Source organism: Taurulus bubalis, assembly GCF_910589615.1.
Source record: "Taurulus bubalis genome assembly, chromosome: 5".
Lineage (NCBI taxonomy): Eukaryota > Metazoa > Chordata > Actinopteri > Perciformes > Cottidae > Taurulus > Taurulus bubalis.
Window position 1 is genome coordinate 15,727,748 of NC_136593.1, and position 71,849 is coordinate 15,799,596.

Genomic DNA, 71,849 nt, shown 5'->3' on the forward strand with positions numbered 1-71,849 from the left:
CTGCTATGAAGTGTTATTATGTATAAAAAGTAGCCTTATGTTGGAATTTCAGGCTTCATACTTGAAAAGTAATTTTGAGTGCTACTGTGTGCACACGTTAAACATGTCATCTCTGCATCAGACAGCAGATTTGTATTATCACAGTTTGGGCAACAGGAGAAAGAAGATAACAATGAAGAGAACATTTTTAAACACAGGAGGGATTCTTTTTTATGTTCTTACCACTGACTACATACATCCACTTTGTCCACAGTGAACTTCATCACACAACACTTAGGATTTATAGATTCATAGTTATTTGAATTACCAGTAAACAGGACACACAATTGGAACAAACAAAATCACTGAAAATTAATCTGCCTGAGCTCCCTGATAGTAAACCAAAAACCTCCAGAGAAGCATTTGGGGAATAAGACCGCCAGTGTTTCATGTGAATGCATGGGATCCTCCGAAAAGATTATTCTTGTTTTTCTTTTCCTAATTTTCATCTTCTCTTTCTATTTTTTTCTATTTTCAGAGAAGCACGCACGCACACACACACACACACACACACACACACGCACACACACACGCACACGCACGCACACACACACACACACACACACACACACACACACACACACACACACACACACACACACACACACACACACACACACTAATCATCCACTGTGTAACCATTCTTGATTACTACTCCCCCCTAGAGGTACATATTTCAGTACAGGAATATCTTGAATAAAAAAACATATAACTACTGAAGTTAGCTTTTTGTGGTGACAAATAACAATACAGACTATGCAAACAAAATGTGGATTCTAAAAAACACAGAAAAATGAATTTAGATCAGAAAACTTTGTTGGCTTGGGATTTAGTCCTAAATCTGTGTTCAGTTTGTTTATAATACAATTAGACAACAATAATTGAATCATATCATTTCTGTAAAGACGATAACTAGTCATTTGAATCTTATAATCAAAGAATGTATTTAATTTACTATATCATAAAAGTATATCAGATGGAAATCTGCATTGTGTCTTACTCGGCTCAGCCAAATATCCACTGACTGATTTAGCATACTAGCCTACATTCATATTAGTGGAGGGGGAAGTAAAAATCCTGCATTGAAAATTACGCTAATAAGTAGAATTCTTAGTAAAGTAAAAGTACTCATAATTCAGATAAATGGCCCAAGGACGTGTTCTACTATTATTTTCAAATTTAAATTCCCTCGTAACTAAAGCTGTCAAATAAAAAAGTGTCTACAGCCAAGTCTCCTGAAGAACAAAAAATACATTTCTCCTTTATACATTTCTCCATTAAAAGTTGTATTCAGTTTGTACTCTTAACTCATTAAATTAACTTTTACATGAATTAAAAACCAGGATGCACTACTTATGGATGGAGAGGGCAAGAATGTGGAGGAAACAGCATGAGGCTCAGCATATAATGTTGAGTGATATCAGGCTATTAATGCTCCATTGCAGTGAGGTGCTTTGACCTCCCAATCAGAGCCGGGCTCAGAGATACGGGCCAATCAGAGCAGAGCAGAGCTCAGAGGGCGATGAAAGCCAATCAGAGACGTACAAAGTGATAAGGAAGCCGACCTGGCTCGCACGCACACGCACACACACACACACACACACACACACACACACACACACACACACACACACTTTTTCTGATGCATATATAGCTGAAGTTTGTATTTAATACTTGAACAATCTATTCAGGTTCCAGGCTGTTTTCCTTTCTTGTTGTTTTAAACAAATATATAAAAGTTGGTCCTATGACAACTGGTCTTGTTTCAGTAATATAGAGTAAAAGATTAAGTAGCTCGCAGTCTTTTTTTTTCAATATCACACAGGTCAAGACACATTTTTTAAATTATCTTTTTAGTAAAATATGCTGAATTATTTCTACTACGAAAAGAAAACCTCTCATGTTCTCTCACCACACGACTACACTGACATTGTGACAATAATTTATTGTACTGTATTATCCTAAATGTTAGTATTTTGTTTAAGTCTGATTTAAAGTTACAAAAACAGATGTTAAAACAGATGTTGAATTGGTAGGAGAGAATGTTGAATATAACATTTTGATGAATTAAAACAATGATTTTCTCTTTTTGAGATTTTACAAACATTTGCTAAGACAGTTTAGTGACTTTGCTCCACATCTCATACATTTTGCATGATGCTGCTTCAGCCAGTACAAACTTACAGCAAAGCATGTTATTTTTGGAAAGCTGTGAGACTATAATATATTCAAAGTATTCTTTGCCCCCCAGCCCCCTCCATTCAAAACGTTGACTGAGCAGCAGTCGACAAAGTACGTTTTGTCAAGTAATATCAACGACAGAGACGTCAAGCAGAATACAACACGTATTCACTGTTTGGCTGATTATGTATTATTAGTGATGTTTACAATAAATCACACAGTTCCCACACAGACCTGGTGACATAGTTAGCCTTCTTTCGTCATATATCCTGATTTTCTTTTTTAATGAAAGGGTTTAAGGATGACAATCAGGGTGGAGGAAAACATTTGAAAGACCTTCAAAAAATGAAAGCTGGTCCAGAAAGAGATCAGAGGCTGCAATTACAACAGTGTGCCGCAGTGATGGAGATGATAACAAAAGCTCTGGGGCGAACAGAAAGCAGGCACTATGAACCTCAACTCACCCTGTCTTCCTCCACTTCGAGCCCAAAGCGTCCGAGCAGAAGTCCTTGACTTCTTTCAAAGGGGTCTATCAGAGGTCAGGCAAAGGTTGCATACAGGAAGGATCTGGGAAGTGCACGGCACAATCGGAACTTCTCATCTAATAGTGAGCCGGCTTTATTCTTCTTTTTTTGGGGTCTTTTCCAGTTTGGTTGATTTTTCAGTATTTTATTGTTGAGACTTTTTAGCAAAGGTTTTTCATGCAGGCTTTACCGCATGACAAGTCACCTCGATGACCACAACTTAGCCTCTTAACAATATCTGTTGCAAAAAAGCAGCAAAGAGTTTAAACTCTTTTCTGGAAAATATGCTCACATTCGGGGGGCGGGGGGGGGAGAGGGGGGAGAGGGGGGGGGGGGGGGGGGGGGAGGGGGTGAGCAGGGAGGGGGGATATGTGTCTGCTCTGCTACAATGGTAACATTCCTCTGCTCAAAATGCACAACATTACATACAAATTAAAAGTTTAAGGATAAAAAAACATTATTTTAACGTAAAAAAATATATTGACTGTCAGTGTTACTCCTTGTACTCTTTGTCTGTATCCTTGAAGCCGGATTTATATTTTTCTACGTACATATATTTGCATCCATGTTGACTAGCTAGCAGTATTCTTCTTCTCTGCTTTTTATAATGCCTGCCTACTCTTTGCATGTTACCACCACTAACTGTAGAACCTGCAGAATAAGTCGAAAGCAGCAACGGGATAGATTATCACATTGTACGTGCATGCATTATGCAAAACGAGGATGCAGTTATAAAATGTTTGCCTGCAGTACTTCCAGTGGTCAATAACGCGACAGGATACCTCTAAGTACTGCTTCAGTACATCACATACTGTATATACTGTATGCGTGCATGCGCACACACACACACACACACACACACACACACACACACACACACACACACACACACACACAGGCACACACACTCACATTCACATGCAAGTGCAAGTGCATGTATTCACAATTCACCTCCCTCTCACCCCTCTTCCCTCGGTGGGAGTCCATTTCCGTCTCCTGATACATAAATAAATAAAGGGGTATATAGTGCCCCAGGACGGGGATAGAAGAGACAGAGTGTTAAGGCAAGAGAGAGAAAGAAAAGAACAGTGGCGGACAGACGGAGGAGAAATGAAGAGGAGGAGATGAGGAGGGGGGTTGTAATTGTTTCCCAGCTCAGGGAAGTTGGGTCCCAATGCGACCAGGCCGTCTCTCCCCGCGGAGCCCACCTCCCCTCCAGACACGAGAGGGAGGCCTCAATCACACATATGAGCCACAGAACATGACCTGGCAAGTTCAGCAGGAAAAGAAGGGAGGAGGAGAGAGTTGGTGTGAATTGATTCAATTACACTTGGTTAAAAACACCATGTGTGGGGCTGAAAGTGGAGGAAGTGACAGGCTTAGTAATAATGACTCTATGCACTCATTAAGGGTGTTCTTACGAGTGCTTTATAACATTAATGCTACGCTATTACAATTTGAATAGTAGGATTACAGCCAGATACACGTCTGTGTGTGTGTGTGTGTGTGTGTGTGTGTGTGTGTGTGTGTGTGTGTGTGTGTGTGTGTGTGTGTGTGTGTGTGTGTGTGTGTGTGTGCTGGAGTCTTCTAGAAACTGAGAAGGGGAAGAAAATAGGTTAATTGAGTTTGTTTTGTTTGGAGCCAATCTAATGATAAATAAAAATAAAGTTATGCCTATCGGGGACTGAAGGAGAGACACAGAAGTGGGGAGAAAATATTCTGATTTTGAGCAAATATATTTGTCTTCTAGGGATCATATGTTCGTTCCCTTTCTCTCGCCTCATCCCCCACTTTCCCATAGAGGAGAATAATAGCTCAAAGCACAAAAAATAATTAAGCTTCTGAATTTATTAATCTAATTTAAAATGGCCGTCCGCACGGAAGCAATGAGCATGGAGGAAAAGGGGTTTCCTCGCGCTAATTCTCGCTGTAAGTGTTGTTTGTTGTCATATCTCTCACAGTCGTATCAGTCTGGGCAACATAAGCAGACTTCACCTGCCAATCATAAACAACCCGCCAGCTACAGTAATTACACAGGACACAGGCTACATCAGTGAACACGCAGAAACTGCATCCATACCAACACAAAGACGGCACCAAAGTATACAGTACTGTCTGCACAGTCAAATTACCAGAAAACTTCAGATCGGAAACAACTATTAGTTGTTTTTAATCAGGGCTTAAATCTTGTATTTCAGAGCACGTTAATGATGGAGGGATTAGCTTCACATGATGCCGTGGGTCGGGACGACGGTGTCAGCTGTAACCGCCGTATGAGCGCAGTGCAGAGTGGCCGCCGTTAGCTAGCCAGTGGGGCGAGCTAGGAGGGACTCACATGCACTAGCATGCACACACAGCCTCCATAAACAAAGCGCAGACAAGCTTAAATAACACACGCAGAGGGAGAGGGATTGCATTCTCTGCTCAAGATGCCATTACTCTTCTAGATATATACACATAGCAAACAGTGTAAATAGTTATTTGCTGCTATATTAATGCTCTGAATTTCAAATGTAGCACCATTGAACTTTAATTAATATGTTTCACTATACTAGTAAAGGCACTTTCATTTATATACTACTGTGTATTCTCTTGTTCTATTTTAACTTGTGTTTTTCTTCTCTTTGGTTTACTCTTTTTTATGATACCTATGTGTGTCTTTGAATACAATTTGTTATCCTTTACAAACACTATACAAAAATGCATTGCCTTCTAGACTACAAGAGACGAAAGATAACACAATACATTGTGTATTCGCTTACAATAGCATGGGTCTTATTTTTGGACTGGGACAAGCCTCCATTGTTCATATTTGCTGTATTAAACGCCTCAGGATCGGCTGGAAACCATTTCCCAAACAGAAACGGCCCTCAAATTAAAAAAAAAGTGTGAAAGTAAAAACCAAGATTGTGTAATCTCATTGATCAATGAGAAGACTAACTTGAATGTTAACTATCCAGTACAAAGCAACATTAGTGACAGAGTAGTCGTGTCAAAAACTGGGCCATACACATTTTTTGTCCTGTAAGATTCTAAAAAATCCAGCGCAACAGTCATCTCCAAATCTCCAGCATCAGTGGGATATTGGGGTTTGAATGTAATTACTCTATGACCACTTAGTTCAGGCTGTCACTGCTAAGGTCACATGAATAAGCCTCCATATTTGTCTCTAATCGAGCCACTAATCTGAAAGATCTAAAAGCCTGAATCAATCCTCCATTCTGCCTCTATTGATCTCATCTCCTCCGTCTACCAGTCTCACTCCCGCTTTTTCGTCTCTGTCTCCTCCCCAGCATGCTCTTTGCAGTAATAGATACTGAAGATGTCAGCCAGATTTAACATTTATTGCTTATTTAAAACGGCCTCTGACCCACACACAATACCCTCCACCGCGCCTGCAGACATGCCTAAAAAAGAGAAAGCAGCACGTCTCAGTGGGTGCCGTTAACGTTAAGGGGCTGTCACTCTTATTGTTGCAGTGGCCATGAAATGATGAAGCTTGGCTAATGGCGGCCTTATCTCTGCACCAGGCTTAATAATAGCTGTTCAAAGCCTGCTTCTCCAGGTGGGAGTTATGTAATTAAGCCTCTATATTACACTTAGAATAACCACAATAACCATATGGTTTGAGCTCAGTGCAAGATACTAAAATGTTTTCAAAGCCTGGGGGCCTGGACCAATGGATGAAAGTAGGGTAACCTGATTGTAAATGTCTACATATGTCCATTTTTCCTGTGGTAGCAATTATGTGCATGCCTATTTGCGTGTGTACAGTCAGTTATGCTCACATCACTATATACCTTGCCTGCAGTGTTTTCACAGGCAGCTGAAGTGAGGGAAATTATTATTCAACATGTTCTAATTAATTAAATTGCACACGGCCGAACTGCAGTGCTTCATTCATATTTATACAAAAGGAACAGAAACTTGAAAACCCAGGGGAAGAAATCATCCATGCTACAGAGTAAGAAAATACAGCAGGACAGAGAACCAAAGCTCGAGCTCAGGATCACAAACAGAGTCCAAGACTTACGACGGAGCGAGGGATGCCAAGGATAGGACTCCTAAGAAGTAAGAATTACATTTGTATGTGTGTGTGCTGACATTGCATGCCCTCAATAATCTAAAGTCTCAGCAGTAAAGTCGCTGACAGCGTTGTCAACAAAGTACGAACATTGCAGTGTAAAATGAGTGATGGTCCAACAGAACAGCTGATGCAATTGAGGAGAAAAAGATGGTTAAAATTGTTTCTAATTTTGATAATGCAACACATATGCATATGCAATAGTTTAAATTTATAGATTTAAATAAGTGCAGTTCCCCCACCAAACAGACTGTTCAGTGGTGTAAAGTAGAGAGTTTTAAACTTTAAAGAGTTTAAAGTGAAATGATTGCTTGTGTAAATAATGTATACAACCCCACTGTATGTGCAGAGATGGTTCATGTGTTTATGTTTATTGTAATTCTCATTATAATCGAGTGACTATGATATATTTTTAAATAGCCCGTTACCACATTAGTGTGAATATAAATGCAGATATGGTGCACTGAAGTTAGTGTTAGAAAGCTACATTTTACTTTAGGGTTGTCTGAATGAATACAGATGCAAACAAATAAAATTGTTAGTTTGTTGATTGTTGTTGTATTGTCACCTTAAAAATCCCTACTGGAACAACAAACTAAAGTGTTACCAAAAGACATGAGGACAAAGAGAAATATGTTTGGGTTTTGCTTCATTAGGCTGAAGAAGAAAGAAAAAGATTATCAAAAGGCAGAAAATGAACAAGTAAACCAAGATGTGTCTCCCATAAGTCAAAACAACATCCAGATGAGTGCTAACTCTTCCCATATGAAATTATCCTGAAGTCTATTCTGCCCTCTTCGCTCACTGAGCTTTTAAATCAACCGCACATTTTATTAAACAGACACAGAGATCATGGAGATTGATGCACAGAGGGACCAGTAGAGGCAGAACAGTTGACAATGGCCATCATGGTTGTGTGGTATTTACATGAACTCTGGACAATACTAATCACTGCTGCTAACAAAAACACACAACGCTGCAGTGCTAAATATAAATGTGATAACTACTTATCTCGCAAATGGTGGATGAAAGACAAACTTTAGTGTTTCATTGCTAGTGTTTACAGAAAACACAGCCTGTAACAACAGCTGTGTAGTGGGTGTTTTACAGTTTATATTCAAGTTGGCAACCTGAGATGAAGGTGTGTGTGACAGTTCAGGCAGTTTCAAAACATTCTTGTTTTGTGTTGCACTCTCTCTTGTTTCTACACTGTCACTTTCTAGTGCCCGTTGTCTGTGATAAAATCTGCAAAATGTTCAATTTCACCATTTGATGGGTTACACATCCTTCCTGCTATATATAACTAGCCAACTACTGATTATTTTAATTATACCTTTTTCTTTTTATTACCCATGAACGTATCAGTGTATCAAATATAAAATAACAGTGACATACCTCAATGACAAACCTAAGGTAACCGCTTGTTTTGCTTTGTTTGTCTCTTCTAGTTTTGTCCATCCAACTGTCTACATCGCAAGGAAATTGAATTTAAAGCATACAAAACAGAGGAAAGACGAAAAGTCTAACATTTCAGAATCTGAAATTGGAGAATGTATTTTATTTTATTTATTACTTCTGATGTTTAATGGATTACAAAAAGTATTGGCCTTGATGTTCTTTCAATCTATTGATTAGTTATGTATATTTGATTGACAAACTAAGACAGGGTAACACAAAAATATTTTGACGAAATAGAAAAATCGGTAGAATCAGACCATAAGATGTCCTCTTTCTACATGCTCTGCTGTGATTTGCAGTAGATTTGCTTGTTTTGCTGTTTCTGTGCTGCTCGTCTGTGTCTAAACTTCATCCCCCCATCGCTGATGTGTGATAGCTCACCTCCTCGCAGTCTGGATCACAACTCACATCAAAGGTCTGCTCAGCGCGCCAATCCTGGCCTCGCGCTGGCTGATAAAGCAACACCTCATCCGTAACTTCAACCACATCCCTCACTTCTGTACAATCTTCCTATCTGCTTGAAACTGGTCTATACCTGTATGTCTGGGGCTTATTTTCAAGAACGCAAAGCAAAGCTGCATAAATGTGCTAAAAGGTGGAGAACTACAGCAGAAAGGAGAAGGCCAGTAAGAGAGTCAATGGTGTGCACACTTAACTTCACTGCCATGCCTGTCTGTTTTGAGAAGAGATCCAGTTACATCCTTGAACTACTGTCTGGGCAAATCGGAAGCATTCAAGACACCCAACCCCCTCCCAGATAATGCTGATTAAATAATAAAAGCATGATAATCGAAGCTGCATTTCCATTTATGAAATCTAACTCACAGGCCACCGCGGGGGCTGTCGTCCAGTCCCCTCAAATCATTCCCAAACAGTCTGCCTGACTTCTGCACCCCATGCCAAATGCGGGGAAGGAAAAGGGGGGGAGAAAAATAAATAAATCCTCAATTTTAATGGCTCATTTCCGTGGGACACTACCCTTAAGCCTTGGGCCTGACATCAGTAAAGAGACAACCCCTCAACCCCAATCCTCCATTAAATCTTCCCATTCGCACACTCTGAGCAACGCATAAGAGTCGAGAGTATGTCTAATCTGATTTTTCAGTTTGGTCCTCCTCTCCAGAGAGCAGGCAGTCGGACCCGCTGGTGGCAGCAGGCCAGGTGAATCTCCCAGCCTAACAGGCTAAATTCACGATTAGTTATTTATATGCTTGCTCATGTTTGTTTGTTTGTGTCTGAGACAATTTACTGAGATAACACAAACTGAATTTATTGAAACATGCAAAAGAGATTTTTTTTTTAAGTAAACTTGAAGGTTCATTGGCCGTAGAATTTCTATTTTCTATTTTACTTTAAATCTCAGTACAACTCCAATCCAAATTTGTTAGTGTTGGCCATATTAATAAAACTGCTGGTATATTTGGATGAATAATGAAGCGATTGTAAAACTAATCATAATTTAAATCATAGATCTAAAAAAAATATAGACCAGCAAAGAAAGAGAGGAGGTAGGAAAAAAAACATCCATGCCATGTTTGTAGATTTTTTTTAAAGATAAGGGATGAAGAAAAAAAATACATGACACTTTTTTTCCCAAAACTTAAGGACAACTGAAATAGTATTACAAAATAAACAATCTTGATTATTTCTGTGATTACTTTTTAGATTAGGATATCACAAATGATCTTCAAATGCAGGTTGTTTTTTTGGGGCGTTGCTGCTGCGTGGCTTGAAGTCCACTGAGACGTTGTGTGCGATACTGGACTGTGCAAACAAACCAGACCCCACTATTTAGCAGTTGGAATGCTGTAATGTTAAATATGTATTTACTTATTCATGTATTAACTCTATTACGTGTCTTATCAATGACATGCTTGTTGTTAATACTACTGTTAAAAGCAAACACTATCCACTGATGAAGGTCACAAGATGTAGCTGAAAACTCTGGAAGAAATCTCATAAGTGGACCTCAAAGAAAGACTTCTTTTTAGAAATCAAACTACTAAACCTGCCTGGGTGGTTATACAAGATTTGTGCATAAATGCTAAGAACATGTTTTATAACACGCTGTTATATGTGTTCATGTGTAACCACACTTCTTAAATATGATTCCAGCTATGTTACACTGTATTATCAATCATTCATTCAATGTGTTTATACGCCAGTTCAAGATGTTTCATAGGAGGAGGATGAACACACAATGTCTTTAATGCTGGGAAAACCCTGCTGTTTATTCTGGCACCATGTTGGTGACATTTTGATGAAAACAAAGACGCATGTATACATAACGGGCAATATCGAGGTCAGCAAAAATGGTGGAGGTCATGTCCATATGTCCAGATGTCATATGATAATTTGATAAATTCAAAATGTACAAGGTCGCAGCCATTTATTGTAGGAAAATCGATAATTTACTTAACGTTGCAGATCTAATTAGTGTGTTATGAAGATATAGTACGTGTTTACATAGTGCTTAAATAAAGCAAAGTGTTACCCAACAATCAATCATCAGAAAATAGGAATGATTAAAATGATTAAAATCACCATGCATTTGAAGACATGTTACATACATATCTTTGAACGCATGATGTAATTTTACCCAGTGTGTCATATAATTTCTGTTTGATGCCTCAGGGAGCAGATATGGAATCAGATGAAGAAAGAAAAGGAGATATTTTGTTCTGCGCTATCAGTCACTGTATCTGCCGTTCAGTCTCACCCTAGAATGGCCTCTGCTCCTCTGTTGTCTCCTTGCAATGATGTTATGTACACACACCTGATTATTAACATGCAGCCATGAAGCAGTGAAAAGAGGAGCGAAGGGTAGAGGCGAAACAGAGGGAAGAAAGGCCTGATGGGAATCTTTTCGGGACAGTAAACACTGCATGAATTAACCTATCAGAGAGCTGACAAAGTGAGGCGTGACCAGGAAACAAATGAGGAGCGGGTGAGAGGAGTACGCATATATAATAGTGTCTGTATATATATACTGATGATATAATATATGTAATATCCTCGTGTTTTTACTGTTTTTGTATGTGTTTTGCTATATTCTGATTGTACAGCACTTAGCTCAAATGTTGTTTTTAAATGTGCTTTATAAATACATTTTTATTAGATTCAAAACCGAACAACAGAGCTTTTGAGAAATTATATTCATATGTATATTATTTAATTCTCAACAAAAATACTGATACTTCTATTACACAAGTCAGAGGTATATTATATTGTTTTACAAAACGCTTATGTATGCATGTGTGTATAAGTGTGTATAAGTGTGTATAGTGCGTACTCAATGTCAATCAACCCGGATTCTAATTAAGAGTTGCCGTGCAAGGTTAGCGATTGTTGCTAGGGAAGGAAATCACTATCAGCATCCCATTTTCATATGAATGAGCTCTTTTAATTAAACTGAACAGCTAATGAGAGCCTATATCAAAATAATAAAATGTTTTACCAGCTATGGCAGAACTGAACAAAAAAAAGCGTGACGATGACATATAGGACGAAAAGGAGCTGAAGAGAGAGAGAGAAACGGAAGTGAAAGGCAGGCAGATTAACTGGTTCAGAGCAGAAAACAGATATCTGTTGTCTTTGAACCTGTAATGTTATTTCTGCGCTGACAGAAGTTCAAAGAAAGCGGAGGCAGAGATTGAGTTAGACTTTGGTGCACAAAAGGAACGAGGAGGAGAAAGAGAGAGAGAAGAAATGTCGAATCGCTTGTAAGTCTGGAGCGAACCAGTCTGAGAGAGAGAGAAACAGAAAGGGAGATCTCAGATGAAAAGCAGAAGAAGAAAAAACTCTTCTTCCATTGTTGAAGTCTGTGTGTTTGTGTGTGTGGTTGTCAGGCATGAACGCATACTTGTGTGCCAGCTATAATTTCTCCATTTGAAGGTTAATTAACGCTTGAAGTAAAAGCTACAAGACTGCAAATCAAAGACAGTAAACAGTCTTCCAGCCTCAGGGGATTATTAGAAAAATAAATGAAAGCTGCATAAAACAATTAAAATATTTGAAATGTGAACTTTTAGAGACAGTTTTCCCTCCGCATTCCTTTGATAACACTAAAGTGATCAAGGACGAGTGAAATACGTTTAGAGGGAAAGTGTGTGAGCATAACACTGTACCTTATGTGGAGGCTGTCATTGCAATGTATTAAGAGAAAAAAAGTGATACTATCACATTTAGAGTAATCCAGTCAAATGAATTTCAAGTACAGCAAATAGCGATATAATAATCATAAAATGTGAGGTTCTCCACTGTGCAGCCGCCACTTCAAACAGAAAACAACAGATTATTGCAGCAGCCAGTGGGCAAGCAGCAAAAAAACAAAACAAGGAGAGGCACACAAATGCAATTTAGGCTCCTTGAAAGTAGAAGAAGTAAGAAAGTGTGTGATGTTAGCGGTTGGGAGGGCAGTATATATATTTGATTTGGGGCTGTGCCTTGTGCATGTCAACACCCTCAATCTGGCAAACCAGAGGGGAATGAGCTAATTAAGGAGGAAGACAACCGAAGGGGCAAAACAGAGGGAAAAAATCAAATTAAAGGCAGGAGGGGATTAGTGAGAGAGGCAGAGTACTTTCTACTTTTTCTAGAGTTCAGCTTAAACATTTGGAAAGAGTGAGGACAAGACAAAGTGGGGCGGTAAACGAGGAATAAAGAGTTCGAGAGACGGATGAAGAGAGCCTTTGCTAAAACTGGTTTAGAAGTTATTTCAGAGCACATTTGCATCAAATGAACCCCCCTGCCCTGTTTTTATGTTTTGTTTGTCTTACTGTCCCTTTTTCTTGCCATTTTCTGTCCGTCTTTGTCTGTCTGTCTCCTATTAGTTTCCTCAGAGGAGCTGTCCCTGTCCCAGCCCCAGAGCTTGTATCTGATGGGCAGCGGGCCACTGTTTTCATAAACACAGTTTTTGGAGGGCTAGCATACATACATAAACAGCAGCACCACAGGCTGCAGTGTCAGATCTCCTCTAAACCTCCGTCACTCACTCTGCTCTTCTAAAAGCCCCCATCAGGCAGTGTTTGGGCCAACCTGACAGTGCCGGGCTTTCAGACGGGTCCCAGACAGAACCAGAGCCATGTTCGGGTCCCCCTGCAGACACTGAGCCCCCCAAACCCCACTGTCAGTCCAGGATTAACTCCGTATACACACCAACCCATTACAGTAGACACAGTGTAGACCTCAGGGCACAATAAATATCCTTTAATCTGATAACCTCGTGTTTGCTTGAAAAGGAAAGTATTGAGGTTTGTGCGGGTTTAAAATGCTATGTTTACATATTACTCTATGAAGAACCTCTAAATAGTTAAATAACCATTTGTGGTTTCCTACAGCTGAGATCCTGACGTTCTTAAGTGTGCTTTTGGTTTGCTGTGTCACCAACACCCTCTGCATGGCAGTGCAGCAGCTGTCCCATCTGTATAAATATCTATAATGATGGAGACATTTTTGAAGATCTATCCACGTTCAAAAAATAGTAGCCCAGAAACTCAGTACCTGGCAATATAGCTGTTCCCAGATACTGGCGTCAGTGAGGGGTTTTCTCCAGATACTCAAGTGTTTAAAAGTAATTTAAATGGGCTATTAATCAATATTGTTATAGTCCCAATGGATCAAATGACTGCATGTAATTGAAGAGGTTGCTTGTAATGATAAACCCACAGAGAAGTATCACTCGACTCTGCAGTTCCACTCAGCTCTATGGAGCATTGTACCGCCTTTCAGCTCATGGTTTTGGTTTCTCGTAACTTTACTGTTTTGGTTCACTCCAACTGATCAGTGTTGTTTTTGCAGCAGCAGCAGCTGCTGTTTTTACCAAACAGCGTTTAAAGTCTCCAGTGTACACTAGCTGCTCATACAATGTTTTGTATGTGTCACAACAACCAAAAAAAAGAGTCAATAACAAGCTCAACATATTTGAGGCTCTGGATTCAGAAAGCTAACAACATAGACTGTGTGACACATAAGGAGTGAGTTAGGACTGGTTTCTTTATTTAGGACTATCATGTTTGTTGACTAATCTCGACATAACATCTACCTCTGGATTGCAGCACACCAAATGGACTCCCCTGAAGACATTGCATTTGATTGTGAAACAAGCATGACAATCCAAAAATAACTGACATCTCTTTGACATCTTTTAGAGTGGAAGTGACTTTTCACATGACCCCACACGTCATACGACCCCAGCGGCAGCAATTTTTGTTGAACTGGACCTTCAGTTTTAAACGCTCCTCCCTGCAGCCTGACGTCCCCTCAGCAGTAACACAATGCTCGAAAGGGAACCGCTTCAGGCCTTTCCTCCAAATTCATTACTATGTTGGTTTAACATAATTATTGAGAACAGAACCGCAAACCAAAATCCAGTAATTATATATATATACATATATATATATATATATATATATATATATATATATATATATATATATATGTATATATATATAAAATATATATAAACTACTGAAATTGAAAAGCTGACAATGACATTTTCTGGTTTATTTTTACATAACATAACATAAACAAAGGAACCGTTAAATTAGTTTTTTTTATAATTGTCACCAAGATATCGACTAAGCTTTACATTTTATAGCTCTCTGTTGTACAAACAATGTGATGGTGACAATTGTTCTCTACAACCACGACTTTGGCATTTTGCACTGCAGAGTCTTGTAACTTAGCCAATATTAATATATCTGTAATAATCAGCCAGTACATTGGCCTGGCTGAATTATTCATTTATCTTGAACACGAAACAATAAGAAAAATACATTGGTCACGTATGATTTCAATTTATAGCAATAGTTTAAAGTTACCTGTTCTATTTTATGGAATTAAAACTATGTGAACTACAGGGAGGATAGCTATATGATTAATCATGATTAATAATAATAATGATTAATAATAGTGTACTGCAGGTCAAGTTGTGTTCACATTTAAAGTATATCTGCCTCCCTCTCTCCAGGAGAAGGTGAGTGACGTCGGCAGGTACCATTTTTCAAGGTGAGGCTGCAGGTGACCTCTGACCTGGACGACTGGACTTTGCTGAGCTCAGCTGTAATGATTGACTGTTATTCTTTGCACATCAGCCTCGTCCTTTCACACACTGTCCCCTCGTCCTTAGGTGCCGAGAAGGGAGATGACAGGATGAAGGCTGCAGTAAAAAACAGACAGCTGTGTGTGCATTAGGGTATAGAAGAAGCATATCAATAAATGGCTTTAATGAGGTGCCAGCACTAATTTGCATACTTTTCTTTCTGCATGTGTAAATAAGACGGGAATAGACATGAAAACAATTCAGTGGTGACGGGAGGACAATAGTGGTCTTTGCCCTGGCACATTTTGTGGACATAGCAGCTAATGAGCCTCTTTGATATGCAAAGAAAATTTAGTTTTAGTGACTGATTGCAGAATTTCGGGTCTTTTCTAAAATGAAAGTCTGCACAAAAATCTAAATTTGTTCATTATGAAATACAGAGGAACTTCTCCTCTGCATTTTATAATTTGGAAATTTTGGTAACACACTAACACAACAGCTCATCTCTAAGTGAGACAGGTGCAGATGCTCCTGAATGGAGCAGAATCATAAAGAATCTCACTGGTCTCTTTTTTTATCATCATTTTAGCATACTCATCTTATTTAAAAATGTAAAATTGTCCACTGTCACCGTCAGACTGAAAAAGTGTGCTGGTTAAACACCAGTGGACAATCAGTTACTGTGGACAATGAGCAACAATTGATTTAAAGCAAAAAGGCTGACACACTAACGCTCTTTGTTGTCGGTATAAAAGATTAGGATGTTCACAGGGTCATTATTTTCCTCCTCTTCAGTCTTAAATATCCAATTTGCAAACTTGCAACAGTAAAAACATGTGATATTAGTTTCACTATTTATTTATATGAGTGCTGACATTTTACCTACTCGTAATATATATCATACAAAAACAGGGAAAAACTCCATAACTACATAACATTAAGCTGCTCCGCTTTTATTTCGCCACTACCACACAAAGCAACAAGTAATACAAGCCATACAATTTAGAGGCGCAAATACTTTGCTTAAGTATTGTGAACCTTGTACTTCTACTCAACCTATTTCTCTGCACTACAGGGTTTTGTGCTTTTTATTCCACTTTGATTCACGGGCTGGCTGAATTCATTGATAGAATGAATTATATCCAACAGGACATAAAGGAGTTAGAGTAGTACAAAGTACAAGCTATTGCAATAAAACACTGCTTTCACAATGAAGCATCGATAAATAAGAGTAAGCACATTATGCTACTATCGCCTCAGGATTGCTTTGAAAGCAGGACAATTACTTTGTGGTGATCTGCAAACTAAATAATACAAGAGTTTACACTATTTCAGGAGCAGTGAAAACAAGTCTGACGTTACACCTTAATATAGGTATAATTGGCAAGCCCGTATTTGCAATCATGATTTACAAAGGCATTAGTAAAAACTTCCACAGCTGATGGGGGGGATGAGAGATAAGCAGTGCCGGAAATGGAGGAGTCGACTGAAAGAGGCTGCGGCGGTATTAATTAAACAATGCCCATTTTAATCATAGCTAATTATATTTGCAGGCGAGGGTTGAGAGGAGTGAGGGGGTTGAGGGTGATTCTATCTGTGTCTGTGCTCATTAGTACGGTGAAGCTGTCTGATACAGCTTCTGTCATCAAATATTCAGCAATAAACATAATCTCTGTCGGAGGGAGGTGATACTGTTAAAACTGGAATAGTGAACGCCAACACGGAAACAAAGCTGGTCAGGGATGGACCACAGACAAATGTGAAAAAAAGTACATCGAGAGCTGCTTTCAGAATAAAACATATGCCGTGAAACAATAAAGAAGGGAATAAAATAGTCTTAAGTAAAATGGGAATTTATTTGAGGAAAAGAGCAGCCTAACTCCCCACTGGTTAAATTGTTAATTAATGTTGTACCCATTTATCAGTCAAACGGCTGCTAATTAGTCTTTTCAATCTCCTCTGCCTTGAACCCCAATTTAAACTCTTATTTTTCCCTCTTCCTTCTCCTTGTCAATAAACTAGCCACCGTTCCCTCTGTTATCTCTGCTCATCAGTGACCGTTTCCCAGCCATAAACATTCAGGAGCTCAGATGTTGACCCTCGACTTCTGGCTGAGGTCACCAGCAAACAGGACAGAGGTATTGAAGGGAAAACATCATGGCTGTGTGTCTTATTTTTATGAGGGGCAATTTAAAAGAAAATGAGTCTTATGGGGAAATGCAGTTAAGAATATGAGCACTGGGCCCCAAATAAGTCAAAATTAACAGAAAGAACCTCGTGCTGGCTTGGTGTGTGTGTGTGTGTGTGTGTGTGTGTGTGTGTGTGTGTGTGTGTGTGTGTGTGTGTGTGCCACAATCAGCTACGGCTATAAAAGCAGATTTTGCAATCCACCCGAACCTCCTCACCTAAGCTCAGAAAAGACTGTGGTGTGTCTCTCTCTCACCACACACACACTCACACAAACACACACACACACACACACACACACACACACACACACACACACACACACAACAGGATTAGTATGCATGTTAAAAAAAAGAAGGGGAAACGTGGTGCACACAACATCTGTGTTAATGAAACGTAAGAGGATCTTTATCAAGACAAGGAGGATGAAAATAATCATCTTCTAAACAGACGCATTGGCAAATTGATTCAGTGTTTACAATCATTTTAAGGTAAAATGCATTTTATTTTTTCAATTAGGTTGAAATGCTTTCAGCTAATTTATTCATAAGTGTGTATGTTTTTTTCTAGTTTAAAGGATAACATGCAGATAAAGATACAGATTAGATATTATATATGGATATTATATGAACACAAGTTTTTAGATCTAAAAAATACACTCTGATCCATTTTCAACTGACTATTTTGCAGCTTCGACCCAAAGATGTGCGTCATTATGATCTGCTTGTGAAATTATGACATTAAGCAAAATATTAGGAGCCTAAAAGATTATGTCCATTTCTGTCTGATAATGAAACAAATCAGACCAGTAATGGACAGAGAAAACGGTTTTCAATAAAAACTGGAATGGATGGAGAATGAAAGAGGGGGTGGAGCGAGAAAGAGAAATTGGAGAGACACAGGAGTAAAAAGCGACAGAGATTTTTTTTCCTCCCCCGTCTGGTTTTCTATAAGAGGAATGAGAGGAGATAAGACTAAAAGGACTGTCACTCAGAGGAACAATCCTTCCAGTGTCCCCTCTTGCTCGTGCTGTGTCTCCCTCCTCCCTCCAATTTCCACAGATTCCTGCTGAGATAGAGTCGCTGTTCACAGGGACAGTTTGCTGACATCATCCGCTACATACTTAGTGTCCTGCACTCTCACTGCCCGGCTCCGCCACACTTCTGTGACAGGCTGGACACAGACGCATATTCACAAAACCCTCACAGACACAAGATCATTTCCACCGCGTACAGTTCTCAATGACGGGCTGATTAATAGCACCATCAATCACATACACTGTGGACCGTCATTGATAATGTTTTCTTACTACTTCCTTCTTGTTTTATCATTGTTTACTCAATTCTGAAAGAGAAAGTAGTTAAAACATGTACATAATAAAAGATACGTGCTTACACATACAGTAGATAATGTCCATCTCTAAATACTACAATATATATTATATATATATATATATATATATATATATATATATATATATATATATATATATATATATATATATATACACATACATACACATATATATGTATATAAATATATACTTATATATGTATATAAATATATATATTTATTTATATACACATTTATTTTTCCTATTGAAATAATAGCTTTAAAAACGGTATCAAAATGACTATAATGTACAGAAACATAGAACATTACCAGAGTTCCCTTTTCAAAAGTCTTCCACCTTATATATTGATCATGCTTCTGCAGGCCTGTGTAATACGATTCAGTGGTCAGTTTCAAACTGCATGCTACAGTTAGGTTCACTCCTTATGGATATTAGTTACAGCAGAGATTGGAAATGTATAGAATTGATTCTGAACAGTGTGACATCTGGTAAACTCATTTAGAATGTGCCCATTATACTGTACCGTACGGATGACAGCGTGACAAACTAACCAGAGAGAAATGCTGGTTAGACACACGTTCAAGTGTGTAGTTCAGTATGCATTTAAACCCAGAGGAATTGCAAATAAAATATGTGGAGACAGAATCTCTTTTGACTGTCGTACACATGCTGCCGTAGGTACTGCACATAAAAACTGCAGCTAGCATGAAGAGGGATTTATATTGTGCTTACATTTTTTTAAATGCACATAAGTATTGATGAATTCACCTTGTTCTGTAAATAAGAGTTTGGGTCACAACCATTACATCTGTTGCTATTATATCCCTAGTGTATACATCAAGGGCACAACCAAAGATTACACAGAAAATAACAGTCAGAAATAAAGTTTCAGCATACGTTTCCTTTATTTGTTTTTCTGAAAAGATCCGTATTTAATTAAATTCAAGCAACAACTGCTTTTCTGTATAAAATACAGCTCTACAAAACACCATTAAAGTAAAATGAAAAACAAAATATATAGAAATATCGCCAAATCCTTTTGAAATCATGCAGCCGATGAAGCCTGAAACATAACATGACCTTTATTCCAGCTAGAGAGCGAGACACAGACAGTGATTACAGAGATCTGTTGAGATCTGTGAGTTCAATGTTTCTGTAATACTAGCCCATGTGTTTATGCCAATCAAGGCTCATCTGAATTAGAAACATACAGAAAAAAAGTTGCAAGTCAAAAGAATTGATTCTGACTTAAAACAAGAACAAAGGGTGCTGATTTGTTTTAAGACAACTCAAACTTATCAGGACAGAAGAGTGGCCTCAAACCTTGTGATGGACTAAACTGGATTACGTCTCCATAAAAGCAAATAAAAAAGGGTTGTTTCACATCAGCATTCCACAATCATTGCATTTTAGCAGACTGTCTCCATCAGAGGCTGAAAGAAGAACATGATCATACCTCTGATACAGAGGCCAGTAGTCCCCTGACCTCCACATGACCTCTGAAAGGCTCTCTGCCTGGCTGAAGCACTGTGACCGGAGGTCAGGTGAGTGCATCAAATGTCAAGACTGAACCATCTTTTTATCGGGATCAAAGACATAGCGCTTGAAATGCAAGTGAATGTCAACAGGCTGAGAATCCGTTTTGGGTTCCTCTTCATTTGTTGGTCCACCTTTGCTTCCGCCCTTCCCTTTCTTCTTAGAGGTGGAGGATAACATTTGCTTGGTTTCAGGGAAAATACCCTCTGTAGAAAAGAAAAAGAAGCAGGTTATAGCAGTAAAATATTATAATTATTAAAACAAACAATCATTATCTAAATCGATCCCTTTATGTAATACATCTACATTATAACTGCCTTACACTATGTACAGCACTTGATCATCTAGGTATAGATATATCTAAAGCTTGATAGAGATCCTTTTTTCTTCCTGGTTATGTGTGCAGTAGGTACTGTATCATGTTCAGTGTGCTGACCTCAAGATCAACTTATGCCTTCATCCTCCTGATGAAACGGATGAAAATGTGCAGAGAAGTTAACCAGTTGCTCCTCCAGATTCTGCGTTTGTCTGACTCATCCTGACACTCTTCCTTCACTTGGGCCTCGTTCTCTGGCACACCGAGCGGTTTCTTGTGAACGCTGAGCTCTATGCCATGATTCTGTGCCATCCCAGCTAACCCCTCGTCTCTCTGTATGCGGCTGCTTGTTTGCCATGTTGCACAAGGAAGGTAAGAAGTGTTATGGGTTCACTGCTTTACATAGCGGCTGTCTGTACAACGGCGCCAGCATTCTTCTTGTTATCATTATGCCAATGTGAGGGTTGTTATGGTTACGGCGCAGACAGAAATCTCCTCTTGTTATCTATGATCAGCTGAACATTTCCGTTTACCGCCACAGACCAAACCCAAGCTTAAATGATTTGTATTCGCATATAAGTGGCACATTGGAATTGCACTTTCACACATTTGTTCTCAAATACATTTCTAAGTATTTGTGTTGAGAACATTTTTTTTTTAAACATACACACATCTACTGTATAATAAAAACCCTGCACAGACTGAAAGATAAATGGGACTGAATCACTGAAACCTAAGAATCAAAATAAGTGCATGTGAAGCATTAAGGATTTGACTAGTGGCGTATTCATCAGACAGTAAATATCTGATAGGGTCCAGAATAAACACCTAATAAGCACCAAATATGGGTATAAATTAGCTTAGCTAAAATAATATAGGGTCAGTAGCAGCAAATATATTTTGGAGGAGCAGTATAACATCATGTTTAAACCACTGTGTTTCCTTTGCTTGTACCAGATAAAAGTATCTCACTGCCCCCCTTAATAATCAACACAAAATTATAAAACAAACTCTAATTCCATCTTCTTAAATTTACTGCTTTTCTTTGTATTTTATAGTAAAATTAATATTTAGTTGTCAAACGAAACAATGTTTTATGGTATCGCCTTAGGCTTCATAAAACCACACAATTATAATTGAATAATACAGAAAATAGTGAGCAGATTAATAGGTTATGAAAATAATCATTAGTTGCAGCCGAATAAAATTATGAAAGTATGAACAGTAGGTATGAACAACAGAAAAGCAAGTGAAGTCCGCCTGAAAGCAGACATTCTTACATCACCCCTTATTGGCAGAATAGTGCCATCTTTGCCTTAATGGCAGGGAGCGTTAGAGGAAAACCACCGGACGTCTACATTAAGTCCATGCATAAAGAAGTGTGTCTGAGACCTTTGAGTACGTTAGGCAATGAAGAGGATGTAGGTGAGGTTCTCTTTCTAAATGTTTTTGTTTTCTCTTCCCTCCCAGTGTGGAGCAGTGGGTTCGGAGCAACAGAAGGTAAGATAAACACAGAACAGACTTCCCCCGGAACACAGGCAATCCCCAGAGGAATCCTGGGAATGTGGCTCAGGATGTCGGGCCCACCACTCTTACCGCATCCTGAAAACGGTTCCTGGAGTCCCAATGTCCCGGGAAATATATGGATGTGTGTATTGATGAAGAGGGAAACGTGTCTATGCAACCTTATCAAAAGCCACAGGGAGTTTGATAGCGTGAAACAGCCTCCATTAAACAGCATCAGTAGTTTTAGTACTGGAGCGAACAATCACGTCTCACCTCAGGTAAACCTTACCTTGTACTCGGATCTTGAACTTTCCGCTCTGTCCAAACCCACCCTCCAGAATGCCGGTCTCGCCTGTCGACAGTGTGACCTTCAACCCCAAAAACAGCTGGAGGTTGGTCTCCTTCTTGAACAGGTTGCGGCCAATCACGGTATAATCGTCAGTCACCTGAGCACAAGAGAGCGGGAAAGAGCCTCATGAGTTGTAACACCAATGAAAGATAACGTGAAAGCACAAAAGGGGATGAATGTGAAAATGTCAAGATGTATTTTAGTAGTTAAATCACATTTTTAATTCCTCTGATGTCTAGAGCTTGTGGGTTGTCGTAATTTGACTCACTCATCACAGCAGAGTGAGGAAGAGGAGCTGATCCTCTGCCATGTGACCTCACCAACTGTACCACATGCCGTAAGCCACATTCTTCGAGGCCTGCCGCCTTGCTGTCTCACTCGTTCTCTTTCATCCGGCACATTTTATGCTATATTTGTTTGTATTTCTTTCTTATCATCCATCACTAAGTCGATCTAACCCGTCACTAATCTGATAACATGAGGGCACCGCTCTGTCTCCGACTCACCTCCCTCACTACAAGTTCTTCCTCTCTCTTCCGCCAAATTCTCATTCATTCTTGAACATTTGACCCAGACATCCCTCAAGCGTAACTGATGCGCTGATTAAAAGAAATACAGTGGCGTTACACTTCTGACAGACATATGAATTGTGACTAGATGAGGCGGTCATATCTCAACAATGCCAGTAATGTGTTCTTTTACTAAAAGGAATGTTTAAGTCTTGAAACATAACTGCCTCTTTCTGTGAGACAGATGAAGTATAAATGTAATGTCACATGACCCAAGTCTGACCTCTCGCACACGCTGTTCTACTCCTGAGTCACTGACTGGAGCTGTCAACACCCTGAGGTGCTAACAGCAGGAAACTAGTTTACACACTTGACCCCCTGACTTGAGATTGAACCTCACAAGGGTGCACACAGAAAAACTTTACTGTGCAGGGTGACAACAGAGTCACAGCATATTCAGTGCTCCCACAGATGAAAATACAAATTGTGAAAAGTTGGAGGGTGTTGACTTTTTTGAAAAATTCCCAAATCAGATGTTGAGATCAATAAGAAAAAGACCGCATCAGATAAGCCGAGATATGGATCAGATCGGTATGAACTGGAGCTCAGAATTCAGGACAGAACGTAACAACAGTCTCACAAGAACAAAAAGCAATCCGCATGTGTATGAGAGAGAGAAAGAAACCCAGCCAGAGACGAGAGGAGGTGAACTCACACAGTCATGTGGGTATTCCTGTGCCACTCAGGTGTGTCCAAACAGTGCCAGTCTCTGACAGCTAGACAGAGCTAGGGGCGTCAGTCGGCCACCCACGCACACCTCTGTGTCACAGCACATGCTAAGGCATGCATACTTATCCATGCCTCAAACACTGATCACCAGGGCTGAATGTGCATGCTTGTTCGTGTGTGCGTGTTTATGACTGTACAATAGGGGCTCTGTCTGAGAGGCACGGTCCACTGACACCAGCAATGAGAAACATCCAAAGAAGAACCACAGCCCGAAGGAGTACAAGGTGATAGAGAGGGCAGAGGAGCAAGGGTAACACTCACGGGTAAGCAGAGAAGATGACAGTCAAACAAATACAATTTAAAATAAACTCACCCTTTCCACCTGACCCTCCTTGTGTTTCGTCTTGTAGATGCGCAGACGAGGCAGGGCAGTCTCAGCATAGCCTTTATCTTCAAAACCCTGTAGCAGACGGCCCTGGAAAGCCAACCGGCATGCATTGGCGTGGATATCTGTGTCCAGCTTGGAACCAATCACCAGGCAGAGTGAGGGGCATGTGACTGGCCGCTCAAACTCCAACAAGGCCCATTGTTCTGGCTCAGGTCCTAAAACCGCCTCTCGGGGACCAATGATATATTCATCCTGGTAGAAGTACTCTCTCTCGAAGGTGAAGGGTGAATCCAGTGAGCAGGGCTGAGATGGGGATGGTGCAGTGTCTGAGGACGGCTTTGAGGCACCAACAGGTGGCAGGCCAAAGAACATAACCCTCGCCATCACCGTCTCATGACCCACCGTGATGTGGAACTTGGCACGGGTGGAAAGAGAGCCCTTGAAGTAGCCAATCTTCCTCACAGAGATGACCGCTGCATAGAGGGTGCGCAGGGACCCTGGGGTGCACACCACACCCCGCTCCAACAGTTTAGGGTCAAACTGTGTCACACACACACCCACACGATCCCCCTGCATGGCCCCTGACACAGGCCTCCGAAACATCTGCACCGACTTTATCTTCTTGGTCACCTGATGTCAGAGAGCATAGAGATAATAGAAAAACTCATTTCTAACATCAATGCAATACTTTTTTAAACTAAAACATCAATAAAACATATTTGGAACAACTCACAAGAGAAAGCAAAATGTACATAAATCCACAGATTGTTACGTTATTGCTGATAAAAGTTCATAGTTTATAATACTATAGCCATGCATGTGTTTCTTTTTATTTATTTTTAACCATTCCTACAATACTTCTATTGGTTCTACTTTAGTTTTACATTTAAAACCTAGAAACTATAAAAACAATACAGCATGGAATAAATAGAGAAAAGAACATCAGTTATTATTATCTTGACAGTACAGAGATGTTTTACAACAACTTTAAAGGGAAAGCTCCTATATAGGACTTAAGTTGCTTTTTTGTCAATAATCTATGCACATACAATAAGTAAGTACACACGGCTCATTAAGCATGCACTGTTGTTGCAGAACTTGCGGCTGTGCATCATATTTAAATCATCAGATTGTATATTTCATATCAGGCTTTGACAAAAACGCAATTGCGCCTTGTTTTGTTTGAACTAAACATCTCCACACTAATCACAGGTACGGAAACACAGGTTATAAAAGATATCGGTCTTACTACCAGCCCCTTGCCTCTTTGATCTGGCATACCACAATGTTTATGTGCTTTATTGTTGTCTATTATACTAATTACCAAATCAACAGTCATGGCATAGATCAAGCCTCCAAAACTAATTACTGTTAATTTAGCCATTTGCTGCCACCAAGAGGTGGAAATTAAAAATGCATAGAAAACTGCTGAGCCTGGCTGAAAGTCTAAATTACCCACCGCTGTACTGCCAGTCCACTCAGAGTCCCTTCATCCTTCCCTTACATTATACTGACACATCCTCTGCACCCACACGGACATCCTTCCTTCTGTCTGTCCCCTTCCAGTCAACTTCTGAACTTCTGAATCTCTGTGGTTTCTACTAAATAATTTCCAGCACTCTGATATGTTACCATCCTGTAAATTAACAGAGATTCTGAATACATGCATTTTTGGAGCATACCTTTAGTGCTGGGATTTCCACAGTGTCATTGATTGCCAGCGACCCCTGCAGGATGGTTCCAGTCATGACTGTTCCCTGACCACGGATGGAGAAGCAATGGTCCACAGCCATCAGGAGGTCACCTCCAGGGTCCCTCTTGGGAAGATATGTCTGTTTCTTCAAAAGCTGACACAGACAATCAAAATGGCAAGAAGAAAGACACATTTATGTATACACACAAAAGATAAATGCAAGGTCACAGATACAAAAACATTTAACCAGATAAAACGGAGAGAGAGAGAGAGAGAGAGAGACTAATTTGATCCATATCTAGCTAGTGATTCACAAAAACTGAATAAAACAGACTGTCTCTGGTGGTATAAGTGCTGCTCTGATCCTGATGTGTGAGTCATACTGCTGTTTTTCAACACAGCAGTATGACTCAACATTGTTTTTCCCTCAGAAAGTACTGACAAGTTTATTTCTCAATGAAAAATGTCCAGCTCAGTACAGTACATACCTTGATCAAATCAATGCCATTTTGTACACGGTACATACTGTACTAACATTATACTCTGTTGACTGGACAAAGAAAGTATGCTGTTTTTAGTTTTAGTTGTGCGGTAAATAAACACAGACTGGCTTTACTAATTCACTGCCACTTGAACAATGACAGCTGACTAACAGTACTTGTTCATAAGTGAGAACTTATGTGCTCTTTTGAGCTAAATTAGTAACAATGGAGGGGAACCAGAGTGTTTCCGGACTTTACCTCTATTAACTCTGGCACTCCATGTGGCTCCTCTGTGTCAGGAGCCTCCGGGCCCCCGGGCTTCGCTGCCACAGCAATCACTGGACATTCCTTAAATCTGGCCAACAGCAAAACATAATATTGAAATTACTTCATGCTTTGATGTTGAAGTAATGATTAAAGTTACTTTGAATAAAAAACAAGTGGGTCTGACGGAAAGACCACTGGAATGCAGAGAGGGAGACAGAATGTGTAATGAATGAGGAAATTTGGCAAGAGATTCAATCCAGGGCTACTGGGAGTACATGGGATGCCCAAACCCACTTACATGGCTGGGCCTTCGTTTCCACAATATCCCAATTTATTCTTATACTTATAATGAAGACAGACCTGGTGCTCTCCAAAGTTTTGTGCAGTTTCTTGGTCATTTTCTCAATGGCACTCTGTCTTTTGTTGGGTGGCAGTAGGTCGATTTTATTCAGGATGACCACCATGCGAGGGCAGGTCAGCTCTCCTATCAGCAGACACTCTGCAGTCTGAGTCTGCAGCCCTTTCACCACATCCACCACCAGCATCATCAGGTCAATAATTTGGGCACCTAGAAAGAGCAAAAAAATCCTATGATGATCAAAGGGAATGTCAGATATTATTGACATGGAAGAAAAGCAGGCTGAATCAGAACGACACAATAGTTTGTGTTACAGAAATTCCAGCTTTCCTGCTGTGCATCTTTAGTAGAACTGTGAGTAGAGGCTAAAAGCCGACAGCAGCACACAACTAGGAATGGACACAGATACCCAAAAATAACAGTAGAACAATAAGATAATTTTGGGGAGAGGTGCATAAAGGCAAAGAGAGAGTAAAAGGCTAGAGGGTTGAAACCAGAGCTGCAACTCACTTGGTTGTCTTTCCTTTCCCTCATTTCTTTTCCCAACTTTGGCAGTCTCTCTTTCCTGTGTTCCCCTATTTTCTCTCCCTCTATTTGGCTCCTTCTCTTTCCTGTGCTTTCCCCACTTGGGACAGGAGGGCCGGTTTAAAACATACCCCAAACTCCACACTCTCCTTCCTCCCTAATCTACAGCATGTGACACCCCACTGGCTCATAGGTTTAATTTAGTACTTTGGTTATACAGCACAGCAGCATTCAGTGTTTGAGTGCCTTCATCATACCAAGACCAATACTTCCAATTATCAGTATTCTGAAAGCTCAAGGTGACATTCTCACATGCCTTGTTTTGTCCACAACTCAGAGATATATCGTTTACTGTCATAGAGGAGTAAGTAAACTAAAAAATATTCACATTCAAAAAGCTGGAAGCACAGAAACTGAAATTTTTTTCTTAAGTAATAAATCAAACCAATTTATCAATTAATTTGATTATCAAAATAGTTGGCAGTAAATGTACTTGTTGAAAATTAGTTGATTAATCTTTGCAACTCTTAGTCAATATGACACATCAACCGTTCTGCTTGCAGAGAAAATGCGCCCTCTGCTGGATAGGTCACAATGCCACAGTACAAACTCTCTTGATATTGTTACTGATACATTCACTGGCAATGTGTTTGTATTATTTGGGCCTCGCACTTTAAGATTTCTGTTTTATGGTGATTTATTTTCGTGGGTTTTCTAAGTAAACTATTATGTCAACTTAGTTTGCATCGAATGAAAACACTCAAGCTATATGAGTTGTTTTTTGTGTGTGTATGTAACAGCATGACAGCAGGGACTTTATCTGTAGAACTTCAGATTAAAAAGGCAGATGCAAAATTTACTCTTCTGCTTTTTTGGCAGTTAAGCCATTTTCCAGTTTGTAAGTGTTTTACATTGAGATAATGTGTGTGTCTGTAACTAAGGTTCAGAAACAACATGTGCTTTGGTTTCAGTGTACTGGTATTGTGCATGCTGGCTCACTGCCAAGCAGTCATGGTTTACTGAGACACTTGACAGGAACAAATATACTGTTAATGTTATTAGTAACACCTGTGTTCTTTTGTGAGTGACACATCAGAATGTCTGCTGTGAAAAAGGTCAATTTAAGAGGCATGCTTTGTATATTAAGTTGTAGATATACAGTACATTCAGTTGGCAGTATATTAATGACACCTTGCTAAAACTAATGCAGTCAAACGTAACAGCCCTGCAACAAACCTGAGCTTCATGGAGGTTATAATGTTAATAATAGTGAGAGGTGTTTTAAATATGTAATCCACGCTCATTGATATAAATGGGGCAGACCAAACATTTCATTCAACAGCATCACAAACAACAGCCTCTAAAATGACCACAGTGTTGAATGAACAGCTCTCTAAAACAGTCTATTGAACAAACTAACATTCATAAAAGGTAGAATATATGTCAGGCTTGTTGTGTTGAACTGCATGCCTGTATACATTGGCAACTGACAACAGAGTGTAGTTGGTGAGGTATGGTTGCTGTCGCCTCAGCTGGTATCATCATCTACTGGGAGGTCAATGTAGCCTATGGATTTACCACCCAAACTTACAGAGAGTTAAGAGCGCTCACCCCCAATGATTGTGCGAATAAGAGAGGCGTGACCCGGACAATCCACCAGGGTGAACTGCAGGCTGTCATAGTGCTGCTGGCCTCCGCTGTCTCGCAGGTGGTCAGGAAGGTCCACCGTGAAGGAGGAGAAGCCGAGGTCCAGCGTGATGCCTCTCTCGCGGGACTGCGGGTTCTTGTCAAAGGCAGCCGTTGAGGCGGTGCTGCTCAGCGCCCTGGCGAGCGATGTCTTCCCGCTGTCGACATGTCCGAGCACCCCGACGTTGAAATTTAACGTATTGGTGCGACTGTCAGCAGACTCTGACATTTTGACTCCAGTTTGATGTATTGTTAAACGACGTGCGTATTTTCTATACTCCCGAGTTGGACGTTGAACTCGGCTCCAAATGAAACGTTAAAACGGCAGTAGTTGCTGTCAACAACCTTTTCCTTCGTTGACACCCGCTTACTAATACCGAAACACCTTCAAAAACGTGTTGTTTTAATTCGTTTGTGGCTTACAAGACATATAGCAATACATTCAACTTTAATGTTACTTTGGGAGTTGAGAGAAACGTCTTCCTCGCTGTCAGTGCACTCCATCCTGAGGACAACATGCGGAAGCGGAACGTTTCTTCAGTGACAAACAAAAATAAAAAACTTGGGACCTAACATAACAGCTGTATAATTGAAGTATAACGTCAACTATAAAACATGAGCTTCTGTGGAGATGAAACACCTGTATTAGTTTAGTTCTGCATTTATTGTTTACTCTTATTTACACTTTGACAAGTTTGTATCAGTTTCCAGTACGACAGAAGCCATGGTAACACAAACGGAAATGAAACCTCTCCTGGGCGGGGTCTTTGTATGTAAAAATGATTGACATATACTTTAGCCAATGAATGTGCTGCATCAGTAGACAAGGTCCAATAGTAACATTTATGTCTACGGTTCTCCGGGGTATCACTTCCGCTGATTTTCCCTAGTAACCCACATGGAAACCGATTTCCCTGTGTTTTGAGTTTAGGCGCCGATTCTGGCGGTGAGAAGTTATCGGAGGCACAGGAGGTATTTTCTATCATCGTAAACCTGCAATTTTTACATCACATATTTATAAATAACAGGAACTATGAAGATCGAAGAGGTGAAAAGCACCACGAAAACTCAGCGCATCGCCACTCACAGCCATGTTAAAGGACTCGGGCTAGACGAGGCCGGGAATGCTAAACAGTCAGCATGTGGTCTAGTCGGCCAGGAGGCTGCTAGAGAGGTAATAGTCATGTTCCACTGCACCAACATTATTCATGTATTGTTTGGAAGAGTGACTTCGAGAGCTGATGACTTTGCAGGGAGGATTTCGCTCAATGCAGGCGGCCAGGTGCACTAACAAGCTAGCATTAGTTCCATTAGCACTGTAGTGTCGCGCTCTCTCTCTCAGGTGAGTGGTGAGCTAAAGGGGAGGTCTACCATACATATTATTCATGTTCATCCATATTCCATTTCTTAAAATACATTATGCTAAACGTTTGATTTTTAAAGTTTTAATCAGTCTACTCCGCAACTGACCAAACTGACAAAGTGCATTCATTAAGGTAGAAACAAAATATCAGCTTTAGACACAAAACACTATAATTTTGTTGAACAGTGTGGATATTGTTGTAGTCAAGTGGACGACCTGTATTCATATACAATTAATCAAGATTTAAAGATGACGTTTCAAACTAAAATCACATGTATAGTTCAGGGACAAAAGACCAGCTTAAAACATTGTCAACAACTATAGTCATCTAGTCGTCATGCTGTTCTCATTTTTAGGCTAAGGAGAAACCTGACTGCTTGTAGGTATACATTACTGTCTAAAATGTAGTAACACGCACTAATAGACATGGGTTGACATAAACAATGGGGACAGTGCAGACGCTAAGGGATATATTAACTAAAATCCATCACACCTGCTTTGTTGTCAATTCTGACAACATAGCATAGCACTCGGCTCAAGGGGTTTCCCACAGCCAGGTGCTCGTATTGCAGTCAATTCCTGTTGACATTGCTTGTCAACATACAGATTAATGGCACTGTATATTATTTTCTCTTTCCAGGCTTGTGGCATCATTGTCGAGCTGATCCGTTCAAAGAAGATGGCAGGAAGGGCAGTGTTACTGGCAGGACCACCTGGAACAGGAAAGGTAAGTGTGCAGTGTTCATTCACAAGCAAGACGGCAGTAAAGCTTCACTGTTGTTGCTGCAGATTGTGACTCTTTTCTACTTGTTCCTCCAGACTGCCCTTGCCTTGGCTGTTGCACAAGAGTTGGGAAACAAGGTGCCTTTCTGCCCCATGGTTGGTAGTGAGGTCTACTCAACTGAGATAAAAAAAACAGAAGTACTGATGGAGAATTTCAGGAGGGCCATTGGTGAGTGTCACGTAAATATGATTTGGCTCCTTGGCCATAGTTCTTAACCCCAAAACCAGTGACTGGTTTTGGGGTTAATAGGCTCTGATCTGTGCGGGTCTGAGTTGGGAGTTGTAAAACTATCATGATTGGTTTTAAACAGGTACCATTGTTACATACAGGCAAACAGTTAACAGAAGAAAGCAAATGATGAATAGAGGAAAATGCAGATTACTTAGACATTCAAATGAAAAACTTGTCAGTGAAAACTACAGCGTGGTTTGTGGATTATCCTAACTGAACATTATATTGTTTCTGGAAAAAATATGCAACCAACTCAATTCCCTTCCATTGCATTAGGTCAGGGCAGTATACTTGCTGTTTCAAAGCTTCAAGCACATATATCCAAAATTATCTGTGTGACTTTACCCGTCTGGCTAAAAGAGAAAAGGTATATCTGTTTTTTTTTCCTCAACTTTTTTTTCATCTCTTGGTGTTAGAGGACATTATATGTCCTTGTCCTGCACGCACCGTTCTCATGAGCTGAAAGGCGACACTTTATGAGAATAGTGTTGAGAAGGAACAAAGGCGGGAGAGGGGGAAGGGGTTTGCCGGACTGCTGATGATACCTGTCGCAGGGTAGGAAATGGAGCTTAGGTAGAGGGAGAGGTGGTCATCAGCACCTTTGCTCCTCCCCTAGAACAGGATCTTCAGGTGGGAGGAGGTTTCATTTTGAAATTGTCATCACTCTCCCAATAAGAGTCCCCTGATAGACGGTCCGGCCTTAAGCTTTGCTGTCTGACCCTGACCACAGCGGATCAGCCACCTGTGTGCTGCTCATACTCGGTGCCACCGGCTGCATGAAAGAGGAACAAGAGTGTGATCACATTACACAAGATCATGCCCAGACATTTCATGGGCATGCACACACACGTGTTCCCTGTCTGTAATAAAATGCGTTGCTCAGTAGACTGAAGGATGCAGCGGCTTAGTTGATACAGGCTTATAAAGGCCCTATTGAGTTCTCACTCTGCACTGTGCGTGTGTGACTGTAATGTTGCCCACATTCAGGACTGCGTATCAAAGAAACAAAGGAGGTGTATGAAGGGGAGGTGACAGAGCTGACCCCCTGTGAGACTGAGAATCCCATGGGCGGCTACGGAAAAACCATCAGCCACGTCATCATCGGTTTGAAGACAGGCAAAGGCACAAAGCAGCTCAAGGTCAGACTCGCAGCAATGTAATCTTTTTTTTTGTTTCTGCTGCATGTTAAGCATCCTGAGATATGTTGCATTTATAAAAAAGTGTCATGATAATAACAACTACATTCATAAGAACTTTGTCAAGTTTAAAAGATACTTCATATTTGCGAAAATATGTATATGGTTCTCTTTACACCTAGCAATGATGTGTATCTTGCATCCAGATTCTGTTTCAATTTCATTTTAATTTTATTTCTTTCCCCTCCAAAACTCTTACCTGAACATAGATAATATAGCACCTTCTTTCTTCCTCAATGAATATTTTGACAAACTATTTTTGTCACAAACGATCCACCTTATTTTCACTGACCAATTGGTAAGGAACAGTATCTGACTTGAAAATCTCTTATCTTGTTTTCTTAGCTGGATCCTAGTATTTATGAGAGTCTTCAGAAAGAGCGTGTGGAAGTGGGAGATGTCATCTACATTGAAGCCAACAGTGGATCTGTCAAGGTATTGTGTTACTCCCTTTCAACTGGCACACATTTTGATCAGCCAATCCAAGTAGAAAAAGATGTACATACTAGGCTTTAATTCATCAAATTGTTGAGTTCACAAATGACACATTTAAAATAAATAAAAAGCTAAAGAAATATTTGGTGTTTTCTGTCTTGCTTTTCCTTGTCAGCCCTTCATGGTGGCGTTCGGCATCAAAGCTTTGCTGAGTTTCTGCTGTGCTCTTGAATTAGCCTCTCTCATTCCTGCAGCTTTTCATGCTCTCGCTATCTCCCCATCTCTCACAATGCCTCTTTTCTAGCAGCAGGGCCTGTGACTTGTGTTGACAGACCACAATGACGGTTCCTTTAATCGGTGCAGGTGGGCCGGGGGGCGCGGGGCGGCTCAAGTCAGGCCAAAGGAGGAGGGCTGGACAACACATTTATTACTGTTGACAGCTGTATCATGACCTGCCTTCTGAAACTCTTTCATCCCTCAGCTGCATGCCCTCCTCTCTAGGATGGCCTGGTACTGGGTTCAGTTATACACCTGCTCTACCTCCACCCTCTGCGCTGTTTTGTGTTTCACTGTTGTCCAGAGTAATGTGTGAAATTCTTTTTTGTTTAACAGTGGGTCAGTTTTTAAATTCTTAACACATTTTGGTATACTGTGTCTTTTGCAGAGACAAGGTCGCTGTGACACCTTTGCTACAGAGTTCGACCTGGAGGCAGAGGAGTATGTGCCGCTGCCCAAAGGGGATGTCCACAAGAAGAAGGAGATAGTCCAAGATGTCACACTGCATGACCTGGATGTGGCAAATGCCCGACCCCAGGTATCTAACTGCAAATGTCTTCTAATTTAATATCAGTGCAGCTGTTTGTTTTTTCACAAACTAGAAAACCAGTTTGCATGTTGCATTGTTATTCCCTATATGTTTAAAATAATTTAGCTGTTTGATCTCAGGGAGGCCAGGACATTCTCTCCATGATGGGACAACTGATGAAGCCCAAAAAGACTGAAATCACGGGTGAACATTTTTTTGACAACTTTTCAGCTCACCTTACCAGCTGGCTTTAACTGTTAAAAAAAAAAAAAAAAAAAACTTTTTATTGTTTACTCATCCCTGTTTTCTTTCGTATTTTAGATAAACTGCGTGCTGAGATTAACAAGGTGGTGAACCGCTACATCGACCAAGGTGTAGCAGAGCTCGTACCAGGAGTGCTGTTTGTGGACGAGGTGCATATGCTGGACATCGAATGTTTCACATACCTCCATCGAGCACTCGAGAGCACCATCGCCCCCATTGTTATCTTCGCCTCTAACAGGGGAAACTGTTTGATTAGGTAGGACGTATACAAACATTTTGAAAATTCAAAAATAAATAGCTTCTTTTCTTTTTTGCTAGGATATAAAATTTGTAGTATTAACCATGATTTGTTGCTCAGGGGGACAGAGGACATCAGCTCTCCACACGGGATTCCTCTGGACCTGCTGGACAGAGTCATGATAATCCGCACCATGTTGTACACAGCCCAGGAGACGAAGCAGGTGAGTCTCAGCATCAAAGCATCTGCATGTGTGATGTATGCCATCTGTGCGTGTTTTACTAATGTTGTTGTGGTTTCTAGATCATCAAGATCCGTGCTCAGACTGAAGGGATCAATATTAGCGAGGAAGCTCTTTCACAACTGGCAGAGATCGGCACCAAGACCACTCTCAGGTAAGAATATACATTGTGTATCACTGACTGGAGTGAAAAAATAAGCAGCCTTACATTTAGTGTCCACAGTGGTCCAGTTTTTGGAGCAACTATTATAAAAAATATATATTATTGATCTATTTTAGGTCACGTTTAAAAAGGAATGTGCAGTGTAAAAAACACATTTAGTGCTGCAACTCCTCCTCACTTTCCTCTTTATAGTAAACTGGCCTATACTGTATATGTATATGTGCGAGTATACTGAGTGGCTCTTATTTCCTGTTTCCTCTCAGGTACGCTGTACAGCTTCTGACACCGGCCAGCCTGCTGGGTCGTGTTCAGGGAAAAGAGAATGTGGAAAGGGAGCAGATAGAAGAAATCAATGAGCTTTTCTACGATGCAAAGTCCTCTGCCAAAATCCTTCAAGATCAACATCACAAGTTTATGAAATAAACCTGGATTTACACCTTTTCTTTCACAACTTCCAGGGGCTGGCGTTACATGGTTCACTTTGATTCTCCATCCTTTTATGTGTCTTTTTCCATCTTTACCCTCCACACCGTGGTTCATTCTAGCGTCGCGACTTCATCTACTGTAGGAGTTTTTGTTCTAAAAAGTTTTATCCATTCCCTTTGTTGATGAAAGTAATTTTTTGAATAAAAAGCAAAACACAGGTTGACTCAGTTTTCTTTAATGTTTACTTTTTTATTGGCACTTCTTACAATGAAACAGAATGGATGAGACAGGCGATTCTAACTTCAATAAAAAAAAATCATGCAATTGTTTTGATTGCAGTATTGTTCGTTCCTTATAATTACTCTTAACTTGGAACTAAATGCTGCTGTTACAGAGGCAGCAAGAATAGTTAAACATTTCTCTGAATTTTCTTTTAAAAATGAATAACTGGCTTGCCAGTGTATACAAGTTCTTCTGTTGAAGGAAGAACACCTGATGTGTGGAGGAAAGGCTTCAAACATTATTTTCATGGACTGAAGTGCAGCTGCAGAAAAACTGATCCTAAACCCATAAAGTGAACAATGTTGTGTCCAATCATGGTCAGGAAGTCCACTGCTACTTCCTGATAGGTCGAGCTGAGCGAGCATTCAAAACAGTCTCCGTTCCTGATCTCACTCCACTGAACACAGAGGGAGCAGCTTTACCAATTTTCTCTGTGAAGTAAGATAAACAACAATTGGAATATATCACTGATAATGAGGCAGTACAATGTAAAATTGTGGATACACTCTGTATAAATAAATACACACACTTTATCCCACTGGGTGAGATGAAAGACTGTTGACAGGAATCTCCTATCAGTACAACCCTCCTTTCCTCACTGTATATGGAGTGGAAACTTGAGCATCATGAAGAAACGCCCCTCACACAAACTCACTGCCATAACATGATCCTATCCAGATGCAGAAAACTAAAGACTGCTTTCTTTCAGTTTCATCTGTAAGACAAATGTCAAATTCTATGTCCGGCTTTTTGTGTTCATGTGTGTGTGTCCTTACCACACTCCTCCATTACTTCAAGTGTCTTGCTCTTTGCTTTCCCACTTGTACCCAGTTTGGTCCTTGCTTCGGTCAGGTCCTCATCTCTCACCTCGAGACGCATTTGTTCATCTTCTTCCTGACCTGGCTGAAAAGAAACAAGTACGACAGCACACATGGGATTTGCAGAAGGTCTTTTTTTTAACTATGTGAAAAATGTCATCTCATTTTAAAACAATGGTCTTACTTGAGACATGTTGTTTGAGCAGTTGAAGCTGGCCGTAAGAAAATCTCTTCTGTCAGACGTCCCTCTTTTTCTCTTGCGAGTCCAGCCCAACACACATTCACAAATATATATAACCCAGCAGTGATTCTCCAGGGGATAATAAATCTGTTCTTGAGATAATTAAATGACGCAACGAGTGTATACGCTCCTCCTCTTTTCTTTCTCTGCCTCTGTTTTTTCTTCATGCTCTGCTGTCCTACCTACCTGCTGCTTCATTAGGATGTCACTGCTACAACTTGTGGCATTACATTTTCCCAAACAAATCCCAGAGATCCAAGAAGATAACAAATGTTTATCTGTGTATCCTCTACCAGGTAATAAGCAAGCGAAGCAAATAGGACTCAAAGTTCAAAAGGTATGACTAAGATAAAAGACAAGTAGCTGGCTGTCTTAAGACATCAGCAAACGTTATACCAAGCCTGGCTTGTGTATGAATACAAAATACATGTAAAGGAGTAGAAGGGAGTGTTGCCATCCTTTAAAAGAATGCTGTTCCCACCCCTTCCTGTTGTTTTCCATAATGACATCATAATGACCCACCCCCCCGCGGGACCTTACATTCTGTGGCAATAAGAAGAGATTCCAAGCAACATGTTAAATAGCCGCTGCACTCAAGTTACTTAACGTCCCTAAAGTTAAATATGATTAGAAAAAAAAGATGGTGCAAACATGTTTGCAAACCCATGCTGTAGACCAGTGGTTCTCAACTTTTTTTCAGTGATGTACCCCCTGTGAAATATTTTTTCACCAAGTACCCCCAAACCAGCGTAAAGCATGTTGGGTTGAAAAGATGTAAAACATAGCGCTGTGCCATCAGTGTCTGATTTAATATAGAATATATAAAATTCAGTTTATGAACTTACATTTATATTTTTGAATATTTATTAAATAACTATTTTTAAAGGATTTTTGAATGGATGCTAAATTTAAATATATATAGTTTTTGTATCTCACGTACCTGGAGGGCCTTCCCAAAGCCCCATTTGAGAACCACTGCTCTAGAAAGTGTCCACTCCCTCACATAATATATATTTATTGCAATGAAATTGTCATAAACTTTGAAAAAAAACATTAAAAATATAATTAATGAACTTCAAATGGAGATGTACCATTAAGCATTCTACGTAGTGTACAAAACAGAATTCCTCCCTGCTTCTTAACCTTGTCAAAAACAAAGGATATGTGAACAGAATAATGAACTTCACATTTTACGAGATGCCTGCATTTTTAGTTAAATTAACTACAGCTGGAATGTCCCAAAATGGTTAAAGCCTGAAAATGGGAGTTTTGGTGATTTTTGGACAAACACAACGAATCCTTTGGGCTGCTTTAAGTTTATAAATATATATTTGTATCTATTCCGGTAACAAATTCAACTGTTTTCTTAAAATACATTAAATTCTTTATCAGCCACAATCCGATTCCAAAACAGTCAGGACATGATTGTTCATACTTGTATGAGCCAACACAGGAATGATCTAAGGAAAACATATCAGCATCATACACCCACACATGTACATTTTGTACATGTACACCACAAAAGGTAAATTTTCAAAAGTTGTTCCATTGTTACTTTCACACTGTCAGTAACTGTCAAAACGCAGCTCGTTAGAACTGTTTCTAGTGAGACATAAACTTTCTTCCAGCCAATTTAAGTGTGTTTCTTTCTGTATTGGGGCAAGAGCTGAGTCCTCACGAACTGAATAAGCCGAGTCTCTGTGACGAGAACAGCCACAAACACACCGAGCAGACACAATGCTCCTACGCCGATATGGACCAGTCTTAGTAGCCAGCCGCTATCACAGCAGAATACTCCCTGCAACCAGAGAAAAAAGATGCTCAAGTTAGGGCCACTGATTTGCACAAGATTCAATACAGATTATATAGAATAAAAATGCTATCTAATGTGTGATATTTAGAGATAAAACCTGAGTGGAGAATGAATATTGTATTCTCTTATACCTCAGACAGCGCTGTGACGACGGCACTGAAAGCAAGTGCCAGTATTAGGAGCGGGGAGGGCAACAGGCCTTGCAGAGGTTTCCATTGAGTGGAATGGAAGTAGTTGTGTATGTAAAGCAAGCTGTGCAAGATGCGGAGGCCCATGTTAAGGCAATTTGCCAATATGAAGCCCACAGCGCCGGCCCACCACGTCAGCATGTAGGACAGGAACAGGAAAGACACCGACAGAGCCAGCATCACTACGTTATACCTGAGGACGAAGCACAAACAGTGTTGACTGGCAGGTTGCCTGATGCATTACTGCCTGTGTTTGTATACTTCTACATTACTTACTTGTCAACCTCTTCTTGGCTCATGGCAGCAAACACAAAGCACTCTGTCACACCATTTGCAGCAAGCAGGAGGACATAGCAGCTGTAGCATCGCAGCAACGTGGGCCCTTTAACCAAAAAACACAAACACAGAGCAATGACTAAGAACAGCAAGCAAAGCTAGATATGCCACATATATTCAGTACAACCAGTGTGTTGTGGCTCTGTTACCTGCCCCGCTGCTAAGTAGAGAGCCGCCGTAAACATCCAGAGCCAAGTGAGAGTAGGCGTAGCCAAACACAGAGATGATCAGACCAACCACCAGCACCAGTTTCAGCAGACACTCCAGGACTTCCGCTGCAATGGCAACGTCCTCCTGTCGACAAAACATGCAACACGACGTGAACCCAAAGATTCACGATTCATTTCATTTCACAAAGACTTGTTTATATTCAAGACTCAAACCTTTTTCTGACTTTTGACATCACGTCCTCGTTCTAGCACTTTGGCAAAGAAGACGTAGAAGCTTTCCTCGATAGGCAGGAAGATGAAGCGAGCCACCATGGAGCCCAGATTATTGACAATATCATAAACTCCCTGGTCTCCAAAGCTCAGGACGTTCAAGAAGGTCATGACGTACCGCTCCCCTTCTGTCAGGATCTGCTTCAGGAAGGACTGCTTGAAGAAGCTCCACGTGAGCTGGGCCAGAGCCCAATCAACCAGCGGCTAAACACAGAGCAATAGATAATGATCATTAATCCTGTATGGTAACTGTTTATCTTGTAGCTTGTCAGTTTGATTTTGTGAAGATAAATCTTGAATAATACATTCAATATCTTTTCCTGCCCTATTACCTCTCCATCGGCTCTACGGGGCAAGAGATCTCCAACACGTTGCAGAGGAAACCCCTTCTTGTCGGCCTCTTTAGAGCCCAAGAAACGAATGAAGTAAACAGCGTAGCACAGGACCAGGAATGCTGTGTACACCAACTAAGAGAAGAGAGCTTAGAATCATTACATACAGAGTAAGTCGTCACAGAAATAACGCAAAGAGGACATCAGCTGATTTCTTACATGAGCAGCAGAGAAGATGTAAAGGCCCCATTCACGGGCAAACACCACCAACACCACGGTTATACTGCACTTAGCGATCATCGCTAAACTCTCAGCGACCACCTTCAGTCGGACAAACATGTGAGCTTGAGCCAGGACCCAGAGGGGCTCGGACAGGAGCTCCTGCACTCCCGACAAAGCAAACATCACCACAGCAGGGCCGTAGTAAGGGACGGTCTGGGGGTCTGGGACCTCCAGGAGCCACAGCCACACACAGACCAGCAGGGCTGCCCATAACACACCCAGAGGCAACCTGAGAGGTAAGACAGGCAAAGACACAACACACAGGTAAAAATACACAGGAATACAAGTAGAATACACTGGATTAAACACACTTTATCCATTTTGTAAAATCACTCAACTTACGTCAGCCATAGCAGGTTGATAACTTGTCTCCAGCTGTGGTTTGTCCCAGATACCCCACTCAGGCAGGCTCTCCGGAAAGCTTCTCTGGATAAAAATACTAACGTGGAGTACAGTAGTGTAAGCCTGCAACACACACGAACGCACGCGCGCGCACACATACACACACACACACACACACACACACACACACACGCACACACACAGTGTGAAACGTGCTGGCATTGTCCCCTTTCTCTTCTTGGCTGATGCCACGGCTCTCCTATCTCAGCACTGATCATCCTTACCTGACGTTGACGACACCGATCAGCTCTTTGGAGACAAACCGCAGTGTGAAGGCATTCAGCAAGAAGGTGAGGACGCGGAACATCACCTGAGATAAATAACACAGAAAATAATATCCATCGTTTTACAATCTAGACCAAAATATTGAATAATACTAATATATATATATTTGTTTTTATAATTAAAAAAAAAATACTGTGCTGGTATGGTGTTATATGTCAGGTGCATGTGTCCGTGTACCTGTAGCAACACATTATAGGATGCTAGAGTGGACGCACTCCTCAGAACATCCTCGGAACTCATTCTGGACTTCCTCTGACTCTGGAAATCTTTGTCAAGCGTGATTTTCACAACTCTTCCGCTACTTTCTACGAAGGCGAATCATGACAGAGTCATACCGTAAAACCCGTTAGTATGGCGGCCTGAAATAATAATAATAACCGCCCCTAATTTCTAATGAACCGGTGGAAGATTAACGTTACATTGGACCGCAGTAGTAGTTACACTTCCGTACACATTGTACGGAAACACGTTACGCGGTGACGTCATGGGGCGTCACGTCCAACGCGTTGACGCTAGAGGGCGTAAACATCCTTCTGATCATCTCTATGTGATGACCAAATGTTTGTTACTAGCGTGTTGATACTATTAAAGATATTCTACATTCACAAAATGTATTCTGCCGAGAAAAGCCCATTTATATATTGTATTTTGTGACATATTTCAAAGTCCATATTGACAATAACGTTGTTCAGGGACAAGTTGAAGTAATCTATTACAGAGGCGTTTTAGCTCTTTTCTTTTGTTTGTTTGCTTTTAAAAATACAATTTTTTTTTTTTTTGTTGGCTGAAAGTGTCATACCTATTATAAGCACTTTAGCATCACTTTAAGTTAAAAACAATTTGCTGATTAAGTTTATTGAGCTTTATGTCACTGAGGAGGTAACAGTGTATCCAACCCAAACAGCAAGTGCCAAGCTGTCTTCTATAGGTTTTATTTATCTTAAATGAGCAAAGCTGTCTTTTGTTTTGTTTATCTATGGAAAGTAAGACAATTGAAATCCTTACAACAGAACAATGCATTGCTACAAATGATACCAAAATGAACATTCATATGGAAATACTAAAATACAACGTAAACAAGCTTTTATTAGTTACTTATCACCTTGCACCATAGATAAACCCTGATCTGACTACTAAACCCTCTGAAGTTTCCTCTGGTTTTTGAGAACATAGTATGGGAACAATGTAAACTGCACATGTTTTTAAAAATAGCACATCCCACTTGGGAGTTGATGTTTTTTTAATCAGATGTAAAAGATGGAGACAGTAAAAAAAGTACATCCTTTGCTAACCAATATACATGTTACAACATTATACATACACATTGTCTATTTACAACATTTCAGTACCAGCGTTTACTTGACCTTTTGCATCGACTGCATCCCCTGTACACAGACAGGATCTTTCATTTCAGCTGAGACGAGCTGCTTCTCTCTTAGAAATAGTTCTTTACATGGCACTGGAGCGTCAATCACCACAAGTTCTTCTTTGTCAGCAAGACATGATTCATCAAAATTAAATAATTATGGTTAAAAAGACAGATAACATTCAGTATTTATCTATATTTTAAAGGTAGGTTTATGTTGGTCTGAGATTTCTGTACGTGCAGTCAACTCATGCACACACATTTGAAGTATACAGTATAATGTATTCCTATAGGTTTCTTTACCTCTTCATACTTTTTATACAAAAAGGGACACAAAATGGCTGCAGATGACTAGCGGTGACATCAAGTGGAATGTAAGGATTTTCAACCTCACTCCCTATTATTATTATTATTATTATTATTACTCATGTTGGCCTTAACAACCTAAACTAATAACAGCATGCACACAAACACAATGACATCAATATGTACAGTACATGGGCCCTTTCTACACTTATTGTTTCTACACGTACCCAAGCAGAATAGTTTCTGCTTGAAATAAGGTCACACAAATACTGACTGTGGAACAGCTCACTCGTTTGTAAGTTTAAGAATGTACCAGAATATGGAAACTGTCCGTAAGCAGTAGAGATGTAACCCAGGTCTGGATGTCATCACAACAGTCACATTTCTAAAAGTTGCTCCATCTTGGGGTTGATGAATGAAAAGCCATCGAATGCCGCCTGATCCATGGAGTCGATGAAGTTCTTATCGCTGTAGGAGAGACGAGGCTTCTCACTGAGGAACTCCCGATCAAAGTTGCTACAATCATTCGGGGCTTTCTGTAATTGACAACAAACATAATTCAGCAAAATTAATATATACAAATAAATAAATAAAACAGAGATGCTAATCACAGATAATAAATGGAAGTAAACCCCGCACATGATCCATATTTTTTCATAATTGAATCCTCAATAACTTACGACTTTGGGTTTGAAGGGGGGTTCAATCTCTCTCCTCTCCAAGGCCTGCCAGTTGATGGTGTTGAAGAACGGGTGTAAACGAATATTACCCACGATTCCTAGCCTGCGAATTGGGTCTCTCTCAAACAACTGCAGTGAAACAAACAAATAAAAAAGGGGCTAATTTTTAGCTACACAAATGTACATTGATTTTGAATAAAAGGCATGGTACTGACCCGCTCAAGCATATCCTTGGCCTCCTTGTTGATCCAGCGAGGGTAGTGGGGAGTATCCATGCGGATGGACTCAAATAGCTCATCTTCATCATCTCCATGGTAAGGCGACTGACCAATCAGCATTTCGTACAGCAACACCCCAAATGACCACCAGTCAACGGAGAATGAGTATTTCTGACCCAGCAGGATCTGAGTTGAACCACAATATCATAAATAAGAATTATTCTGGACAGACACAGTCACTTGTTTGTATGTAGAATGATAAATGCAAATCAGTTTACATTTGAATACTTCTAAACAAGAACAAGTATATACTGCCAGTATGAAACACTTTACCTCTGGAGCGATATAGTCAGGTGTACCGCAGAAAGTTGTCGCACGATTCTCTCCAAACACGTTCTCCTTGCACATGCCAAAGTCAGCTATCTTTATGTGGCCCTCATGATCCAGCATCACATTGTCTAGCTTAAGATCTCTGGAATCAAAACAATCACAGCATGATTGGAAGTAAGCATGAGTGAATTAGAAGATAATAACAGATTGTGAGGTTGCAATAATTCGGTTTGATCTGATCATTTTGTATTTATCAGAATAAAGTTAAAATGCCACTAAATGCTTGCATGTTTAAAATCTACTTTTAGATTAAATATGTGCTCAAGAAAAATGCTGAAAAGGTTTTGCCAGCTGGACTGTGAAATCTCGAAGGCCTACTGCCTTATAACACCACTCAAGCTAGAAATAACCTGATAACTCACAGTTACAAAATGTTTTTAAGAACCACAAAAGTGGTTATAAATTAATTTTAAATTCCATTATCCAAACTGCTTATCCTACTTAGTGTCACGGGGCGCTGGAGCCGATCCCAGCTGACATTGGACCAAGGCGGGTTCACCCTGGATAGGTTGCCAGGAGAGACAGGCACATAGAGACTTTCTTTTTTTTGAGTCTCCAATTCACCTGGGCTGCACGTCTTTGGACTGTGGGTGGAACCCGGAGAACCCGGAGGGAACTTACGCTGCCACGGGGAGAATGTGCAAACTCCACACAAAGCATGCCTTTTATTTCCAGGCAGCCATTGTGTTCAGTTTGTTTCAATACGATTCGAAATATCAAAATCTTGCAGAGATCTGAAAATTGCCTGAGATAGGTAATCCATCGATCCACTGTTGTGTTAATCTACTATACACGCTGTAGATGTTATTATATTCTCACATGGTTATGCAATTCCAAGCAACTATACTATTACATATTTTAGAGTTATCTTTTTACTGCAATAAATGAACACATTCACAGTTTCCTAAACATTCCCTGTTCCCAATTGCATTGAAACACAATAACATTGACACTTTCAGAAAAAAAAAATTCAAAATGCATTGGATTATCTAACCAAGCAAATTTTGAGTGACAACAAGTTCACTTTCACATAGCTCTTGGAATGTGTTTGTGTAGTTACCTTGTGGAAGGAAAATAACGCAATATGGTCAGCTGTGATGTAGAGAGTATAGTAAAACATGAAAAATGACTAGTATGGTCATTTAGTGTATATGTACTGTACATTCAGATGCAATACATATTTTTGCTCTGACCTGTAGATGATCCCTTTGGTATGCAAGAACTGAAGACCACAAATGATCTCAGAAGAGTAGAACCTGGGGAGACAAACAAGGCAGACAGATATGAACTTCTCATCTCTGGTGGAAAACTACAGGTCTGCTCAGTACCTGTCTCACTCGTGAGTTGGCAGCTGAACACTGCAGACTCATTTCAGTGTCGAGCTGAATTATTGATGAGTACATTTGTATGGAGTAGCAGACAGGTGAATAACGCTCTCATAATGTGAAACCTGAGAGCCGAAAGATTAGCCTATCTCTGCCCTGCTTCTCTTGTCATCTATGTCAGGTGAAACGATTAAGTCCTGATAAGAGATAGAGTGACTGTCGCTCTAAAACAATGACTGGTCTTTTAATGTAAATGAACAACTGACAAGGACTGAGTAGGCTGTCAGGTGTTATCCATTGATCATCTCTCACTTAAAATACAGCTCTCTTAGAACAAGTTAGCAAGTGCACACATATATGTATATGCACCTTTAAACCTACTCGACCAACAACACTACAAACACAGAACAAAATGTAGAAGTCTAGATACAGTAGTAAAAGAAATAGGTTGGGCTCTGCTACCTTATGTGAGAAAATTGAGACATTGAATTAGTCTCTCTACACCACTGGGTCAAGAAGTTAGCCCTAGACACTGGGAGAACAAAGAGGTCATCAGAAACTCTCCAGTTCAATGGCTTCCTAACGAAAAATATTGCATAACCAAATGCAGGAAAAACTTGTCATTCCACAGTGAAAACTTGAGAAGCAAAAAACTATTTTATTTGTTATATTTAAACATATATCCATAAACAAATGTGAAAACTCATCTTTTGCTAAAAATGAATGCATTCTGAGATAAAGAAACATCGGACTCTCTTTTTTTTTCTCACTCACTGAGGGTAAATTATCCATCCAGGCTGAATACAGTCACTGAGTGAGGAAAACTTAAGTGGATGCCAACACAATATCAGGTGTCTGTGTTTGCAAAGCAGGAAATTACTCCTGTCATCTCATAGGTCCAGGACACAGACACCAGTTTAACTACAGGAAAGGTAACGGCAGACCACATTGTCAGTGTATAACCTTCTTTTTAAACACACACCAACCAGTATGTTTAAAAAGTCTATTGTATACCAAAGATAAAGATTGATAACCTTGACATTCTTCAACACATAAAACTACCTTGCACAACAATGCAAGCACTGAAGTCTAGTGTGCGTGCCTTTGTTGGCCTCTAAATCTGAATCAAGAATCAAACCTTTCTGCTTTGTTTCACTTTTAAGGTACATTTCAGAATAGAGTTTGCATATTTTTTTAACAACCATAACATCATATAATCCCTGACTGTTATCTGTCTATCCTTGAGGTGCTCAAAATAATGAAACATTTTCTAAAATTCCTCACCAACTGGGCAAACTCTGTGACACAATCAAAAGAGCTCCAGAAAAGCATGGTGCTTATGTCAAACGACACCTGCAAAGAAATATCTTTGTCTGTAAATGTGAGACATTGTAAAACTTTATTGGCAGTGGCGCAGGTGCCAGCCAGCTTTAGACTTCACAACATTCTGTTTTACTAGTGAGCCATTGTTTGATTCTGGAGGGATTCCCACAGAGTGAAGAGTTGAGAGGTGGGTGATAGTAAGTGATACCTCCCCATACAAACAGTACACAAGCACTAAGAGTGGCTTAGTCCTTACAAGGCCAGTCTGCTAGAGAGCTAATGGACACCAGGCCCAGTCCATCAGGTTTTAGTATATCATGTAAACGAAAAGAACGCTTAATGGGAGAGAGACAAAGAGTGACATGGGCGGAATAAACGTGTGCTCATTTATTCCATTAACTCATTGATTCTGTATGTGTGAGTTCCTGTACAGCTATAGGAAATTGAGAGCACTAAGTATTGTTGGCAGGTTGTGCTTTTTTTTTCTACACTAAGTCTGGATGTTGTTATGTCTGTGTTACAGGTGTGACTCACGTGGCTCTGTAGAGTTCAAAGCGCCCTTTCTCCTGAATATGAAACATCAGGTCTCCTCCGTTCAGATACTCCATCACAAAGAACAGATGCTCCTGTTGACAAGTTTTACTTTGAGTATTGAGGGTATAATTCCAACTAATGGTGTAGAGCAGGAAAAAACATCAATGAGACTACCTTGGTATGGAAGGTGGAGTAAAGGTGTGTAAGGAAGGGGTTTTCCCAGGCTAAAGCCAAGACCCTCTTCTCTACCATAGTGCACTCCACATCGTCATCCATCAGCACTACATCTTTCTTCAAAGCCTTCACTGCAAAGTACTCACCACGACCCTTCAGCTCTGCCAGGAGAACCTGAGAGGCAAAGAAGAAGAGAAGAAGAGAGACTTTAATTGTTTTCTGTCTTATAAAGAACATGAAGCTTGAAATTTCAGGTTAAGTTAAACTTGTATCTTGTTTACAGTTCATAGTTGGATCGAACACCTAGATTTTATGTCATTATTTCTATATGAGGCCTGTGTGTGCCAGTTTATATGACAGTTGACAAGTGTTGACTGGAGTGTTGTTGATTGGTTATCCTCTCACTCTTGGATGGGGTGGTTAAAACAGCTGTCTCACAGGAGAAATGGTTGCTCTGTACCTTGCCAAAGCTGCCCTTTCCCAAGACCTTCTGGAAGACAAAGTCGTCCACATTGATGCGGGTCAAATGGGTGATACGAGACTGAGGCTGTGAGTTGGCTCCCTCCCACAGTCTGCCATAGGGAGATCCATCTAATGGACAAACAATTACCAAGAAATGACTTATTCATAAAATTATTGAAAAATATTGAGCATGTTTGCATATTATTTAGCAAGTATCAGTATTAATACAGAGCCTATACTGCTCACATGAAAGCATTATGTTCACATACGTACATGCACATTCAGAAAAACACTGACTGACCATTGATATCCAGTCCAGAAAGCTTGCTAACTTCATCGTAGATTCCAATATCAGGCAGATCAGACAGGTTTGGATCTGAGCGGCGGGTGGACGACTTCTTTTGAAATAGAGAAAGAAAAAGAAATGAAAGGCAAGGAACAGTCAGGCTAATCTCACATTCTGCAGCAGCAAACGGCATAATATTTTGGGTGGCCAGTTATGGCTGCATGCACAAGGACTTCTGGTTGTTCTGGTGACTCACACTTTCTCAAAATAACTTTTACACAGACAGTTATTCCGTTCCTTGTTATTGGACATCAACCTCATGTTTACACATGTATTGTACAGTCACAGTTACACCTGTGAGACGAAGCTGAGACATCTGCATTGATTAAAATGAGTGGATGTCTGTTGTGTTAAAGTGAAAAACATGTCTGATACACTTTCAGTCTCGACGGGGGGACAGCCAATTGTAGGTTGTAGGTTGTGTGTATTTTAATCCAACATTACAGCACACACACCTGACAGAGATATGAACTCTACTGAGTGCAGTTTTCTAGTTTGTTCTATTTTTACTTGAAGGTTCATTAACACCCTTGGACTTGGACAACATCCAAATTAAGTCTTACCAAGCTCACTTCAGACTCGCCTTCAGACTAACGATACCAGAATAGAAAACAATGGCATTTTAGTAAATATGAATGTTTTTGAAAAAAAAAGTCAAATATAAAACTTGATACATGTAAAACTTGACACATTTGAATACCCTGAAGAGGGTAATCAAATGTATCATGTGCTTATATTTTGTTGTGTTTATCCTCTCGTTATCCAGTTCCATTATTTTCTTGAGACCCATCTCTGTATACTAATGGCTAAGTAAGTGATAATGTAACGAGATATCCATAATACAACTGAGCTCGCAGTAGATCACAAAAAAAATAAACGCTTCAATCACTTTGGTGACTTTAATCACCTCAACTGTGCAATATAAATACATTTTATTCTGTCTATATATATAATATTGTGCATTCGTTACTGTTTCTATTACTGTTTTACTGTTTATTTATATTACCTGTTTTTTAATTAAAATTTGACTAGGTCTCTTGTTTGCACTTTATCCGTTTTCTACTGAAATCCTGCAAATTTCTCTAATACAGGACTAATAAAGGAATACTTAATCTAATCTATTGTCTGAAAGAGCCATGGAATGATTTAATTAGGTGTGGTACCTGAGTCAGACGTATACTCCGCATTCTTTAGACGTTACTTTGACTAGACACTTGATAGGACCGTGCATTGAATGACTTGTGACAGTCTGCATAAACTCACCTGGCTGACTTGTGTGAGTGCCTCAGCTAGTAGTTTCTGGTTGATACCACAAAGGTTGGCTACTTTATCCTGACACTTGTGATGGACATTCATGGCACAATCTACAAACGGTACAAAGACAATGCTTGATAAAAGATTAAAGAACATTTACACGCCAGAAATTAGTCAATTATATCGGCACTGTACCTTCACACTTTAGACCTTGTTTGACAAGACCCCACAGCAGACTTCCACAGTGGTCGCAGAAGGTTGGACTCATGTAGTTGTGGTTCTTGAAACGGTGTGGCATGTCAATTTTAAAGCGCTCCTTCTGGAACTGCAGTGATAAATGAGATTCATCATCTCCATGAATGACCCGATGTCAAGGAATTATAATCAGTGGCCTGAGCACCTGTCTAATATTTTTTTTCTTTTTGCTTATACTCTCAGAAGTGACCACAATGCTGGATAAAAAGTTCCTTTTTAGTCTAGTACCCGATGTTTGTGCTTGTTATTTCCATGCCACCATTATCTAGGTCAGTTGGTCTTTGATCATCTTTATCTATCAATATTGATGATCACTGATCATTGGATGTGGACCCTGACTGGTGTCTTTGTATTAAACTCTGTCTCTCATTCTTCAAACTGTTATATAGAGATACTTTAGAACAACAGCAAACAACAGAGTGAAAAAAACACACACTAAAGTTTACTTTAGAACAACAGCAAACAACAGAGTGAAAAAAACACACACTAAAGCAGTAGTGAGACTTAAGGTGAACACTCAGTACATGGTGTACTGCACAAAAAAGTGTTACGTACCACAGTATCGCGACTGTTGGCAGCAGTACCGGTACATCTCCCGATGATTTTGTCTCTGCATTTCTTGTGGATGGCTGCATTGCATTCTGATAAAAAAAATAAACAGATAAACATGATTTGTACACTTTGAGCCAGTATCTAAACTGGCCACACAAATAAAAGTGTGAAGATTATATTTTCAGTATAAACCATTTATGCATTGGTTTTATATTTCAAGTTTTGCACAAAGCACAGGAGAGTTTTCATTTTTGTACACTTACGTCTGCATTTATAGCCTTGCTTGTTGAGTCCCCTGTGGGAGGCAAAGTGACACAAATGGGTCAGACTGTATCCTTCTTTGATCATGTGAATGTTAATAGTTTGCTGATTAATCACTTGGTTAGGGATAATACACAGCTGCAGTACACCCAAGCTGATTTGTATATCAGGGCTTCCGTTTTCTACTAACTTCCTCTCCAGAGACCAAAATGACACCGCCATTCAACAGTCTTTCCACAACCTCCACCTGCTCCTCAACTCCAAAAAGACCAAATGAAATGTATGCTGTTTGACCGGAAAAAAACTCATCATCCCCAGCCCTCCCAAGATCTACAATGCTGATGGCTCGGAGCTGGAGTTTGTCAGCTCCTACAAATAACCTTGGCTTCTGGTTGGACTCATCTCTCTCATTAAACATACACATCAATAACCTTCTGGCTAAAGTCAAAGCTAGACTGGGTTTCCTGTATCGAAACAAGGCCTCCTTCACCAGGCGGCTACAACACTGAATGACCCCTCGCTACCGCTCAAATCTTCTGCACATTTCTGACAGCAATCGCCGTTTAAGATCCAGTGACTTCATTAGGCTCATCATTCCAAAAGTCCATACTGTGTTTGGTCATAACTCCTTTTATTTTGCCGCTGCAAATGACTGGAACTCACTACAGAACAAGCTCAAACTAACAGCTCTCACCTCTCTCAACATGTTCAAACAAAAGCTGCAACAAGTCATAGTTGACTGCCCTCACGTCTCTCTCTCTCTTCCGTTTTTACAAAGAACATCCAGTAATCCGCCTTTTTTGTACATAGTGTGTATTCATTTACCTATGTTGTTTTTAGCCATTTTTCTCATGTGTTTGTCATACTGTATTGTATCTGTGCTGTTTGTGTCACTTGTGTGGACTGTGATACCGCCTCTTGGCCAGGCCATCATTGTAAATGAGAATCTGTTCTCAATTTATTTGACCTGGTTAAATAAAGGTCAAATACAAAATAAAAAATAAAAATAAAAAATTAACTTCAAAGTACATCTGTACCAAAGAAATAACAAACTTTGTCATTGACGCTGACAGACATTACAACTTAAAGGGTAAATGTACCTTAATCATTCTATCAATAACTTAACAAGCAACCAGTTTGTTTCCTCACTTTGAGAGAAATTAGCCAACTCAGAGAGTAATAAACATATCAGCTATATAATATATCAGCTAGATAATATATCAGCTATATAATATATATATATAATATAACAGGAAGTTCCTAAATAAAGGCTTTCATCTAACTACATCTTTCTCTCTGCTGTTTTAGTTTATCTGATCTGGGGTTTATGAGTTGCCCTTAAGTTGCCTTCAAGGTTTTTTTATAGGGCTGATGAGAAGGCCAGACTGACCAGACAAATTCTCGGCACACGGAGCAGAAAGTGGGCTGCCTGAAAAACGTGGCAGTGAACTCGTGGTTCTTTATGAAGTGGATTTTGGCCTGCTTGATGGCCCCTCGTCTACGATTCAGGGTAGGACCCTCCTCTTCCTCCTTGGCAGCCTGCTTACTGTCTTCAAGATACACAGAGAAACACATCAGTCATCTCACAACACTGCAATGGAAAAAAGAAAGAAAAAATAAAAGAAACATGCACTTTATTAATCCCCTTGGGGAAATTCTTCTCTGCATTTGACCCATCCCCGGTTAGGCAGCAGTGGGCAGCCCTTTGAGGCGCCCAGGGAGCAGCTGGGGGTTGGGTGTCTTGCTCAGGGACACTTCGACGTGTGAGCTATGGGGGGACTGGGGATCGAGCTTTTTTAAGCATCTAAAGTTTCCTCCCAGCAAAAATCTGAACCTCATAATTTCTAAATTGCATCCTATAACTACCTACCCCCTAACATCAACAATATTCATTTCCATATTATTTAAACAACATTTATTGTCAATTTTCGAAGTTAGATACGTCGCATTGAGCTCTTACGGCACTTGTATGGAAAATAAATAGCTATCGTTAACATATATAAAATATGCCAGTAGTTTGAATCCTAGAGATATTTTCATGCAGCTGTGTGACAGTTAAGTGTAGGTGCTCATTGGTGAGGCGAGAGCGACACTTGGTTTTAATATGTTCATAGTTGAGAAACCTGACTCGCAGCTGTTAGGCAAAACAAGGTCAAGGTGTGTAGTGCTACTTTGGCTAGAGCAGGGAAACAGCAGCCAGACAGTAGTAGGGAGTTGTTTCATGCTGTCATCTCATATCTTGCTTATACTGTTTGTTCTCTTTAGCAACATAGAAAAATGTTCAACTCGATAAAAACAAAGCAACCAGACAGCTACAGAAAATGATATGCATTACAGAGTATAGAGCAGGGGTGTCAAACATACGGCTCTGTATGGGGGGTCCAGTCCGGCCCGTGGAATAATTGTTAAAATTGCAGAAAAAAAAAAGAAGAAGAAAAGAAAAGAAATACCTGAGCTCGGGCTCAAACCATTGATCCTGTGATTGGAAGACAGGCACGCTAACCATTAAGCCACAGTCACAATTGATTGGAGAACTGACATTACTAAACATATTCCCCAACTGCGAGGGAATCTGCAGAGGAGAGCCAAAGCAGGTAAACAGTGGGCTGATGTCTGAATTTTTTGAAAATTTTTTAGAGAAATATTGTCATTATGTATATGTTATTATGCTGTGATCTTACTGGTCCAGCCCACTCAAGATCAAAATGGGAGGTATGTGGCCCCTTAACAAAATGAGTTTGACACCCCTGGTACAGAGGGAAGTAGAGAATGTTTCCATTGTATTTCCTTTACCTGTATCCACTCCCTCCAGAAAATATTGCACAGCCATCATCACTTTCCCAGAAGGATGGAGATCCACCTGAACACGCACACATGAAGACACACACAGGCAGTTACACTTAAACTGCCTATGAAATTGCTAATGTAATAATAATGTGTGATGTCCTACCCAGAACTCAGCACGCCCATTGGCTTTCTTGCAGCGCTCAGCAAGGACAGACACTCCAACAGTGACCTCAGCAAGCGGCTCCTCGGCTGTCTTCATCAGCAGTACCTCCAGCACACGACCCTCATAGATGTGCGCATCGAAACTGGCCTTCCAGGCTGGGTACATGGTGGGTTTGCGCTGAACCAGAGTTTTACCTCGTTCTATGAATAGGAAGAAAGAACTTGATGTTTTCAAGCGCAAGAAATAAGAAGAAAGTGGCTTCTTCTTCTTTCTTTTTTTACAGAAATAACAACTTCTGTAAAAGTCAAGGGTAGTGTCAGCATTTTAGAAAGTTTCACACCAGTTGTCAAGGCCTCCTTCATCTTGATTGCACAGAAAGGTGGGTCAACCAGAGGAGGCATGACGCCCAAGTCGTACGAGTTGAAGGCGATCCTCAAGAAAGGAGCCATTGTGCCGGGTACCAAGGTCACCTGCTTTCAGAGATGGACAAACACAGTGTTACCCTGTTGAGATTTATCTATAATGATATTAGTTACACACACAGATAGTTGGTTATTGTATCCACTTGTTGCATAAACACACACTGGTCCATATTCTGCAGCAGTACTATGTGTTCCCAGTAAAGCATCAAGATACGTTTTACAGGTATCTGCATAAAACTGTGAGACAAAATAATAAGACACCTGCACACAAAACAGTAGATGACTTAGTCAGCAAGGCACAAACAAAATGTAAACAGGGAAAAAAAGTAAAGAAAACTTAGGAAGAGCAACAAAAGAAACCCCTCTTCCAGGACAGGTCCGCGCACTGTACAATAGATGTTGTGTATAAAGAAAAGACCAAGGTTACATTGTAAACTGGTTCTTTGTCATGTCATTTTGAGACATTTCTACCCAGTCACAACCCTGCGGAAGAGGGACGAAAACATGTTTACAACTCAGTCAACAAAACATGTTGAATGAGACCATTGGATGTGTTTTTTGTCTTATTCCAAATCTGATTGTTTGAGGTAAAAAGGAAAAAAAGTAATAGTGAAAAAACTATTTTCCGATATTGTTGGGAAAAGACATGTGCTGGCAAATTTAATACTTTAAGATTTTCCCACTGCTAAAAAACTAAACCGTTTTAAACATAATTTGGATCTCTGGTAATGAGCATTTGTCACTTTGTTGACAGTTATGAGACAATCTGACAGAAATTATTGGAAAAACTCATTACATTAAAGATGATGGACACTAGCTGCATCCTTGTGCATGTAAGGTAAAATATATGTTGATAGTGACATATTGGTGAGAGATCAATATCAGCCTACATGCTGGGCACTAGCTGTTGCATGCATGATTTACTGGTTGCATACCATGTGCTACAGATGGAACCACAACTTGTCCCTGTCACTGTGTCTTCTTGACTGTGTAGTTTCTGAGAGGTTGCAGCTGCAACAGTGGAGATGTTTTCCTGTACTAAAAAGGCAGAGCGGGCCTCAACATGTCGCTAACCCAAATACATGCAGCACACAGCAGTAGGCCTAGTATGGTATTCACAATCCTGAACCCATAACCGCCCACTCTGAAACCAGAAAAGTAAAACACAGAAAAACCATGGAGAAGAAAAAAAAGTATGTACTAAGAGGGAATATTGATGACCGACCATATTCACTCACTCACTGCTGCTGTTAGCTGTGATGTCAGGGTTTTGGTTGGAGTTAATCAATAGCAAGCACACTGTGTTATTGAGGTCGGTAGTGATTGATTACCTAGCAAATTGTTCATGTGCAGTTTCGATTTCGTCCATCTGTTAAATTCAGTAGTTATGTCCCATGTATAATGTAACTTGCCAACTTCCACCTAACTTCAGAATATTCATTTGTATGCTACCTACTTCCTGATACCAGCATTATGACCAACACAAACGTGTGTTTGTAAGCATGGCTATTACCCTGTTTAAATTGTATTATTACACCTAGAATGCGGGCTATGTAACAACATTTAAGAAAATTCTGTATTTGTGCATGGTTGCTTGTATTTGAACATCATATCTTAAACAATAAGATATGTAGCTATAATGCAGGTTTTGGATGTATTGTGTATAATACAGTTGTAGCAGTGTCTACAAGTATGTCAAGCCTGAGTGCTGGAGACTGAACTGTGTACTAATTACTACCAAGTTATTTAATAATGATTTGCTTTATTAAATCATGGACAAATAATGAGGGAGGATAGTATCCCCTTTCAGTCCCTCAGCTGTAACAGGAAGAAAGAAAGAAGTAAAATACAGAAAAAGAGAGGGAGCTTGTACAGTGATCTGCAACTAAAAAAACTGTGCAAAAACACCACAATATTTACAAAGTACAGTGAAGCTGTTATCCTAATTTGCACACTACTAGTATGACCAGCAGCCATTTGAAGAGAATCAGCATCCACCGAGATTTTCTGGTTCTAAAAGATGTGGTTCATGTGACTGAGACAACAGTTTGCGACCGGATTTGCTTTATGACACATATTGGTACTACTCTTCCTTTGATCTGAGGACCTGCTGCCCGCATTCCTCCTCACTCCTGGTGTTGCAACGAATTACGTGACCCGTGAGATTCTGTGACCTAAACTGGAATTCCATATCGCCACCATGGCCCCACGCTGTTTATAGAGCTACAAGTGACCTCATTGCATTGACATGGGTGTCACACATTTTAGAGCTGTCATAGCATAAAGTGGTAGCCAGTATCGGTCAGTTAGCATCGTCCTTACACTTCACCTGTACAACCAATCAGGCTTTTTTTGTTGCTTAGTGGACCCCCTGGCGCCATGAAACAGGTCGCAGATTCCGTCGCACAATTTCAGTTTAATTAAACGACGCTATCCGAAAAAAAGAAAATGTTTGGGATTATCATTTCAATCAGAACAGCTCGTTAACGTTAGGTAGTTACAATGTTTTAATGTCCACATAAGAGGCGTAGACATTGTTACTACAATAAGCTCCCTCCGCGTCAACGGTCACTGTTGAACGAGCTGACGTGACAGTTAGTTTCCCCACGGACCCAAAAATACGAAGAAGGGGCACGTTAACGTTACGCTTTTTGGTCTTTAAACAACTTTTTTTTTACAAACTCTTGTGAAAAAATAAGTCTTGTGAAAACCTCGACTAAAATAATAATAATAACAGCAGCCTCACCTCCTCCTGCAAGTTGTGCTTTATCACCGCGGCACGACGAAAGTTGCTCTTTATCTTCCTCTCGTCTTTTCGCTCTCTGATTCCGTCGATTGAGGAAGTGTGGCGCGCGCTCGCAGCTTGCTCTGCAAACTGTGACGTTTACCTGCTACACACTCTCACTCACACGGACACACACACACGCGCGCGCACAGGCGCACACACCGTGCCTTAGAATTTGCAATGCACCCAGTTGCCCCATTTTTAATAAACACGGTCCTGTCGGTTGTTATTTTCCACATGAGTTGGACTGTGCACTTGTCCTTCTCACACATCATTTGTTTCAGCCACATGTGTCATTTATCATTTCCTCCCCGAGGATTAACATGGTGGTGTATGTTCATCACTGCAGACCTGTTGATCACTGAGCAGAAAGAAAACTATAACAGTAGATACAGATCTGCAGTGCTGAGCGTGACCTAGATTACTGTATAGCATTGTATGCGCGGGAAGAGATGGTTTTCTTTCCACTTTAGGTGTGTGTGTGTGTGTGTGTGTGTGTGTGTGTGTGTGTGTGTGTGTGTAGGTGTGTGTGCGTGTGTGCGTGTGCGTGCGTGTGCGTGTGCGTGCGTGTGTGTGTGTGTGTGTGTGTGTGTGTGTGTGTGTGTGTGTGTGGCAGGGGGTCACGTGGCTAATGTAGGCTGCGGGGGTAGTTTTGAGGTTTGAGCTAGGTTTTTGCTGGTGAGGAGGTGGCTGATTTGGCTCCTGCAGCAGTACGATCATTTCTTGTTCTGGACCTTTGTTTGTCCAGAACAAGAAATTATCCAAAATTATCCGTATTCCTTATGTATTCCATGCCTGCACTCACTCACCTCCTCACAAACACACATCCAAATATCCAGAGTTTGCACTAATGAACAAGGGCGCCTCTCATCTCATCTGATGACACTAATGAAATGTTGGCTGATGTGAACAAACACATACATGAGGAATGAGGCAGATAAATGCCACCAGAATGAGTCTTAATTAAACGTTTATGTGTTTGTGTTAAAATTGGGCTGAGAGCGTTTTGTGTTGCTATAGTGAAAAAGTCAATGTAAAATGAAACCTGCCATTAACAGGCTGACCGTGCACAGGTGTGCCAGTGCTCCCCTCTCTCCTCTGGGGACTTGCATACCGGGCAAACTGTGAGTCATGACAGACACAGGATGTCTGAGTGGAGACTTGGTGTGTTCACTAGAAACGTCATTCTTCGGCTCCTCTTCTCTGACAGATGCACATGCAAAGCTCGAGGAACCCTCTCCTTCTGTTCTTCCTCTAGCAAACACGCAAACACACACACACACACACACACACACACACACACACACACACACACACACACGATCCACCCGTGGGATGTATAGGCTGTCGAGCTGTTAAATTTAGCATACAGAGCCTGATGAAGATCCACATAGAAGCTTGTGGAGTTGATCCATATGGATGAATCATCTGCTCCTGGGATATATATATATATATATATATATATATATATATATATATATATATATATATATATATATATATATATATATATATATATATATATAATTGTTGGAGTCTAACCTCTCCTGTACAAGATTAAAACGTGTTTGCCGTCTATATATATATATACATATATATATAGATATATATATATATATATATATATATGTATAGATATAGATATATATATAGATATATATATATAGATATAGATATCTATATATATATAGATATAGATATATATGTGCAAATAAACTTATAAAACAAATAAAAGCATCCATCTGTAAAAAAACAAAAAAACAAAAAAAAAGGCAGATGAAAAAATACAGCTGGATCTTACACAATGTGTACAAAGTGGATAGGTCATTTTTGGTAAAAGCATGCCAAGGCTGGTTTAATAGTAATTTTGCTAATAAAATAATAATGAAGCTACACTGTTTTTAGAGTCACCCGCAGAGCCAAGACTCTTTAATTTAAGCAGCAGCACTGTTAGTATCTCTCTGGCGAAGATGTTTCTGTTAGAGCAAATACCCACTCTTAATCCACAGCCTCTTGATATGATACTGTGTTGTTTTTAATGATAAGAAGGGAAATGTTCAGCCATAAGAAAACATGGTATTTAAATGCGATAATTCAGCATTTTGGGTAGAGTTAGATGAGAAATATGTCCATTGAATATGAAGCAACATTGTAGCTTAGCATGAAGACCGGAAACAAGGGAAAACCTAGCTCTATCAAAATCCATCGACCAACACTTATAAGGCTCATTAATGAACACGTTTTATCTGGATGTTAATGGAATCTATATAAAAATAAAAGAGCAGAATGTTCACAAGAGAATATAGAGCACGATGTAGACTTCATGTATAGGCAACAGGGAAAATAAATGTTCCGTTGGAGGTGCAAACTGTGCTGAAGGCTGTGTTTCTCTGTTCGTCCTGTTGAGGGAGAGTGGGCTATTTAAAGCTTTAAGGTGGAATAGGTGTAACATTGACTTGGCAGTGTAGACTGCAAAGAGTTAGCAAAGTGGGCCATACTAGTGTGTCCCACTATTCTTCCAGCCTCTCCACATCTTTTCTTCTCTCCCTCTCTCCATCTCTGAAAGGCGTCAAGAGACACAAGATAAGGTGCAAACCCAGAAATGTCAAGCCAATGTCAAGTGGACACGGAAATTTTGCCATACGTCCTATTTCTCAGTCTTTTTATTTAAATCTCAAGCTCTTACGTAATAAAGTCCTTACTTTACCCCTGAGGATCTGCCTCCCACACAACTATGAAAGATTAGACTGCATGCTGTTGTAACTCGCGACGTTAACACGAACACTGCATTGCCTCCTCTAAACTAAAACCGAAAATGGCTCGAAAGTCTGTTGCCCACAAGTCTCACTATCAGAGCATTGTGGGTAAGAAAAAACATCATAGATGAGGAAGTTCAGCTCAGATAACTACTTATTTGGCTTTGGCCTTTAATGACTCCTGAGGCTGAGCACATATAACAGAACTGAATGCATCCAACCTTATTGAGTAGGCTGTGTGTGTATGATTGATTATTTGTTGCTCTCTGCTCTGCTCCTGCCTGCAGCGTTATGGAAGTAAACTTGGATTATGACATTGTTGCTGCCCCACTGTATACAAAATAAATACGCATGTTTTCACCACAGCAAGCTTTCATCACCGTTTTGTTAATAAGTAATTATAGAGGATTATTAAATGTTCAGTTGAGCAAATTTAATAATCCTCTATAATTACTTATTAACAAAACGGTGATGAAAGTAGTCTTGTTAATGATGTAAACAACTTCCTGTTTCTTGTTGCGACCAAAAAAATCACAAGTAAAAAACTGTCATTTAAAAGGAATTTGTGTTTTGTGTGATCACCAACAGCAACGAAGGGAAGACAACACCACTTGATAAAAAAAAAAAGTAAAGCGACTGAGGAGGGAGACACAACTGGGGCTAGAGAGGGAGAGCAGAGTGATGAATGATCTGTCCTCTATGTAGGACGAGATGTCTGCAACTTTTCAGGAGCACCAGAAAGCAAACTTTCTGCCTCATATCATTCTGGGTCAGGAAGCCTCGTGGGGAGACGAGAAGCAGAGCAGTCCTGGCCTTCCTTTGGCCGTGCAGCTCGCTGGTCGACACATCACTCAGTCCCCAGTGTCTTCCCGATCAGCTCCAAATGTGATCTGAAACACTTCATCAGATCAGGCACACATGGACTACATGTCAGTGCAAACTCATATAAGAGGTGGTCCACGCTTAATGTACATTCTGAGCTCCATCAGCCAGGACACAGTGACAGGAAGTCAATGCCAGCCTGTTGTGCTTTAATGTTTAGTCACCTGCCCTCTCGCGGACATGAGGAGGATAAAGAGAAAACACAGACAAGATTGTTTCCATTAAAGCCTTTTACTTGATTTGAAAATAATAATGTTAGAAACTGAATAACTCATCAGGTACAGTGCAAAGTCCAAGACACTGTTTTTTTAGATCAGTGAACTCAGTGGGACATGGTTCAGTGCAGGGCAACAAAATCTGCGCACAACTGGACATGGAGTCTTTATACAAATACAATTTACATTTGACTTGTTTTAGGTGTTTAAAACCATAAAAAAGTAATCAGCAACATTGTTTTAAAAGTGTGTATGTAATTTAAGTACAGTAGCTGAAGCTCATGGCCTCTATGATGAAGGTACACTCATATTTCTTTTTCAGGTTCATTCTTTTTTATATCAGTGCAAAAAAAGCATAGACAGTTTATTCACTGGCAGAACCATCTTCAACAATACAGTTCATGGCAAACAGACACTTCTATCCATATACATTGACTAATTCTTTGATACAGCCAGCCAGTGTTTCAAAGTATTAGTCACATAGATGCATTTAATGCAGTGTAGAAATACATGTTGAATTCAAGGCATGATTCATTTATATATTTTTATACTGAAGATCAGGACAATCCAGATTTGGGCATTTTTGTGGGAGTCTGGAAATGTGTTACTATATTTTTAGCCTTCCTGGCAACGACAGCAAAATGACTGTGGTTAAAGTATTTGTCCAGTTATTTCTTTGTCATTTTTTTATAATTTGGAACTACATTGTTGAAATCATAGATTTTCTTTCTTTCCCAAAACTCCATAATGTTCTCCATTTGGAGGAATGTCGCTGACCAGCTGCTGGGGGGAATACAGGTCACATCAATGTAATGCTCCACACTGGCAGGTATCTGGGTCACCGCCTCTCTCGTGATTCTCAGCATCACACCTGCTGTAGCAGCAGGCAGAGGACACTGGAGGTTGACAAAGTAGATAATCGTGTCCCCTCTCAAAGAACAAGATGTCTTCTTCTTGTATACAGTCCAGCCAGACAAGTTACAGACATAATCAAATATATTGTCTTCTCTTTTATTCCCCATTTTTCCCCTTTTGGTTTCACAGTCTGTAGCAGAAGAAATCCACCCGGAGTAACTAATCCTATAAAACGGTGGCTTCCTCCATGGCATTTACCCACCTGTATGAGGAGAGGATTTCACATGAGGAGAAAGACAGTATAAAATGGAGGCTTCCCCTAAACACTAAACATTGCCTTGCCTTTCAGCAGAACATATAGTTTCAATATTAACTGAGCAAATTTTATAGTAACACCCTGTGAGTCATCAGACTAAAATATTTAAATTGGCAATCTCTATTAAAACCTTTTTTTATTAGCTATCAAGGCGTCATGCTGCTCACCTCTGGGCTGTGTAGTTGTCTTCAGCTCTAAAGGAGTAATACAAAGTGTTTTTGTGGTAAAGCTGGAAGATGTTGGCCTCCTCCTCCTCTCGCTTGTCAGGTAGCTTCACTGTGAAACCCAGCAGAGGTAAACTCTCAGATGCTACTTTCTCCTGCAGAATTTATCAGGGGAACAGAAATGGATTATAAGATACTTTGAGGTAACTGTGGGCACTTTTAGTCATGACGGCAATAGACCTCACTGTGTAAAGTCTGTTTAAGTGTGAATATGTGCTGTTCAGGTTTAATTTAAGGGGAGTGCACCTCTTGGGCTCGGTAGGTGTAAAGCACCTTGTCTCTGAGGAGGAACCACAGTTTCTTCCAGTTCCTCTTGCTCGTCTTGCTGCGCTGTAGAGTGCCACTAAGGGAGCCTTCCTCTGTCAGTGTCACCTGCACAAAATAGGAGCAGTAGTGGACTGAAAACTATCTATGTTACTTACAAAACATGCCACGTGATGGTCATGGTCAACTATTCAGTAATCTGCCCTGTGCAGAGAACATAGCCCTCATGTTGCAGGTGTACCTGGGTGAAGGAAGCAGTGCCTTTCCGATGTCTCCAGATGTTGGGAGGATGAATGTTTTGGAACACGGCAGAAAGAGGACGACTGGCGCGGTTTGGACGAGGGCTACTCTTACCTGACAAAGCAGACATGTCTCCCCCTGCAGGAAAATACAATTGCTTTTTAACCACAGTTGAGGATGATACTAAAACACTGACAAACTAAGTGACATGGCAGGTTACTTGTGCACCTTGGGGACTGAATTATACTGCAGCAGAGCCTTTATATTATAAAGTAACAATGGAAAGACAATGTGGTGACTTTTGTTTTTACACAAATGTGGAATATCAAACTTTTCCACAAGGTTTTCCTTCACAAATGAAACTCAGCTTCAGCTTTGCACTTTTCATACATGCATATGACACAAACTGGAGCGTAATCTCACAATCCACATGTGCAACCCATTCAAATCAGTTACGTAATACTATATTTGAGTTATAGCTATATTATGATGAACTGGCACTGATAAATTTGATGTGCACTAATTAGCAGTAGCCCATGTATTTCTTTGTTTTACTTCAACTTTTCGTTTGAGTACTACTTCCTTTCTTTTAGTAATCTATTTCCTGTAAAATAAATGTATTTGTCCAAAATCTGCCAGCTCTGTCTTATTATTTCAGTCTATTGTAAGTGGGTCCTAAGCATAGGAATACTAAATGTGTAGGCCGATAGGAAGACTGACAATCAAAGAGATCCATTAATCATAATGATATATTTAAGCAGAGCTTTCCCACCTCTCTTCTTTAGCTCATTGTAACAGTGATCACACACTTTGGCCATGCGGTCTTTCATGTATTTCAGTGGATATCGGTTCCTTGAGCAGCTCCGACAAACAATCTGTGTGAAACAAAATAAATTGACCACAGGTCCATTAAAAATAACACACTCTTTCAGCTCCTGCATAGCTCCTGGCCAAAGACACAAGTTGTAGCATTTCCTAACAGATATTAAAGTGTTATAAAGCACTGTGTTGTGTGGGACTCACTCTTCCGCAGCCATGGCAATGGTGTCTACGGAGAGTGAGGCTGAAATCTGAGGTGCAGTTCATGCACATCATCACTTCTGAGACTGGAACAAGCGTGGGGGCTTTCTCTCCGAGGGTCAGCCGCAGACGATCTCTGGCCTGGAGCGAGCACACAGAAACAGAGAGACACACTAGAACACACTGCCAAGATTGATGTCGATGACTTATAACATCCATCTTAGTCCGGTTGGACGAGAATAAGCACGACTGAGGAAAAAGTATGAAAACAGAGAGGCAGATTGTGCTCACCTCTCCTGAGCAGCCGTTGAATGCTACAGATCCCCTGGTATGTTCAGTTACAGTGCGACTCAGAGTGTAAAACCAGTCCTCTCTTTCAATAAAGGAACTGCAAGAAATACACAACACTACTCAGTATACAAATTCTCAATGCTCTATATTTACTATTTAGTTTGAACCTTTTTAATTTTTTTTATCGCTGCCATTATTAGATATTTGACATTATTCAAACAGGGCACAGTAAAGTGTCACCCACCTTGCAGACAAAGTGATAGAGATGTCTGTTCCTTCAATTTTCAGTGCATTTTGGACATTTTCCACAATGGGTTTACTGACCTGGGAAATCAATAAGATCATAAATAAAAGACTAGGTTGTAAAACTTTCCAGTCTGATAGTTAAGGAACCGCATATTTAACTATTCTCACATTCTCTGTTAACCGCAAACAAGTAAGTCATAATTTAATTTAAAAAAACATACGGCTGTAGATTTTACACATATACTGCCAGTTTTAATTGCATATAAACTCTGTGGGAATTTGGGAAACATGGTTAGAAATCAAAGACATTAGGCAACTTAATGAAAGACTCTGACCTTCAAACCAGTGAGTGGCAGAGTATTCTTCAGTCTGTACTTCCCGTCCTGCTGAGGGTAGGTGTACAGCAGCACATCATTCATCTGACAACAGACAGAGATAGCGCTCATAATTCACAGTAAATATAAGAACAGACAAGTGATGCGGATCAGCGAAAATGTTGAAAAGACAAAAAAAAGGTAAAATAGTCTAAAAATTCAGTCGCACAGACTTCCTTATTCATGCATTTACAGCAATTCTCCAGTAGGTGACGCTCTACTACAAAACTTCAAGTCAAGTTGAGTCATTAAAATTCTCACCAAATAAAATTGTGTGTACTTTTTCTCCATTGTCCATTACCCATAGTACATATCTCTAATGTTAAACCCAACACTTTATATTAACGTTCCACTCCAAAATGTGCTTATTTACTTGGATGTTTGAGCTTCACTGTGCATAATGATGTATGGGCAGAGTTTGACACTAGAAGGCTGTTTTCACCGAAGGGGGACATTTTCTCGGTGTGGGGTATCTATAAATGTAAAACCCCTACCTTGAATTTTTACGATCATACATGAATGAGATACTTCCACAAATACATAACAAAGGAGTTGAAATCAAACTGGATCATTAATCTCTGTATCACTTTTTTTGCTGTGTGTTTGAATATTTTTTTTATGAGACTAGCTGCTTCTGCAGACTCTTTATAATGCTGTCTCCAACATTAATAATAGCTTATAACACGTGATCAGAGTCTGGGTGGATAAGCTGGCAGGATAAAAGTAACACAACGATGATTACCAACATTCCTCCAGAAGAGACATTTACAAGCTTTTTTTAGTGTCGAGCCCAGACCACAAATTTCAAAAACGCCACAGGAGGGAAAAGCAATGCGCTTTGATGATGCCCTATGGATAATTTCAAAGGCGTTTAATTTTATAATCTTTCTTGATTATAACATTTCCAGGCTATCTCCATGTTATGACTTATACATACAATATTATCGAATATTATCGATTACATCTCTCTCCCCTCACTCTACAGCCCTGTTTCCTTTAGCATGATCTTAGTCAGCTGAACAATTTGTCTATATTAAAAGGTGCTGAAGACGCATCAAACTAATATTTAACTGACAGAAATGAAGTCATAAAATGTAACAGGTGCACACATGGATAAGGAGCCGGTGTTGACCTTCCCTGTGCTGTCAGTAAAGAACTGGCTCAGGAAGTCGGCATTCAGAAACATCCTGCCAGGAAACCCTGCTCTTAATAGCTCAGTCTGGACGTAGAAAACCAGCAGACAACAAATGTGTGAATTAAGCAAATAAAAAGATTATAAAATGTATTATGACCACTGGCACATGTCTGTTAACTTAAAAACTACAAACAGGAAGCAGTGATTACCAAAAACAGATGGCGGGGCTGTCGACTCTTCCTGCTGACCTTCATCAGAGTGCCCTCCTTCAAAAAGACCTGATTAAAACAGCAAATACACAGGACCAAAATGAACACGTCACAAGTCAACTGATCATGACATGCAGAGGCCATCTGCGATAATTATTGTTGTTTTAAAGCCTGGCCGGCTGGGGATTCCCAGCTGAACGATTGTGTAAAGGGCAACACAGGGTGGTGCATGGCAGACAGGGTGGGCTGGCAAGGAAACAATGCTGTTATCAGAGTCATACCCTGCCCGGCTGCAGCAGATCCCGCAGGCCACGAACACTGTACTCTATGTTGACCAGACGCAATAAGTTCTCCTGAGACACACAGGGACAAAAGAACAAAAAGACAGGGAGAGAACATGAGACAACAGCCAAAGAGAAATGATGAAAGAGTCCATTAACCGTAATTTTCCTGTAAACCCCAAACTATTTTCTTCTACTTGGATATTTCACGATAGGTCTCTTTGTTTTCGGCAAAGTTATGGATCAGACAGGCATATTCTCTTTAGAAAGAGCCACATTATTCAGAAACGGCATTATTTGGCATGCGGGTCCAACTAGAGCTACTGTAGCTATCAACAAAGTGCAGCATTGCTTTGAGCTAGATGCTACGGCAGCATTTTTCCTACGCGGCTTGTTTCTCGGCTGCCGGTTACAGCCTTATCGCTCAATACTGGACCAATTTAAAAAATGAGTCACAAAAACATGGTCCAGGTTGAAAAATACTGGAAAATGTATGTGTGTTCAGGACTGACCACACATTGAAAATAAGATACGTAATTGAGAAGGCAAATGTTTTTTTTTTCATTATTCAAGAGTTTCATACATGACACTTACCCCATGTTTCAAACTGTCATTCGCTTGATCTGCAATGTCAGAAACTACAGCTACAGCAGCTATAAAAGACAAACACACAGAGAGGAGTCAGGAAAGACAATTTTACATTACATTTCATTTAGCTGACGCTGTTATCCAAAGTGACTTACAATAAGAGCATTCAACCATGAGTACAAACTCAGAAGAACAAGAATCAAGAAAGTACAATTTCTTCAAGAAAGCCAAACTAATAAGTGCTATAAGTAAGTGCCATTTAAGTGCTACTAAAGTGCTACTTTCTTTATTCAAGGAAAAAGATAGAGACTTCTTAACTTCATGTTAAGAAGTGAACCATGAATAATCATAACTGATTAGATGTTCCTTTGTTCTCCATGTAGAAAGTCAGCAAACATAAAACCTGAAATGAGAGCCTGGACATGTCTGGACCGGGGTGGCTCCCTTATTGGAGATAAGAGATAGTGTTGCTGCATCTGGCCTTCTCATGAATTACACATTAAAGTCTCCACACAGAAGAGAGCTGAAATGTTTGCCTGGTGGGTCTCCCCCACAAACAAGAAAATCTAAATTGGCTCTCTCAATGCCGTCTTTCCATGCCAAATGTGAGCAAATAAATTCCTTGTACACAAACAGTCACAAACACAGGCCAGTGAGGCTCTCCTGTGAGTACCTGCCTCTGTCCACACCGAGACCGCTGTTTGTTTACGGTACCTTGGGTGTCTTTATACTCCTTGGAATCAGGGGAGAGGTTGTTCAAGTAATCTGTAAGAGGAGCAAGAGAAATAGAAAGCTTTCTGAGAGTCGAAAATGGAACCACAGGGAGTAAAATGTATGTTTTAATCAGAAAAGATACTACATCTTGTCCTTTACACTAGACTCACCAGTGAGGAGCATGCGGTACTGAGCCACGCGCACAATGACCTGCAACAGCTGATGTTTCAGAGACACTTTTTCCCCAGCTGGACTCTGCTGCTAAGGCAAATAAATAACAAAATAAAATGTAACATTTTCACTGTACTACTGCTCCATATAAACTGTGACCAAACAACATGTCAGGTTATTTAAAACAGTCAAGGGATCTCACTGGGGGTGTACAAAACTCTGGTAAAGAAAATAAAAGTTGCACTGAGAAGCAAAAAGCAAATTATACAACAAAACTGGAGCTTCGAGCAGAAGCGCTCCCTTATTTTTCAAGTGACAACAACCCTGCAGGTCAGCATGGAGTCTCGCACGAAAACAAGTGTGTGTTTGATTGTTCGTTAGTGTGCATGTGAAAAAACAGCAATCCTGGATGTCTAACGTTCTCTTTTTCAATAATCACTTAATTAATAATTTGTATTTTCTCTCTCTCTCTCTCTCTCTCTCTCTCTCTCTCTCTCTCTCTCTCTCTCTCTCTCTCTCTCTGCATCAGACACAGTCATAATAATATTCTTCCTCGAGCATTAAAATCAACAATAATATTGTTAACAGATTTATTTCAAAAGTGTGTGAAAACTATTTTGGCACCAGAATATCTCAAAATTAAAAACTCATAATGTAATAAATTAAACTCATAATGATGAAAGGCAATGCATGGACATCAATACACAAAGTGCTTATCTTACTACTTTTAAATGTAGGTGTGCTATTGAATCTGATGGTCTATAAAATATTGCAAAACATTATTTTGTCCATAGCTTGGTAATATTTGATTTGTAGAATTGTCAAGCACTATCATATATCCTATATATTTAAATGTATACTTCATATTTTAAACATATTAATACACTTAATAGCTTCTCTGGATGATGTCTGATGACTGCCTGGTGTGTGTGTGTGTTTTCATTAAATTGAGGCCAATTATAACTCCACACTCAACTGCATTGTTTGAACATCAACCTACATACATTTTTAGTTTTAAATGAGACGTTCACTGGTTAATTGTTGTTCTGAGTGGCTCATATCAAACATATTAGATCTTAGCATTTAAACATGTGGTCTATGTTTCCTTTGGGTGTCATGACACTCTCTGTTAACAGCCAAGAACACTGTGTAGTTGTTGCTCTAATTAAATCACTACTGTTATTCACTTAGCTTTCTGCCTTTTGCTTGAACCTTTTAGTTGTCACACACTTAGCCATCGCCATTTCTGCTACCACAAAACACACACTTCATCTTTGTCATTGCACACAAACACACACACTAAAACCTCTGCTGATAAGAGATAATGTGCAGAGATAAGCAAGAAAGCTCTTGATAAGTGTCAAATATATGAGGTTGAAAGCAAAGTTTCAAACAAAGCTTCTGTAATTTTTCACCATCCTGTCAAGTGTTTTCTATTAAAATATCTAAATTATTCCAAAAGTTGCCGGTAATCCTCTGTTTTCCTGTTGTTTAAAAATAAAAATAAACTGCTTTTTATGCATGCTGGACTTCCAAATTTAATTTTCTAAAAACTATGAATTAGTCGAAATACAGGGAAAGAGGAAGAGGAGGAGAACAGGTGAGGAAGAGGAGGTTGATAAGCATACCTTGCAGAAGAGCCAGTGAAGGTTCCACATATCATGTGGTCAAGATACACTTAATGTATCCAACTGTGTTTTGTTATTGTATTTGGTTACCAGAATAGATTGATTACGTGGCAGAAATCAATTAAATAGTACTGTGCATAAGTATGAACTTGTAAGTAAAGATACTCATCGTTTGCATAGTTATTAATGTTTTGTGTTTGGAGTTAGGGAAGCACTGTATGCTGACCTCAAACTGGTGAACAATGGCAGCAAAGGCCGGGGAAGCTCGGCAGCTGTCCTGCAGCAGACTCATACTTCGATCGTAGTGGCCGATATAAGTGGTGAAAACCAAGAACTCTGCTTTTCTGGACAAGTATATGTCTGCGATCCTCTGGCTCTCCTCCCTGAATGATGGAGAAACAGAGGTGAGAACGTGGAAGGTAATTCATTTTTAGTTATAACATATGTGTTCATGCGTCTGCACATCATTCTCACCAGTGTCGGATTCGATTCTCCAGCTCGCTGAGGATTCGGCGGTGCAGGGTGTAAACATCAGGCAGCTCGTTGAGAATCTCTCGAAGCCTGTCTTCATCCAACACAGGATCCCCCTCGTCCCCGACTGCTGCCCCCACTGCTTCTCGAAAGTCCTAACATAGTGTGGAGGAAGGCTTATTTTTCAGTCTGAATTTCTCCTGTTTTTCCTTCCCTCTATTATAATAGTGTAACAAGATAATATCTGACAGCAGAAGCTTAGAAATATCAAATCTCATCATTAATAAAGCAGTGTTGGTCCCCACACCAGATAGATAGATAGATAGATAGATAGATAGATAGATAGATAGATAGATAGATAGATAGATAAATAATATAGTAACTAACTATATATATATATATATATATATATATATATATATATATATATATATATATATATATATATATATATATATAGATGCATCACTCACTTCCTGGAGGAGCTTCAGGGCTTTCACGTGTCTGTGGACAGAGAAATAGAAACACCATCAAACAGGGAAGCGAAGGGAATCTGATTAGTTTTGACCGATTAACCGAGATGTTTGAGAAGAGGAATTAGTTTACATGTAACTTACAATCTCTCTGTATCCACCAGCTCTTTCGCAATGTAAAAGGCTCGGGATCGGCCGTCAGGCTGTAAACAATTACATTATTTACTTGTAATAAGCCCAGGGTTAGGAAGAGATGAGGCATTTTGGCACCAGTTCAATAAATATAGCTGTTCTACATCGTCTCCAAGTGGCAATCAAATTCTGAATATTGAGGAAAGGCTTGTAGTAGCCCATTAACCTCCATTCAAATCCTGCTTGTGCGGGTACTTTTGCAATTTAGTTTACTTTTAGTTTTTCTTTCTTTAAATGTGTCTTTATTTCTACCTATCACTTGGAAAAAGGTGACACAAAACAAAAACAAAATATTTTAAATGTAAAGTATAGTCTGTGGTAATAAGTCCATTGGTGAAAACAGTAAACTGATCCATATTATCAATTAATTATATTGAGTTAATCATATCAATAATATCCCAACAGACATCTAAATACTTCCACCTCGGCACAAATTCAACACACATTTGTCAGAACTTACCTGTCTGTCATAATTGCTGTCTAAACCTCCGTCTTCCTCATCAGAGGTGCGTCCTTGGTCTTCTTCACCCCCGACGTCACCCACTGAGACCGCCACCGAGCACACATTGTAGGCTTCTGTATAGGCACTGGTGAGAGAGAGAAGGGGGGCCTTGGTGAGAAACCCTGACTGTGTAGAAGACTAAATGCGTAATAATTCAACACTGACTGTCTTAAACGTCAAAGTCCTTTTCAGCTTGTGATCCCTATAATGAAGTATTGCCTATTTGTGAGGCCTCATGATGGAGTTATGGCCTTGGTGTAAACATGATTTGTGAGCAGTTGGTTCACCCCCAGTGTGATTGTTTCCTCGTTTTAAAGGAATAGTTTGACACTTTGGGAAATAAAACAGTTTTGCTTTACTTGAGAAGATCAAGGCCACTCATGTCTGTACAGTAAATATGAAGGCTATTAGCTTAGCTTAGCACAAAGACTGAGAACAGGGGGAAACACACTGGCTCTGTCCTAAGATAACACAATCTGCACATAAAATAAAACTAATTTCTTCAAAGATAAATTATTTGTTTTCCCTTTAATTACCTTGTGGTGCCTTGTTTGTGTGATGACCCAAAGGCTGGGAACCATTGATAGACTGCATGTCTCAGTGGTATTATAATATGAACTGTGTTCCGTCCCCAAACCTTTATTCATGAGAATAAATCAGATGAATTTTAATTAACCATCTAAGCCATCTTTATAGTCCTTTATGGTCGACTGCACTGAAATATCACTATAATAAACATATTCATCAAAAGAAGAAAATGTGAATAGATAAAACATTGCCGATCTTGAGAAACCAATAAACTGATGGTGAAAGGCCTGCCGTGACAACTGTACCCAACTGGGGACGCATGTCCGTATTTTATGCTGCGAGATTCTCTTCTGCAGTGAGCCCAAATGAATATGCTAATGGCTGCGGCTCAGTGGGGAGTGTAAGCTATGCAAATAAAAACACATCCTTAAGTTACAGTAGTGATGCAGTCGTCCTTTATATGTGACCAATAGCCTTGTCAATGTTTCCGCCATGTTTCAATCCAAGCACCAGTGGCTTTTAACCCCACTGTGATGCAAATTAGCTACGTATGAAGAACATATGTGAGCAGTTCAGATCTCTGCATCACACACATTAGAGCTACATGGCCCATTACTGCTCAATGGATCACACTCTGGATGAGATACCAGGGGGTGTTTGAACCACAAATTACATGCACGGTTCTTATATTAGGCTTTTATATCAACCCCACAGGAATTGCCTCTGTCACCTCTAACAGTACTGCTATGTTGTATAAAGGCTCAAGGCAAAATCTATGGAGATAAATTGCAGAGGGAGATTAAAAAAAAAGTATCCATTTTCATTTTGCCTCAGGTTCATCTGTGAGCCTATTTGTCCCGGTGATAGCAGTGATGGGGTAAATGATCTCCAAA

The 71,849-nt window shown here is 40.0% G+C and overlaps 6 protein-coding genes across 6 annotated transcripts in view; 1 reads left to right on the plus strand and 5 right to left on the minus strand.

Moving 5' to 3' along the window:
* Positions 1-19,828: 19,828 nt before the first annotated feature.
* eefsec (eukaryotic elongation factor, selenocysteine-tRNA-specific) lies at positions 19,829-29,442 on the minus strand (the record flags this gene model as incomplete). The annotated part of the gene is made up of 7 exons (XM_079218497.1): positions 19,829-20,611; positions 22,517-22,673; positions 24,188-24,832; positions 25,885-26,049; positions 26,636-26,732; positions 27,005-27,212; positions 29,139-29,442. The coding sequence occupies 7 exons, from the start codon at positions 29,440-29,442 to the stop codon at positions 20,430-20,432; spliced, it is 1,758 nt and encodes a 585-aa protein (XP_079074623.1). The 3' UTR covers positions 19,829-20,429.
* Positions 29,443-30,246: 804 nt separating this feature from the next.
* Positions 30,247-35,576, plus strand: ruvbl1 (RuvB-like AAA ATPase 1; the record flags this gene model as incomplete). The annotated part of the gene is made up of 11 exons (XM_079218855.1): positions 30,247-30,387; positions 31,217-31,303; positions 31,396-31,528; positions 32,579-32,730; positions 33,133-33,222; positions 33,887-34,036; positions 34,168-34,231; positions 34,349-34,547; positions 34,650-34,752; positions 34,833-34,924; positions 35,197-35,576. 11 exons carry the CDS (start codon positions 30,247-30,249, stop codon positions 35,354-35,356), a joined length of 1,371 nt encoding a protein of 456 aa, XP_079074981.1. The 3' UTR covers positions 35,357-35,576.
* Positions 35,577-35,584: 8 nt separating this feature from the next.
* mustn1a (musculoskeletal, embryonic nuclear protein 1a) lies at positions 35,585-36,859 on the minus strand. Its single transcript, XM_079218856.1, has 3 exons — positions 36,644-36,859; positions 36,418-36,544; positions 35,585-36,072 (listed from the first exon to the last, which is right to left on the minus strand). Exons 1-3 carry the CDS (start codon positions 36,650-36,652, stop codon positions 35,975-35,977), a joined length of 234 nt encoding a protein of 77 aa, XP_079074982.1. The 5' UTR covers positions 36,653-36,859; the 3' UTR covers positions 35,585-35,974.
* Positions 36,860-38,045: 1,186 nt separating this feature from the next.
* On the minus strand, positions 38,046-41,018 carry rft1 (RFT1 homolog; the record flags this gene model as incomplete). Its single annotated transcript, XM_079218853.1, has 10 exons — positions 38,046-38,498; positions 38,645-38,894; positions 38,978-39,083; positions 39,187-39,331; positions 39,421-39,681; positions 39,810-39,944; positions 40,029-40,320; positions 40,434-40,556; positions 40,718-40,803; positions 40,956-41,018. 10 exons carry the CDS (start codon positions 41,016-41,018, stop codon positions 38,334-38,336), a joined length of 1,626 nt encoding a protein of 541 aa, XP_079074979.1. The 3' UTR covers positions 38,046-38,333.
* A 923-nt stretch (positions 41,019-41,941) lies between these two features.
* On the minus strand, positions 41,942-56,419 carry prkcda (protein kinase C, delta a). Its single transcript, XM_079218080.1, has 18 exons — positions 56,343-56,419; positions 53,515-53,644; positions 53,175-53,374; positions 53,018-53,084; positions 51,615-51,774; positions 50,227-50,258; positions 49,967-50,052; positions 49,352-49,481; positions 49,166-49,266; positions 47,858-47,954; positions 47,555-47,685; positions 47,095-47,268; positions 46,921-47,012; positions 44,932-44,994; positions 43,682-43,820; positions 43,346-43,534; positions 43,131-43,259; positions 41,942-42,986 (listed from the first exon to the last, which is right to left on the minus strand). Exons 2-18 carry the CDS (start codon positions 53,621-53,623, stop codon positions 42,828-42,830), a joined length of 2,058 nt encoding a protein of 685 aa, XP_079074206.1. The 5' UTR covers positions 53,624-53,644; positions 56,343-56,419; the 3' UTR covers positions 41,942-42,827.
* A 3,931-nt stretch (positions 56,420-60,350) lies between these two features.
* Positions 60,351-71,849, minus strand: part of fgd5b (FYVE, RhoGEF and PH domain containing 5b) — a gene marked incomplete at its 5' end in the record, with an annotated part of 33,448 nt that continues 21,949 nt past the window's right edge. Inside the window, 19 exons of the mRNA XM_079218733.1 lie at positions 60,351-61,351; positions 61,573-61,724; positions 61,876-62,001; positions 62,135-62,271; positions 62,906-63,008; positions 63,157-63,294; positions 63,445-63,541; positions 63,689-63,768; positions 64,026-64,109; positions 65,409-65,477; positions 65,690-65,761; positions 66,284-66,342; positions 66,992-67,042; positions 67,162-67,252; positions 69,017-69,173; positions 69,265-69,416; positions 69,735-69,765; positions 69,879-69,937; positions 70,387-70,513. Of these exons, the coding sequence (XP_079074859.1) occupies positions 61,315-61,351; positions 61,573-61,724; positions 61,876-62,001; positions 62,135-62,271; positions 62,906-63,008; positions 63,157-63,294; positions 63,445-63,541; positions 63,689-63,768; positions 64,026-64,109; positions 65,409-65,477; positions 65,690-65,761; positions 66,284-66,342; positions 66,992-67,042; positions 67,162-67,252; positions 69,017-69,173; positions 69,265-69,416; positions 69,735-69,765; positions 69,879-69,937; positions 70,387-70,513 (1,822 nt within the window). The 3' untranslated portion in view covers positions 60,351-61,314. The remainder of the gene's footprint in view (positions 61,352-61,572; positions 61,725-61,875; positions 62,002-62,134; positions 62,272-62,905; positions 63,009-63,156; positions 63,295-63,444; positions 63,542-63,688; positions 63,769-64,025; positions 64,110-65,408; positions 65,478-65,689; positions 65,762-66,283; positions 66,343-66,991; positions 67,043-67,161; positions 67,253-69,016; positions 69,174-69,264; positions 69,417-69,734; positions 69,766-69,878; positions 69,938-70,386; positions 70,514-71,849) is intronic.

Excerpts from the sequence above, each read along its gene's own strand:
- mustn1a (XM_079218856.1), bottom strand. Across the intron at positions 36,073-36,417 it reads TGAAGTAATGGAGGAGTGTG|AGAAAATTGGTAAAGCTGCT; the intron begins GTAAGGACACAC and ends CTTACTTCACAG.
- prkcda (XM_079218080.1), bottom strand. The coding sequence starts at position 53,623 with ATGGCTCCTTTCTTGAGGATCGCCTTCAACTCGTACGACTTGGGCGTC. Across the intron at positions 49,267-49,351 it reads ACAAGGTCTAAAGTGTGAAG|ATTGTGCCATGAATGTCCAT; the intron begins GTACAGTGCCGA and ends TACCGTTTGTAG. Across the intron at positions 43,535-43,681 it reads CTGACTATATCGCTCCAGAG|ATCCTGCTGGGTCAGAAATA; the intron begins GTAAAGTGTTTC and ends GGTTCAACTCAG.